Raw genomic sequence first — 72,089 nt, forward strand, 5'->3', positions numbered from 1 at the left:
AATAAATGTTAAAGGATTTAATAATGTAACATTTCGGATAAAAAGGAATTCCTAAATATTTTCTCCATATTTTTTTATATTAATCATTAACTCTTTAGAATACTCTGCCATTTAAGATAACGTCAATTTTTAGATGAACGGGCTAAAATTATACGGTTTTTTTATGTGCAGCCCCTTAATTGCACCGAATGCTTTCAGGCCGGGACTCATCACCATCACCAGATGAAGATGTAGTGCAAAAAATAATTCTCCCTAAAATGCAGCCGGTGTTAACTCCGTCATGCCGTCACTCTCGCATTTAGGCATTCTGACATTCTGGCATTCCGGCATTCTGGCAATCCGGCATTTCGGAATTCTTGCATTCTGGCATTCTGGCACTCGTGGCTGCCTGAAGACGCCGCTTGGTGCAAAGGAACTTTCAGCTCATTAACTTAAAAACTTGCGGGCTCTCGAGCTGGATCTTAGGATTTGCCTGAATGCAGAACATGCATGACAAAGCCGGCCCCGAGATGAGCCGCGTCGGGCTGCTCCGTTCTGCTGTGCAGAGCACTCCAGCAAAAAATACCGCAGCATTTTTAATTTACTACAGAAATTACAAGCGAACTGCGAGCGCTGCGTGAGAAAAAGTATTTTTCTTAAAAGCACAAGGAGAAAAACATGGCAAATGGGGGCTCTGGGCGGGGGGAGATGGAAATATAAATAAATAAAGCGAGGTCGAATGCAGCAGCACTCTCGTTCGTCCCGTTCTCAAACAGTTCGCCCAGCCGGCCCAGTCAGTCAAGTCACTTTGTCATTCCGAGTGGAGCGGCAGCATCAACAGCATCCTGCATCCGGCAGCCCGAGTCCTGAGTCCTGAGTCCCGAGTCCTGCATCCCGCAGCCTGCATCACATCCAGCGCCACATCCACACTCACATTTGCATGGCACATCAGGAGTCGAAGGAGGCGGTCTGCAGGATGTGCCACTGGTTGTGGATCTGCTCTGCCGTTTTTGCCGCCGCCCGAGCTCTTCACTCCCATTTTTTCCTCGCCGGCGACGGGGCTCTTGTTGGTTTTATGCTGGCAGCGTGTATATTTAATTAAAACAGGATTAATCTAGCAGAAACAATACTTCACTAAATGCAGCAGCAGGAGCCGGAGCTGCCTGTGGTCCACGGACTCCAGCTTTAGCTCCATTTCCAGTTTCGGCTTCAGCTCCAGCCTGCGGCTTGGCTAACAGACTCGTTGGCTTGCCTGGCAGTCGGCAGCCGGATTGGGATTGGGGGAGAACTGGCGGGGGGAGCCGTCGGAACCGGAGGCGGGTTATGCGGGAGTGGGTGTGGGTGTGGGTGAGGGCGTGGGGAATGCAGGTGGAAGGGGTGGATGAGGTGGCTGAGGAGGGGCGGGCTGACCTGGCTGCCAGATTCGTCCGAGCTTAACGCAAACAATGGCGTTAACTGCTCATGCTCAGCCTCACTCACTCACAGACACACTGGGGGAAAAACAAGGAGAAAAACATAAGGATCATATTTAATATTCAAGGAATGCTTCCAATTTGATCTGAACTTTTTGGTTTCTTATATTCCATCAGAAAGTAATGGTACCCATTAAGCCATTATCAGTAGTTATTGTAAATTTGATTTATTATTAAAAAGGGATGTTTTTATTTACCTTTAAATAAATAATATATATATGATATTTTGATGTCTGTGATAAGTGCTAAAAAATAAAGTATTTATCCTTCTAAAGCCTTCGAAAATTGATCAATAATATTAAGGCCTTTAATAATATACATTTATTATTTGCTTATTTGCGTTGTAAATCCAATAATAGATATGCAAATCTGTAAAAGTTTAAGCTATATGAAAATTGTGTGTTTTCTTTAAAACTTTTCATAAAGATTTAAATTTAATTGGCTTAAGCGAACTAGAGCACTATTTCGCTCAGTGCACCCACCCACTCGCCAGCTTTAATGCACTGGGCCCCAAAAAGTATGCTACGCTTTTGATACGTTATGCAGATCCTTGGCAGAGCGCCGCCGACAGCTTAGCAGCGCGCCTTCAATCATTCAACTTCAGCTCCGGCTTCTGCCGGGCTCTGCCGCCACTCGCTCCGCGTACGGCTCCTCCGACTTGACTCGGCGTTGCCAATCAAGGAAATTGCGTGCTCACATGTTAAACGGGTCGGATGAGGGGTGCCAAAACAGGACAAATGGGTGGGTGGGAAAGAAAAACAGCAGCGGCAAACAGAGGCGAAACGCTTTTCGGCCATTACTATCGACTTTAATTAATATTTACCCCATGCCAGGGCTTTCAGCGGCGACTATTAGCCGGGGCAAACAGTTTTAACAGCTTTTGCGGATGTTTTGACTTCTAGTCCATCGGGCCACATCAAAAACTTGACTCGTCGAGCGCAAGTCAAACGGAGGGCAAATAAACAAAATATATGCCAAAGCGCCGGCAAATTCCATGGCTGCCCAAATATTATTTCATTTTTAATATTTTCTCTGACCAAAGCCAAGGAAAACAAGTTGCTGGAGATTGAAATCCAAGAGCCGAAAACTACGAACCAAGAACCGAAGAGCCTAGAACCAGAGCCAGAACAAGAGCCCGGCTGAACCTGGCAAAATCCACACCAGGAAGTGCTATACACAGGCAATGCCAACAGGCAACAACAGCGGCAACAACTACAACAGCTACAACAACGGCAACATGAGTCGAAATTGTAGTTGTACAAACACGTCAGCTTTTAAATTACTTGGCCTAAAGGTAAATTGAGCGGAAGTTAAAATGTTGGAAAAACAGCACGAAAAAAGCAAAACCAAAAACACGGCGCGCTGGTCGGTGGGTGGTTCGGTGGGTGGCCTCCCAGTGGGTGGTGTAACGGAATACAGTGCCAGTTAAGGGGGGTGAAAGGGGGTGGCTACGGAGGAGCGGTGTCCATAACAACAGCAACAAGAGCTCGGAGTTCGTGGAGTGAAAAAGGCGGCGCACGGCAAATTTGCCGGGAGTAAACGCAAGAATAATAACAACCGAAAGCAAGTTTTTCGGCTCAAGTTGTTGTTTTGCCGTTTTCAGCTCCCGTACTGGCTGTTCTATTCGACTGCTATGAAATTCAGTGGCATACAGAACGTAATTTCAACTAAACGAACCGACAAACAAAAACAAACAGAACAAACGAACGAAGCAGCAGCGAAATATTATTTTAGCTGGCTTGCATCCTTCCTGCAGCCTTGCGGCGGCCAACAGGAGATTCCTGTTCCACGGCGAGCTGCACCTATACCTCCTCAACCATACACATTCATATGCCGGCGGGATAAGTTGGCGAAATTGTGCAATAATAAAATATTTGCAATGTACTCGAAGCGCGGCGGCTGCATGGCAGTGGCACTGGCAGTGGCAGAACGCCAGCGACAGCGACAGCGGGCTGGCAACTGCATTTTCATAAAGTGCAGCTCATAATAAAGCCGCGGGTGGATGTGCCTGGGCATGTGGATCTGGTCGGGACCAGGGGCTGGCGGCTGGGGATGGGCCCTACACCCCTTCGGGGTCCAAATAAAAAGCACAAATAAATGTGAGCAGCAGCCAGCGGGAGCCGCGGCAGCAACAAGCCGAACCAAAACAAACAACAATGGCAGGACCGTCGAGCAGGAAGGCCAAAACAAAGGCAAAAAATGGCCAAAACAATACAAAAGGCGATGCAAAAAATATAATAAAGCCCGCGAAAATATTTGCAGCGGGCATTGAGAAATGTTGCGCAATAAAAATTGCATTTTTATGCTGATGTTTGAATTTCGCATGCAAATGAAAAACGAACAGTGCCAACCGAAAAATAACACTCGCGACTCCTTTGCCCCACGGAAGGCTCGACCACTGGGTTACCCGATACCGCGGCCAGGACTCAACACTATCTAATTCGTGGGAAAACGACTAAAAATACTGTCAATATGCTTATCTCCATGTTTTCACCGCAATCATAATGTCACAACTATCTCACTTTTGCAATCGCAGCTGTCAGTCGTGATATGTCTACCGTAGATGGATTAAATTATGTCATTTTGACAGGGAACATATTTTATGACTTGCAAATGACTTCTTTTTTGGGGTTTACTATTTTAAATTTGTTCTAATTGTTTTAGAATTGTGTACAAAAATTAAGATTAGCATGGGGAACCGTCAGTCTTGACAGGTCTATCGCAATTAAATAGAAATAACTAAAAAATAAATCATGTGACTAGAATATAGATTCATTTTGAAGATTTCGTTCGTTTATTTTATAAGGATTGTATACAAAATTAGACCTGGCAAATTGGTTTTTCCCAATTTCATATAAATTCAAATTTGCCAAGGAAAAATTAAAAATCTAAATACCAAATGACTAACACGTGCTTTCGTTCTTTTTTATGTTAGAATTGGCATAAATGATAGTAGTAGCTGTTAGGGGAAACAACCATGCAAATATAGGGATATTTATTTTATAACCTTATTTGTACTAAATGATATATTAAAAATTACAACTGTTCTAACAAATCTAAACAAATATTTTACAATGTAACATCTAAAATAGTGCAACTCGTATTTATTAAACTAAAAGGAATAATAAAATGTAAAATAAAAATGTTTCATACTTATGTCTGGCAAATAGTTGTTGTGCTGGGCAAATAAGCTCTTTTGATACGAGAGGATATAAAAACTTGATCCATTTGAAGTATTTTCTTCAGCGTGCGGCCATCAAACGTGAATGCCACCGAGCTCAATTGCAGTTTTGCGGGCAAATGGAGTGGATTTAATATGCCTTTGATACCCTCTGTCTGCCGTGTTGCATAGACAACAAAATGGTCTGGAAATAAAAGAGGGAGCTGCAAGTGGGCTAGGAATCTCGGGGCAGGAAGTGGCGCTACCGCTGCCGTGGCCCGCCGCCTTTCTCCCCTCCCCGCCCAGGGCTTCTCGGATTTTCCCGCTTTTCCCCCGGATTTTCCCCGGCTTTTGCCCCCAGCCTTCGCTCCTGCTTTCTCTCCCGCTTTCTCCCCACTTACCCGCCGGCTTAGCTGAGACTTTGCGCCCACGCTCCACGTGTTTATGACTTTGAATTGCAACTTCATCCGCCGTGTGGGCCGCCGAGTCCTTCGTCCTGCTGCAGTTGTTGCTGCCATCCTGCCGCCTTTGTTGTTGCCGTGTTGTTCTAGTTGTTGCCGCTATTACCGTGTGCCGTTCGCTGTCGGTGGCAATGATGGCGGCGCATAGCGCGCATTGTGACGCGAAATGGCGTCGAGTTGAATAATCCAACATGGCGTTTTGTGCCGCCAACGCCGAGAGCTCTGCACTAGTATTTGTGTTGCCCGCGCCTGTGTTTGTGTGCGCCGTTTGTGTGTTGTCTGTTTCCGGCAGCCGGATAAAAAACTTGGCGTTAAAGTGTTAATATTTTGAGTTTTGAGAGCGGACTGGCAGGACATGCAAATGCTGTACAACAACGTCTGAGAATACACACATCCATATATATGGGGGGCGGTAGTAGCGCCGAGGAGGGGTCGCCGGAGCAGCCCCATAGAGCTGTTTCAGCTGTTTCCCCTCGACGCTGACACTTGTTCAATTCAAATAGCACGCCAGAGCCCCGACATTGATGTCCTGGCACGGCATTCCGCCGCTTTTCCGCTTTTCGGGCCTAGCTCCGTCCGGAATCGCTTCGTTTTTGGTATGGAATCGCTGTGGAATCGCCGTGGCATGAAAGGCAGTGGAATGGCGTGCCCGGCGAGCCGCATTTATGTTATCTTTAATTTTTCACAGCCAAATTGGCCGTGGGAGTGCAGTTCGAATTGCCAGACAACAAGCATATTTATTTATATTGCCACGCCGCTCGACCCCAATGCGAACTGTCATGAAGTTACAGGCCAGTCGAGGCACTTCAGTTGCCACGAAATGGGAGGAGTTTCCGAGCAGGGGAGAGATCAAGTCGAAACATTCGGGCCTCGGAGGAGCGCTGTCAATTTAATGAGATTTTCTATAATAAAAGTTGAGGCACACTAATGCAGAAATCAGAAAGTAACTTACAAAGATCCCTATTGAATTTCAAATCTTGTTATATTTCACATTTAAAAAAGGCTTACAAAATAATATTTATTTAATATAAAGTATTTATGTTTTATGACTAATAATTGCAAATGATTATTAGCATTGAGGTGGATACGATTTTGGATACGATTGAAGTCTTATTTTCGTTAAACATTAACAATCTGGCAACTCAAATATTTATTTCTTTTTTAAGCCTTTAAAGCCTAAAACTACTAATAAACTTCAATTAAAAAATTGTTGAATTAAACTTTCAAATTTAAAATAACTAAAGCAAATAGGGTGGAAGGCATTTAATTAAATGTGAAATGAATACTTTGTTATCAGTACAATTTAAGCGAAAACACAAGTAATTTATTGAAGTATTAAGGAAAGAGATTGCCAAAGTAAAATAGTTTATTTTCACTTTAATTAATTCAATAATAAAGATAAATAGTTTAAAACATAACATAACAATATAAACCTGAAAAATAGAAGTATAGAAATGTAATACATATGCTGACAAATCCACTTTAAATCTTCATCTGCGTCGGTTTGCCAATATTGAATCTAAATGCAGCCAGAATACCACCCCGGAGGTGTGTAAATTTGACTTATGCCATTCAGTGGCCTAATTCAATGCCGCGTTTCTCTCTCGGCTTGGCTGGGAACCAATGTTTGGCCAGCGCCCATTTGATGGGCACCGAGGGCGCACGGAGGAGCGCTCCCAACTGATGTCTTGGCCAATTAATCAGGCGGGCAATGCATTTCGTGGTCAGCTTGCCCGAGTGCCGCCAATTAGACCGCTGCGGTAAGTGCTCGCTTAGCTGGAAAGCGCCGGCAAAATGGAAATGTTCATACCTGAACACTGAATGACAAATAAGGCGGCATCACCATCGCAATCATCATCATCATCGTGTTTGGCGCCCAATTAAATAGTGCCTTTTCTTTGTCGGTTTATCGCTGATTGGCCGGTGTAAATTTCAGTTTTACTTAAAAATTAATTATCAGCGGGCTGGGATCGGCTTGTTGATTTTGCCAGGCGGACCTGGACGGACGCTCGGTCGTGTCACATTAAGCATACGCAGTGTGTGCGCAGCGCATAACTGCCGGCAAGCCAAGCAATCAAGCGAACTGCCACTAAAGCCCCGCATCCTCCGCCAAATCCCTCCCAGGCAGCCGACAAACCAATTCCCGAGTCCGGCAAACAACTTGCAACTGCAAACTGGACAGGGGGAAAAAGCAGAAAGGCAGAAAAACAGCTCGCGAATTGTCAGGCTGGCGTTTAAAACCAGTTCGCATCAATTTAAGCGGACATATGCTTAACTTTACTTGCGGTGATTTTTCAACTTGGCCCGCAGAGTTGCAGTTGCAGGTAGTTACCTGAATGGCACGGCTCCCCCCACCAGCCGCTCCCGCGGACTGGAGTGCTTTGCACATTGACAGCGTTAATTAACTTTTAATTTAATTTCGCGTAAATGAGTTTTTACTGTCAGCGCGCGTTGCTTTATTTAAGCTGACAAAAAACGCAATTTGCAATGCAAGAGTTTTTCGAAGGGGGACCAGGCGATCGAGCGAGCATGCTTTTAAGCGCGGTTTTCAAATGTGGCTGTGATGTCGTCAGCCAGTGTCAATTTATGCCGCCAAAGTGAAAATCCAAACTGAAAGATTTATGCAGGCACTGGCACACACCACGCACACACGGGCACACACTGTGCCGTAGATTTTATTTATATTTTTTCGCTGGCAAATGTGATTTATACGAAAAATCTCAGCAACAACACACACACTCGCGTGAAATATTTTGCAGCGTTTGAGCTTTTTAAATTCAATTTCCAGTCGGAGTGAGAGTCGCAGATGGAGGGCGAGACTCGGTTTCGGATTCGGATTCAGGTTCAGATTCGGATTCGGATGCGGATGCGGATTCAGATGCCGATGGCGATGTCGATGGGATGTCGCGGCCAGCCGTTGCATAAATAAGCGCTTTAGACCACTGTGCGAAACGGGGGTGCGGAACTGCAGCCGGAGCTGGAGAAGTGCAGATTCGGTGGCACAGAAGGTGTGTGTTTTATTAATTGCCAGCGCCAATGCCGCAGTCGCCGCAGCAGCCGCGGCCAGGAGAAATATGCGAGCAATGCACGCATGCGGTTCCCTCAGTTTTCCCCCCATTTTCCTACACTTTCCCCCGCTTTTTTCCCGCCAACCGCCCAGCCATGCCGAGTGGCCGGTCGCACGTTATATCGTTAATGAAAACTGATTCTAGTGTCATTAACGTGCGAGCTCTCCAGACCGATTCGAGTGCAACGCGAGCAGTATCTCGCGGCGTCCTTGGGGCATGGCTGCCACCTCGCCACCAGGACATGCCCCGGCTCCTGCTGCTCCTCCTGCTGCTCCTCCTGCTGCTCCTCCCCATTGCCAGCGGGCATGACGAGTCATTTAAACTGATGCGTCGCCAACTGAGTGAGCAACTGATTGCGTCCTGCCACTCCACTGTCTGCAGTCCACAGTCCACAGTCCACGGCCCGCAGTCCACTGTCCCCTTCCGATCCCCATCGCCATCTGCATATCCCCTTCCCCTCGGCATTGTCCTCCTCGTTACTGAACCCGCTGACGACTTAATGACAGTCATACAAAATACGACAACGGTGCGAAAATTGCAAGGCTTGCCATCAACGCTGCAACGCTGCTCCCGATGATTACCTTTTAATGCAAATATAAAAAATGAAAGAACAACATAAAGCGATTGCCGGCGAGGAGTCGAGGCAAAAATGCTCTTGTTGTGAGCCTGGGAAATTAGTGGGAACTTGAGATGCTTGGGTGTGCCTTGAAGATCTTATGAGCTTTAAACAATCGCAGGAGAATTTAAATGATGCCCCTTAAAAAGGCCTAAAGGGTAAAGGATAATTCAAGCCATATTTTATTTATTTTCTTCAGGTACGTTGTTTGAATACAATAAAAAATTGCAATGTAACTAATGTTATTCAAACTGTTACTGCATTTTATTCTATGTCTTTATGTATAGCTTATGAAGAGCTATTTAAGAGTAGGATAATTAATTTTAAGTAATAATACAACTTAAGTATGTTGAAGATATCCAAAAATCATATACAATATGTTTATAAATTTAAAATAAAATATGTATCATTTAATAAAGTGCAAAAAGTTATCTAATAAGTTGGTTAACAATTTCAAGCAATAAAATCACATCACAATAAAATACAAAATATGTGCAATATAAGCTTAAATAAAAATCAAAAAAACTAAAACATGTTTATGGAATGATAATTCTAAGGGACAGAACTCTATTGACATGCTTTATTTTAAGAAAAGTTTACAATAAACCAATGTAATCAAAAATGTGTATAATATTCTCCTCAAATTTAATTGGAACGTTGAGTGATTTTGTTGTTCAAGCACCTTAAAAAGTGTTTAGCCCACCATAATTAGAAATGTTTCGTGGGCTACATGCGTTACAGACATGCCTGCCTTCCGAGCATGAGTGATTCAATAATTGTTTTGATTCCTGCCGTTCGATTCGATTGACAAGTGCAAGCCGCCTGCCTGCGTCGGACACGCCCCCAATAAGCAGGGTATAATCCAGAGCGCTGGCAGGAGCAAAAACAAAGGCAGCCGTCCGACAAGCTGACAAAAAATCCAAAAGCAGAAAACAAGTGAAACAGAGCGGCCCGAAGGGGAATCGCGGCGTCGGGGATCTGGACAGAGCTTCGCTGCCATGGCATGGCATGTGTAAATGACGCTTAAAATTGAAAAATTAAATGAGAAATTATTATGTGTGGCAGCGGGGAGGAAGGGCGGCCAGGGGCGGGAGGATTCCGCGACTCAGGGCATCCTGGATGCCCGGGCCCTGGCCCGGTGGGACATGTGCGTTAATGGGCGAGTGTGAGACGGCGCAGTGTCATTAAATTAATTTGTCAAATATGTATAAAATAATAAATTACCTTTTTGTCAGTTACTCGTTTATTAATTTGTACATGGCAACAACTTTTCGGCGCTGTGCGAAAAAAGGAGCAAGTGGTGGAAAAAACACGGGACGCGCCAGTGTCCAGAAGTCAACTAGCATAAAAAATTATGATGTGTAAAAAGTAAACACACGCGCGGCGGCGGCAGAAAAACCCGTGTGGAAAATGGGCGGAAAAGCGGCGAGTGCGATGACGAAGGTGGAGAAATTGGACAAATTGCCTGGCTGCTCATCGTGTATCGTTTAATAGGAGCGACCAACACGACCCACCGATATGTGCGGTGCACACACACAGTCACAGGTTTTCGGGGCATTTTTATTGCACAGCTCCGCTGGCCGAAAGTTGAATGATTTATGATTTATTCAATGCACCGGCCAAAACGATGACAACGAGCCAAACGAAGCGGCTTGTGTGACTGGCTGTCCGACTGTTAAATTATTTTTTAATGTGTCTATTAAAAAATACAACAGCTGCATCAACAACTGCTGCAACAACTAGATCAATTGCAGGACCATGTGGTGGCTGCAGGTATTCGCTATCGGGAAGCGGATCCCACCGAGTTGGGGATTTGGCGCCGGCATTAACATGGAACCAATATAAATGGCACGCCAAATTGTAGTGGATGAACAAATTTGCCGCCTCATATGCGAGAGCGGCAATAAAAACTTGTGGAGCCGGAGTCGGAGTAGGAGCCGGAGCAGGAGCAGGAGCCGGAGCCACAGCCAAATGCGATTTGGTGGGGCATTTGTTTTAAATCACCCTGGCGTGTAAGTGATGAACTGGTGTTGGTCCGGCCAGTGGTACAACAGCAAATTGAGCAGTCGGCGTGAAGCAACAAACAAACTGGGCCGTTTTCGGTTTTTTTGCGGCTCAGCTCAACTCACAAAAAAAGAAGTGGAGCATTGAACTCGCCCTCGCCAAGGGATTTCGCCCCCCAAAAAAATACATGATGAGCCATAAAACTATTGCAGTTATTTGGAGTAGATTGCACGGGCCGCGGCTGTACAGAGATACTTATGTGATAAGGCTGGCCCACACGGAATAATATTTTCGTAAGCGGCCAAAAGGCGATTGCAATTCAGGCCAAAGCTCGCTAATGCCAACTTATCCAGTTCCTATCATAAACACGGGTTTGCGAGACGGCGGTTTTCCTGCTTTCGAAGTGAGGAACACTGTAAATAAGCGGCGAACGTGGGTAACTATTTTTTATATCCACTAGTTAACCTAAGGGATGGATACCATATCATAATAAAAAATATTTCATTTTATTTAGGAAAAGCGTCGCGGCACTCTATAGCGATCATCGGGGGACATATCCACTTGGTAATAGTTATACACGACGAAGGAGAAAATAAAATAAAGTGCTAGGAAAGAACAATGATACAGAAATACATAACGAATATACTTGAGCTTTATGGAACTCACCCAAAGGTATTATTAACCACTGCAGAAAGAAAATGCCTATACCACAGAAGACTATGGAGCAGCAAACCAGGCATCGAAAAGCCTGAAAAGGGAGAAGTAGTCATTATATTTTAAAGTAAACAAAAGCCAACTGAACCTTCAAGACGCCAATCAACAGCATAAAACCAGATATTATAAAGGTTGCCCCACAAATGCATCCAACAACCAGTACGGTCACTGGCAGCTTCTCCCGTCTTACAAAGTTCATCACAAGAGCTATATATAATAAAAGAAAATTCTAAAAAATTAAGAATGTATTTCTGGCAGCAGGCCTTTTAAGTATTTTTTCAATACTTTATATTTAAGCATTTAATACTCACGAATAAAAGCGATTCCGACGACTATGTTGATGCATGCCCAAGATATGCAGGCCCTGTATTTAGTGCAAATATTAAACTTTTTCAAAATACCCAACTTCTTGCACATTGTGTTTACAAAATGAATTATTTATACCCTTTTTGACACAAAAGGAAAATGTGTAATTTTATAAGACCTTTGTTTGAGCTTAAATTAAAGAGGGTCTTGAGATGGCTGGCATAATCACAGACTAAAATCCACTTCCAATGAGTACTCACTGGCAGTTGCACCTGCTACATTGTAACGAAATTACCATACCAAAGGTGACCCCTTCGGAGACTTTGATACATTTTCCCCATCTGTGGACATGGGTAAAAGCAAGCAAATAATGTCAATCAATTACAGCATTCAACTTTCCCCATTTAGTTTTCCGTTGAAGCGTGGAAAGTGAGCACAGCGCCGCTGCGCCGCCCGAACACCCGGAACCCTTCTCGAAACCCTTCCACTGCGTCCACCTGTCCCACCTGTTAACTAATCAAATAACTGAAGCGACACGAAAATACCCAAATGTGGCCATGTCAATGGTTTCGGCCGCCGGCGCTGACAGTGTCCAAATCCAGTGCAAACAAAAGTGCAAATGAGTTCGAGAGTGCGACGCTAAAATGTTTGCCCAAGCCAAAATGTTAATGGTAATGACAGCTCCGAGAATTCGTTAACGAAGTACGGGCACGTACATACGGGGCTCCGGGAGCCCAGTACCCCATCCCAATTCCGATGCGGAATCCCGGATCTCCGTGTCTATTACAATTTCCATCAGTGTGCATCAGCGCACCCAAAGGCCAACAAATGCCATTAAAAATTGCCACGTGAAATGTTTCCAAAAGCCATCGCGCTTTGCATGGACTCACGGCCAGCGAGTCCTTCTTTCGGCCAACTAAATTAAAACATTTACGGGTAGATCTGCATGTATCCCAATTATACGCGACCGAAAATATGATAGTTAGACGGCCAGACCGAAAACCCGGACCGAGCTGAAACCGCACCAAGAAGACAGAACCGGCTAAATCCCATAATTAAGCTTGTATGCATGTCCTGGTCGACGCTGTCCTCGGCGTCCTTTTTGCGTGCATGTGATGTATTAATTTAGAGAAAACCACCGCCCACCCACTCGACCGCGCCGGGGCAAAAACAACTGCCGCACATGGTCGACAATGGCAACCGGCAACCGGCAACGGCCACAATTACACCTACAGGAAGGCAGGGAGTGCAGGACAATGGCAGTGGGGCCCGGCTTCGGGGGAGATCCGGGATTTCGGGTTGCCGGGTATCTGAGGATCTGAGCGTTTGCGAGCAGCAGCAACAGCAAAACTATTTCACAGCTAAAAATGCTGTTATGCGTTTATATTAACACGGATGTGCCGCACACACACACCTCCGGATGTCCTGACACCCACTGAACAGTGGAGTCCTGGAGCACGAGGACACGTAGGAAGGTAGCCAGCATACATTAGCAGGCACGTAGGATGCAAACTAACTGTGCCATTGGACTAGAAATAGTATCAGCGATAGGAATCATATGCGGCAGCGCCGAAAACGCAGACCAGACCCAGACCAGGACCTGCTGCTCCCCCTCCCTGTTGGCCCCACCGCCCACCAGGATACACCTCATTTATCCCGCACAGCCACCAGAACTATCTGCGGGGGCTGCCCGAGTAGAAAATGAAAATCCCGATATGCGGATATCAGAGAGCCCAAAAAGAGTACAAAAGAAAACCCAGGCTTTCAGGTAAATATTCCATAATTATAGATGCACTCGCAGATTCATTCCCTGCGGCGTTGTACAATGCGGATTTTTCATTTGTTTCTAATAAACAAAAATCGAGAGCTGAAATGCTGATATTACCAAACAGGAAATGGAATGCGAGACCTAAATTCATTTTAGTAAATCTTTAATAAATATACATAGATGCAGGCTCATGTTCTGCGACACTAAACCATTGTTTGAACAGTATAACTACCTTTGATATTTCAGAGCTTTTGGTGTAATTTTTATTTGGAACATGGAAATGAAATAAAACAAAAAAAAAGTTCATTTGGTCCAATTTATATCTCTATTATTATTTTTAAAAATAAAATGATCTGCAATATAATATTTAAACTAGCTCTATCTATGAACGTTTATACTTGCATATACTTAACAAAATACTCTTTAATTGTACTATTTAACAAAAATCATTGGTTCGATTTTATGTGATTTTAAATTCACGTGAATAAAAGAATATTTGAATTTATAAAGAAAGTATCTGTGATCCTATAATCAAGAATAATAAAATAATAATAAAATTATACATATTAAAACTATTAAAATATTATTTGAATTATAAAAATCTCTAGGAGATGTGGCACTATTAGAGCGCACCAAAAACTTCTGGAGAACCCCTCGCCATGTGCAAGTTTCGTCACACGCTAAGCAGTTGGCAAGTATTAGAGGACTGGGTTGGGTGACGCGTGGATGGGGGCCACGAACTGGGGACCGGGCACTGGGGATCGGGAGGGAATACTATGGAGAGGGCCTGGCTGAAGCCGTAGGTGGAGATGTATCCTTTGTGCCGGCATGGAGCGCTGGCAAAAGTTAGTTACGAGTGCGAACAATGATATTACGTAAAATATTTTGAAACTGCTACCGTTGTCGACCTGCTCTCAGTTTCGCTGTTGTGCTGGCTGTTTTGCTGGCCGTGTGTGCTGTGTGTGTGGCTGATACGTGGGCGTAAATGGCGAGAAGGTAACCGGGGGGGCGTGGCCGGGGAGTTTCTGCGGCCATGTGGCATGTGACAGCAAAACGCTGCTGACTCCGGCTCCACCTTTGCCGTAATTGTGTCGCACATGACCCCTTCAGTCGCCGGGATGGCACCCTTTCGGAGCTCGTGGCGAAGGACAATGAGTGGGTCTGAGTGCAATAACCACAATTTCAGATTGAGATGGAACCCATCCCCATAGCCGTCGCCACCTCATCCCCGGGCGCCTCGGCTGGCCTAAGCGTAAGCTCATTACGTTTTGGCTTTGTTTTGGACTAATTAAATTTGAATGACTATTTTCACTTAAAAACTTTTTGCCCCAATGGCTTGGGTTTGCCCCGCCAGCTTCCCCCGCCCATTGTTTTTGCTTTTATTTCTGCTTCTGGTGTTTGGCGGTGGCGCCAGGTTTTGTTCAAATGTTGCTGGGGTTGGCTGCTGGCTGAAACTCTTGAGTGAGCCATAAACAATGTGGCTGGCAGCCTGGCTAAAAACCCGAGAACGAAAACGAAAACGCACCCTCCTCTAAAAATGCCAAAGTGTCGCACGGGTGTCACACAAAATATTAGAAATGATACTTAACCACAGAATTGCAGAGCTTTCGCTTTTGGATCGAGTGGGTGTGTGGATGTGGGTGTGGGAGAGGGTGTGGGCGAGGGTGTGGATGCGAAGAGTTAATTGTTTGCGGGCCAACCGTTCTGGCCCCCTTTTTCGCATCCGAAATGCCAAACTGTGAAATTAGCAGCCCGGCCAAATGGCAACCGGAAACGTGCCGCAAGCCGGATATAAGCAACACTGGGCTGCACCCGCATCAAGGGGATGAATTCCATTCCATTTCCACTGGGCTAGTTGACAGCCACAATAAGCCGAAACAGGCAACAAAAAAGCAGAGCGGCCATAACAAAACAAAAACTCTTTTCAATTAAAATCAAAATTGTTCGGTTGGCCGACCTCAAATACATTTCGTGATTTTATTAGCCGACCATAGATGAATTCGCTTATTTAAAACTTAATGCAATCGCTTTCACATTTGCTTTCTGCCTTTTCATTTGCAACCATAAATAGCCCGGGGGATAAAGGATATTAATGGATTTTGTTTCGGCCAGCCGGCTAGCCATAGTATCTATATGCTTAAATGCAAACCGAAATGAAAATAAAAGGAAATTAATAATAAGGAATAAAGCCGCCGCCGACAAACGATGCATAAATAAATAATACCTACAAACGTGCGTCTCCGGAATCCCGGAAAACCCGGAAAATCGGACTCACGGACTCGTGGACAAGTGGGAAGCGGCAAGGGCGTGGCGGAAAATCAATAACAACAAAGCATGATTCGTCTGACCAGCAAAAACGACAACTACAACTACAAAAGGCCACTTGATTGTGGTGCACAAAAATTTAATTGTGCTCAATTGAAATGAAATCAAATGAAATTTGCGTGCAATTGTGTCTGTTGTTCTAGTTGCCGGCGCTGGGCAGCGCACTGCCAATATCTGGAATTAGCCCAAAGTGTCGGTTAAATTGGAGTATACAGATCGAAGTGCTTACCTCGAGAGAACCTTTGATTCGGTTCAGTAAATTGAATAACAAATATGTGGGCACTAACTCTGAAAATCAAGAGAAGCGATGGCATAGAGCAGTATTACTTTCTAAACACTATAACTTCTTCATATCTCATATAAATTCAAATCATATATAAGTTAAAATCATAGTAATAATAATAAAAATTAGTGCTTTAAATGAAATAAATGTAGATTCAATGTATGCAAACAATGTACAAATTATATTTGTATCTTTTTTGAAAACGATTATTTGAAACGTATTTGTAATGAATTTAAAGTGCCCTGCTGTATGACGATTTTCTCCGAATTCGAGTTTCCAAAATCACCGAGAAGACGATTATCAAATCGCAAATACTAAAGATGGCTGCAATTTCCACACACACGAAGTATCCCCTCGAAAATTCCCCGATTGCAATCATTTTGGATGAGTACTTCTATCTTTCAACGAGGCCATCCCAATCGATTGCAATGAATTTGTGGTTTTCCTGCCCGGCATTAAGCTCAACCTTTGGCTGTGCGGCCAATTTAATATCCGTCATTCTTTACCCTTTAAAAATCGAGCACGTGGAGCGCTCTCGGCCGTGTTTTTGGTATTCCGGATGGCATTCGGGACGGCATGGTGTACGCATGGTACGGGATCGACCGCAGTGCTGGCGGCAACATCCAGCTCGTTACCGAAAAGCTAAACCGTGCAAAATCAAATAAAAAGCTATGGTAATTGGCTGTCGGTTGTAAAATTTTACAATCATTTCCAGTGTTTCGGTGCGTTGCCTGTTTGTGGTTGAACTAGGGAAAGTTTGTTTTTGACAAACTAACGCGAAGGCTGCGAGAGCATAATGCGGCACGTGAATGCGCATTAACAGGCGTTGCAGGCCCCCACACACAGAGGGACACGGACGCCGCCAATATCAATATCCGTGGGTCTGATTAAAATGAAATATGAACATTAACCGCATTTGTTTAAATATACATCGAAACCGCACACACTGCGTGCAAACACTCACACCACCCAGTGGAAGCCAAAGCACACACTGCGTATGGGTGATGGGTGAGGGTTTAGGGGTTGGAGGTTACGGGGACAAAGGCTTAACTAGGGGACTGCGGCTATTTGGCTGCGCTGAGATAATAGACAAACACACAAAACTGCGGACAAGAACATTTAATAATGAAATTGAATTTACAATTATTTTTGTTTTGTTTGCCCACGCACACATAGACGAGGCCAAACAATGGCTCATCTGTGCACTGTGTGCCGTGTGTGTCGTGTGTGTCGTGTGTGTTTGCCAGGATGTGCGAGTATGTGGGCGGAATAAATATTTGATTTGCATTTAAAGCTGCATACATCAAAGCAACTTCCCCCGTCAGCGTCGGTTTATGGTTAAAATTTAATTAAAATCCCTTTGTTTGCCCATGCTGCGGTGACCAATTACATAATAATTAATGCTAGATTAATGCTGCCAACTCCTAGCCGACGCAGAACAATGCAATCAATCTTTATGGCTGACGCCGCCGCCGCCGCCGCCACGAAATAAAGTAATCCAATGCTCAATTAACGCAGACAGTAAAATCTTAAGTAATTGCAATAAAACAGACTACCCCCGCAGTACATATATTTTATAAAGTCCCTTTTTCCCGCTCGGCTGAGGCGCGACCTGAAGATTGAGTTGGCCCAACAGAAAAAAAACAGAAGAAAGATGCCATAAAATCAACGCCAAGGCAGCGACAGGATGACGACGAGGTAAGTCAGCCACTGCCAGGACTTTCTGGCTGAGGAGTCAAAGGACCGGCGCTCACCCTCAATTTTCGGGCCCCCGAAATGAAGAGCTTTCACATGTCTGGCGCATAAAAATGGAGCGTTGTTAAACGCACCGCTGGGAAAACGCGAAAAGCGGAAGAGGACGCCCCGGAAACCGGAAGAAGACGGTGGCGCAAATGTCGCGGCCCAACTTGCTGGTGTCGGTATCTATTTATAAGCAAGGAGCGGCAGAAAAAACAAAAACAGCAGCAGCAGCATCATCACATCAGCAGCAGCAGCGGCATCAAAAATTGCTTATGTTTTCATAAAATGAAGCGCAAACAATTTTTTGACTGAAAAGCATAATAAAAACAAAAATACAACAACAAGGGTGTGGGGTGCTGCTAAGCAAAAGTCCCCTCCCCCCAACTTCTTTAGAGAGGCTGTAATCTGATTTTATTATAATTTTGATTTTGCTTTCTTTTCATAAATTTTATAACAAACCCCACGAAGGCAGTATGCAAAAAAAACACAAAAATAAGCGAATGAATGTGGGATAAAAAAAATAGGAATCAACAAGGAGAATCGAGCCCAAATAAAAACAAAGCATGCGCGTGCCCCCAACAACCACGAGCAATAATCATAATAGCAACAACACTGCGGTCGAGGAGCGAGGTTAACTAAGGTTAGGGGCTTTTCCGGGGGTGTGGGTGGGGGTGCCAGGGGGCGGTAGTGGGCGGTAGTGGGCGGCCGAAGGTGTAAGGTGCCAGTGGGCGGGGCAAGGCCGCATTGTCTGGCTGATTCCTGTTTCCCAGCGTTTTTGGCGGCTGCCAAGCAGGCGTAAAATAATAAACGCGAAATAAAGTGGAAGCCCACAAACAGGATCACGCACACTCCCACAGAAGCCCACACACATGTGGTTGGCGTGCACAGGGGAAAACTAATGTTATCAAACTCAATTACAGAACAAAAAAAAGGGGTTAAGAAAAAAACAAACATTTAGTTGTGTTTTCCGCATCGAATGTAATCATCCAAATATGGGTTAAATAGAAATTTATGCAATTAACATTAACATAATGCCAATCTAAGCCCAATCAAGAAAATCTGAGGAAAGTCTTAAAAACGTTGATATATTCAATTAGAATTGTATATAATAAGTTGCATGTTTATAGCATAATCGTGCCACATCTTTGAAAGGAAAAAAAAATTCAAATACAATTTGGAGGCAATTGTAAAACATTTATATAATGCCAACCTAGAACCAACCAAAAAAATTTGAGAAATGCGTAAAACACTTTGATTAACTCGATTAAAATTTAAAGCCAAAAAAGAATTTTATTTTTTTGTTTTTTATATACATGCCTAATAAACTTTTGTTGTCATCTCTATATTCTACATAAATTTATATCTTTAAAAGGAAATCTCCGCTTTTTTTCTACTGTGTATACGTGTGTGCGGCCTACTAAGCCGCGGTTACACGTGGAGCCAAGATGGCGACTGGGCCCTTCGGTCCTTTGGCAACTGGCAACTGAGTCTTTGGCCTGCCCAGCGAAGCGTTTACACTGATTTTCGCTTTCAGTCAATTTTAAAGACAACTTGAAGCCGCATAACCAACCAGCGCCATCAGCACCGAGTGGCAGGGCCCATTTCCCATCTCCCTGCTGCTACATTTTTAATGAGATTAAAATAGGCTCACACAGTGCCAACAACACGGGCACAACAAGCAACTCTCGCCGGCGAGGTGTGTGTGCGTACTTTATGGCAATTTGGGGACTTGTACGGCATTTTTTCCCCTTGCAACTCACACGAATTTTAAAGAGTTGCCTAAAAGGCTTAAGAGATTTGACGACCTTATCCTCCGGCCACCTTCGCAGCAGCCTCCATGTCCTCCCGGCCACTCATTAATCTACAACGCATTAATTTCTCCGCCGCAAAATCCAATCTAAATTACATAAATCAACAAGCCGTAACGAAGCCGGCTGTGTGTGTGTGTGTGGGCCCTCGAATGTCCTTCGTCGCTAGTTGCCAGTCCTGAACCCCAGCCCCAGCCCAAGCCCAAGCCTCCGAAGCCCCACTTCCCCCACTCCCGGTAATTGGGTCACTTGTATGCGAAAAAGCAGCGAACTGTTGCATGCAAAGTACATGCGACATCGCGGGGGCGGGGTGGCACAAGGGGTCCCTGGCCAAATTGCGATGCAATCTAACAGCTACTTTGTCAAGCAGCAGCTGCGGCAGAAATTGCAGCAGCGACTGCATTTCGATTGGCATCGCCGCAGCTATGCAATCGGAATCATCGGCAGCCCCCGCCAGATTTGTGCGGCCTAATTAATTAATTGAAATTCATGAATTGCACATGCGACTGGCGCTTGAAGAATGGCAGACATCGCAGCGCACTCGGCCGGGCGTTTAATTCGAGCTGACAGCGATCCCACAGCCGATGCTGCATATTAATTGCAATCAAAGCTCAATGGGCAACGTTTAAAACTAAAGGGAATGGTTCGGGAAAAAACGGCTGGGGCAGGGCGTCGCGCGGCGGCGGGGAGCAAAAGCCGCAGCGAAAGCCGCTTAGGCACTCGGGCGTGTTTTAATTTATTAATGGGAATTCATCGGGCTGCGTTTTTCCTGGCTCCCCACCCCAACTCCCATCCCCATCCCCATCCCCCATCCGAGCCACAAATCCAAGGCGGCCGTTTGACCTACTGCGACTTATCTGAGCGACGCGTAATTTCGATTATTAAGTGCCACTTAATTTAGTGGGCGTGTGCACCGGGGGACCAGCCGACCGCCTTTTCCCCAAGCCCAGGCCCAAGCCAAATCCAATAGCGATCCGAAATATTGAAATTGAAATTGTCAACGACGGCGGCGGCGGCGGCATCGGCGGCTTTGCCTTAAACCAATCGAACTGGTTGGCACCGAGTGGTTAGTGGATTGTGGATGGATATCTGGATCTGGTTTTCCCCCGCGGCGGTCATCGGGGAAATGCCGGTAGCCGTCGTCTGACCATTGATTAAGAAATTCGTGATATATTTGTGTCAGATAAGAGCAGCGAAAGGTTTCCCATTTTCGATTTAGTGCGAGTGGGCAAGCCGAGCAGGTCCATCAAATATTTACATATTCCACATGCCAGGTAAACGTGGGCAGGATCGGGGCACATAAATCAGGCACATCAGGTTGGAAAAGCGCTGGAAAAATAATGCTGAAATTCGGACGGGCCGAAGGAGGAAAATCAAAAATTAATTCGCCCACTCCCGCACACACTTTTCAAAGGCGAAACTTTGTGCCAGCAAATTACTCAACTCGACTCAAGTTGCGGTTCTCGAGTGCATAATTAGGAGCAGTTTAGTTGGAGGCTTGCGACTCTTCTCGTTTGGTAATAATAACATCAAAATAGCGTTGTTTATTTATGGGAATATTGAGACTTTGTAAAGTTCTCGAAGGAGGCCAAGAAGAGGTGCCCTTCTAGCCAACACAAAACCATCTTTGCAAAGGCTTTATTTATGTAGTTTATGAGCAATCTAAAAATCATTATATATATGGATACTAAGTAAAATATTCAATTAATAATCATTATTTTTAAATAAAGTAACATATCATGGAGTTTAAGAAAGAGCACAATTAAACCAAGACAAACAAATCTGTATAGAAGAACACCAATTTTTATAAACTCATAAAAAATTGTATAAAATATTCAACATTTTTCAGTTTTTAAATGAAGTAAAAATATGTTTCTTTTTAATGTTCCAAATTTGTTACTTTTTTAAAATTAAATAAAATAGAAAAGAGATTAAGAAAAGGCACACTCTAGCCAAGACAAAAAATTTTTAAAGGAAACCCCATTTTTACAACATTTAAAAACTAAACTTATTTACATCTTAAAAGCGTTCGTTACTATTTCAGGAGGGCAAGTTCAAATCAATTTGCCCTATAAACATAAGGTTTTCATAACAGCGGCCCAATTTCCAGCAAAGCTTACATAAGACCACTCAGGGGGACTTAGGAACTACCAAATGTTGGCCCAGTCAGTTGGAAATATTTTGAAAACATTATGGATCGGCTCGTTATTCCCCAAGCGCCAGCTGGCAATCTTTCGAACTCGGCTCTCTTCCGCCTTTAAAGCGCCTAACAGCGGCGAATATCGTAAGTTTCGTCTCGCATTTAAGAGAGTGCCAAGTTTAAGAGCGAGCGCTTTCGAGTTCGAAAACGAAGCAGTTGGCGCTGATTTCAAGGGAGCCCGTAGGTAGTGCCTGAGATACTGAGATACTTTATACGTTTACTCGGTGGTGTGTGTCGGCATGTGCGAAAATCGCGGATGTAGGCCAATGGGTAGACGACGACGAGGACGACGGCGACGACAAATACACGAGCGGCACAAGAGCGCGGCACAGTATGCCACACAAATGCTGAATAGTTGCGGAAGGTTATGAATTTCCGTGAGAAATTACTACAAGTAATATGTGAGTGTTATATGGGCGTGCAGGGGCTCGCTGGGTCCTCTACTGGCAGAGTGGGTGGCGATGTGGGGCGGTGGGGCGGTGGGCCCTAGGGCTACAGCCATGCATATATATGTGCATTGGTAGGACTCGCTCGTGTGTGGCCACGTGAGGCGTTATTCGCCAGTGAGTGTGCTCATGTGTGCAGGCCGATAACAATGTTGCACTTGCTAATGCATTAATTTTAATGCACTTTCGGCTCGAAGCGGCCCGGCCCGGCGGCTCTTCTCGGCTCGACTTGAAACTAGCTCTCTGCTCACTTAATTACTTGAATGCACCGCAAACTCACCAAGTCAGGGGTTATCCATCTTGCTTCCGATTCGCCTTATCCCCCAAATGAATGGATAGTATGCTATATATATAATGCTCATGCACCCGGCTCGTCATTATCGCTTTCGCAAAACGCTTTTGTCTTCGGTGAGCAGTGGGAAGAGCAGGGGGGCCCGGGGGAGCACCAAGGGGAACCGGATCCCGAGGCAATGGCCAAAGAATCCTTTGCTCCTTTGCCGCCTGACACTTTTGTGACATTGTGCAAATGAATAATTGTGCTTTTCTTTGCTTTGCTGGCGACCACAACAACTGCACATCCGTTCCACATCGCTCGCTCAATGTCCCATCATCATTATTATCATAATCATCAGCCGCGTTGGGGGCCATCATCGCGTTCACTGTCCTGCCCTGCCAGTTGGCGAAAAGCACGTTGCTCATTCGCCGGCTGGGCCACCAGCCATCGGCCATCGGCCATCGGCCATCGTCATCATCATCATCAGCCTGCTCATCACCACCAGAGGGCCAGAACGTCCTGTGCTGGCCAGCCTGTTCTCGACCATCGCCGTCCGACCGCAACAAAACAAGCAGCTAAACAGTCGCTTAGCCCGGCCAGCCTGACTACTGACCCCTTTTCAATGGACATCCGTTGGATTTAGCCCTGTCTCCACGTCGGCACTCCGAGAAAAGGGGCGAAGATCGCGTGGGGAAGTGCTGCGAATTCCATTTATACGAATATTGGCTAAGGATCTGCGGAACTCCAAGCATAGCTGCTTGGAAAAACTACTCTATGTACCTATAGGTACTGAATGATCCGTGGTACCTTAAAAATTGTAGCTAAGATACACATCAAAAAGCCTTATTTAGTTGATTTCAGTTGCTTAAATCTTAGAGTAGTTTTTGCCATCAGTTTTCTAAGTTAATAACTGGTATTATAATATGCTTGTTGACACTTGCTTGATTTAATACTAATTGACTTATGTGATAGACGAATTTTCCCTGAATTGCCACTGCATTTTAAGGTAAATCCAGTCACTCGATTAGCTTTAGGCTAATTGTATTAACAGACTGCAAAAGTTCGCGCGTTTCGATTTATAATTTAATTTTTTCACCCTGTTTAGTGCTAATCTTTCCTACCAACTCTGGGCAAATCCTATGTGTAGTTCGTCCCCGCTTTCTCCCAGTGCAGTATCGCCACTTAGCCAGCGTTCGGCGTCCGAGTCGCCACTGTTTGCCATTCATTTTGTTTCTGTTTGCGCTTTGATTGACGGAGAGCCGTGAGCTGGGGCTCTGGGTCCGGCTCCTCGCGCTGCATGTCCTTGCGCTTGTCCTTTCGGAAAACCAATGCCATTGCGCTGCCCCAGCATTATTAATGATTTTTCCAAAGTTTTCGTTACATTTTATGCTACATCTTCTGGCCCGCTGGGCCCCTCCTCCTCCGGTCGCCCAGCTCTCCGGGTGTTGCTGATTTTGTTGCTGCCCGGCTGGCGTATTGTTGATTGTTCTTTTATCTCGTCTCCGTCAATTCGTTGCGTTATATTGCTGTGTTCCATTTGACTTTGGGTTTTGAATTTCCGCCAGATCCCACGGGTTCATTTCCCGCCAGCTTTCCCAAGCTCCATCTGCCCCGATTTTCAGCTTCTGTGTTCTGGCCATTGTTTCTGCTGCTACTGCTGTTGCTGCTTCTGATTCTGGCTCGGTGTTTGGCCAACGTATTACGCTTATTTGCCCGGTTTCGGTTTTGGTTTCCCCCGGACAACAGGACAACATGGCTGCCGCTCTTTGCATCCTTGCTGCTGCAACTTCCGTTTCCGGCTTTTTTGCCCGGCATCCTCCGCCCACCGCCCTCCATTTCCTCCTAGAAAAATACTTGTCAATCAGTTATTAATTGCTTTTCAAATTTATTGAATTTGCGGTTGCTTGCAATTTGGCTTTGCTTTCTTCTCCATCGTTTTTGTGGCCCTTCGTGATTGGCAGAAAATGCTGGCATCATTTTTATATCCTTTTTTGCCATGTCCGGCTTGCTGGATTTTGTGCATGTCAGCCCAAGGTTCATTAAGCTGCATTTTTCAGCAATTTGCAACCAAACCGAGTCAATTCGATGGCATTCTACGCATTTAGCATCTAAGACACACTGGAGGCAATAAAGCCTGGCCAAAAGAGTGGCCCGTAATGGAAATGGAATGGCACACAAGCCAATTCAAGTATCTAAATGCACAAAGTGAAGAGATATTGGGACAATAATTGTTTGAGTCTATGGGACAACATAATTGAACATTCCGAAAGGAGCTGCAATGCCCAAAAGGGGTTTTTATGCAGAATAAATTAAGAAACAATGATAATTGATATATAATTGGTTATACCTTAAGATGTTTCATTGATTTATCAGTAGAATTAGGCTGCTGTGCGTTTTAAATTTAGGTATCCTTAACTTAAATAGTTGTTAATAAATACATATTATGTCAAATATGGTTCACATTATTATGGAAATATTATCAACAAATAAACACTTGTTAAAAAAAAACTGAGATCAATTAGGCTCTAAAATAAATAATATCCCTGTACTTCTCCCATGCCAGATTCCACGGGTCCTTTAACAAAACTACATTAACCTTAAAGAAATCAGTTAGATTGCAAATTTCTCCGCATCTAGCCCACCTTCACCGCTCTCATTTGGCATGTAAATATGTAAAGCAATTTGCCACTCTGCCAGCCATTTGTTTGGCTGCCTTTCATTTCGCAGGCTTTTGCCGTTTTGATGGCGCTCGTTAATTGCATTTTCCTTGGCCAGGTGATAGACAAGCCGCGAGCCGAAGTGACTGCAACTCCGGTCCTGAGTTTCACGATGTTACCGACTTTTCCAATGCCAACTGATGTGATGTGATGTTATGTGATGTGAAGCTCCACGATGTGCGATGTGCGATGCGATGCGATGCAATGCGATGCGGTGAGGACAAGGACAAGACATTCGGATGTGTCAGTTGCGACAGTTGGAACAAAGCGATATTTAACCAAGGTGACAGGTGGAAAGCGGGCAGAAACCGGAACAGTGCGCGTGAAAGGTATGCGGCCGCAGAGCAACAAACAGCGAGCGACAACAACGAAATGCAATTAGCAAATAGATGTGGTCTCCGCCGTATCTGCCTCTCTGTATCTCTGCCCCATCCTATCTGTGTGTTTCATTAAATCCCCTGCGTTGTTTAATAAAATGCCCACAAAATAGTTTTTAAAAACCGTTCTGCCCTGGCGGAGAGACAATATGCTCCACATTTTATGCTCTGAAGTAGTCTATGGCAGCACATATGCCTGCAATGGACTCTGCGCCTCACTAACTTCAATTGCTGTGGCAAAAGGCATATGTTTGCATATAGTATGTATATGGAGTAGAAAGCCACAACTTTCCCATAGTCACCCCCGTGTAGGAGACCCATATAGTCCATGGCTTGTCTTACTTTTGTTTCGCCTTTTATGGCAGCTAAAACGCAGGCAGCATATGCAGATGGCCTCGTTGCTGCAGCAGTTGTTGCAGCCATACTGTACCCTGCCACACCATAGTTTGCTGTTCGCGCATCTGCAACATCTTGTTGAGCTGTCAAAATATGCTTGTTAACAACATTTGTTGCACCGCAGCAACAACAGCAGCTACACAGATACACAGCTACACAGCTACAAGTCTGAAGACCAAACACTAAACGCTAAAGACTAAAGCCGGCGAGCGGTGCAGCTGCTTTGGCCTAAACATGTTTGCTGAAGCCGGAGCTGATGGCCTATGTGTATATCCATTTAATTTCTGACAGCCAGAAATTTTTAGTTTAAAGGCGACAAAAATAATCATGGAAATTGCCGTTTTTCTGGCCTTATCTCGGGGTAAACTTTCCATAAATAGCCAACTGGGTGGGAGAAGATACATGGCTGCTCGCCCAGACGCCTTGGGCGTGCGTTTGTCTAATAGATCAGCATCAGCGGCTACAGAAGGCGAGCTGCAGCAGCTCAAATGTGTTTCCAGGCCATTTATCATCAGCTGCCCGCTGTCTGCAATTTCAGCGGCATTCATGTTGCAGTTGCAACAGCAACACCAGCAACACCAGCAACATGGGCCAAAAACTAAGCTGCTGCCTCGAGCCGAGGCTTGAAATTCGAGCAGCGTGCGCGCACAAGGTGTCTACTTTTCAACGCCCCAGCCCAGAGGAGTCCGGACTGCAGACTACAGACCTCCACAGCTCCGCAGCTCGAGAGCCCCGTATCTGCGAACCAAAGGCCCAGCCCACTTGCAACTGCTTGGCCAGGACCCAGAGCAACCACTGCTGGTCAGCCCCGGAGTCTGGCTCATTTACACTGAAATTATTCCGCATAAATCATCTTAATGTTGCGTGATTTTTAGACGGCCTTTTAGCGTCTCCCGAATGTCACTTAAAATCTGGCACATTAAAGCCAGCGCAGCCAGCACAGCGCCAGCACAGAAACAGGGGGAATGGAGAGCGATGACTGGGGGCTGTTTCAACACCAGATACGAGCATAAATCAAAATTAAATAACAGGGAATGAACTCCACTCGCTGGCCGGCCTTGTGTAATGGAAACCCTTGTTTGTTTGGCCAAAAGGGGGAAAATTTAAGCACTGAACAAGCAAAAGTTCATCTACGACAACATAAAATCCAACACGCTGGTAAATATTAAAATGCGTAAGGAAGGTATGTATGCTGGACAAATGGAGGGTTTCAGGTGTCCAGAGTATCTCCCTTTGACACGAGAAACATACGAATTGGTCTTCAAAGGCTGTGTGTGTACTTCAGGTATTTAATTCATTGACAGCAGGTGTGTAGTGTGCGGTAGGTGTTGCAAGTTCAAATTTATTTATGCTTTTAATAGGGCTCTTGCGAGTCTCAGGCCCTCTGGCCGAGTTGAAATTCCCTCTTGATTTTCACCCAGTTGTCCCAGAGGAATTCCTGCAACTCAGAGCGCTTTAGCTTTTGGCAGTGCTGAGCTTTAAATAAAACACACACAAGCCCGAGAACTCTTGAGCTGTCAGGATTGAGGCTAAACTTTTCATTTTTATTATGTACCGGCATCTGTTGCCTGTCGAGACGAGTTGGCGAGGATGAACAAGGAGGCGCACTTAATACATAATTCGTGTACACATTATAATTACAGGCGATGCGATGCGATGCGATGCGCTGCGATGTGGCCCCGGCCATAACATTTCGGTTATGGGCCCAAACAAAAAGCTACCAACCGATTTTAGACTTAGCAGATCAAAGCCCACACGCGCACAGCACATGACGACGCACTTTGAAGTTGATTTACTTCAACTTGGAGTTGGCGTTCGCCGGAATCACATCTTTGAGTTCGCAGCACAAATGATACTTTGTTGACGTTGATGTTGCCACGGGAGAAACGTATGATGTGTATGCGGCGCGTTCCGGGCGAGAATATGGGAATAAAAAGCAGAGGCAAGCGAAATTTCATTAGAATCAGAGCCATTCGGCGGGTTATTGTTCTTGCCAGACACTTTTATAGGGCCCTCGCAACTTACGCCTTCGTTTTTGGGCCTGCAGCGGGCCCTCTGCAGGAATCGCATTATCACCGGCGGCATGTGCTCCTTGTACATCGCGTAGTGCCGCAGGACGAGGCGGCAGGAGCTGAAGTGCACACAGCGGCCCTCGGTCCTCTCGGGCGTCTGGCAGCTGGACCCCGCTTCGGAAGAGGGTCAGGCACGGGGAGAAAGGAGCGGAAAATATGCGAGATTTTAAGAAGATATCAGAAAGTATGGGGGAGAACAGAAAACAGATGAGAAAATATGGCAGATTTGGGAAAAATGTCTTATAAACATCGTAAAGTCCATGCTATGGGGCTATATATGATACAGTAAATGCAACTTAACTCGAATAAATTATTTCTTTTTACCAATATTGTAACAAAAGTATTACATTCGCACAAGCAAGGTATACAAAAATAAAATATATCTATTACTATACAGATAAATAATCTGTAACAAGTTATTACTTGGTATTTAAAATTATTAGACCATATATAACCACCATTCTCTTACTCCAGTTTGGAAAGGATTGTGAGTGTGTCTCTGAAGTTCTAATTTCAATTGAATCAAAGCAAGTACAATAAAAATCTTGATAAGTGGAATATAAATTGACAATAGAAACATTATTTTGGACATATTTGTAATGCAATTTTAGGTATTATAAAATTGTTTAAAAAAGATATATTCTATTCATAACTGGGATCCTTGGCAGCAGAATGAGTTCACCAACTCAATTTAGGAAATTTTCGCCCTAATTGCTCTTCAGCGATGCCAATCAAAGCGGCAAAATACTTTATGAAGCACGGTCTGCCCCACAATGGGGATACAATATCACAGGGACTGGCTGTTTTTTCGCGTGTGGCTGGATATACATATATCCATAATCAATGGCTTACGTGTGTGGCCGAATGTCGATGGCATGGGGACGAGGAGGAGCAGGATGACGAAACCGAACGGAATCAATCGAGATGTGCACCGCATTGTGAATTTACAATTTCGGAAGCAGTTGTTACGCCGCAGACTTTTCCGGGGAGGATGGCAGGATGGCGAGATGACGATGCGCGGCAGTATTTGCTGCACGGTATGTATTAAAGTCGCGTTAAAGTCTTAAGAGCTTTAAGCGGAGCAGAGTGGAAGCCAGACTGAGTCTTGGACCGAAACTGGCATCGGTCTGGGTCTCCAGCTCTGTTCTGGCAGCAGATTGTTGCTCAAGTAAACAGCTTGGGCTTGGGCAACTTTTGATAAGCGAGTGGAAAAAATGGGTGGATGTGTGGGGCGCGGAGGGTCGCTCTCTTATCGACGGCGTGCAAAACAAGAGGCCAAAAAATATGTACATAATATGTAAACAAAGCACACAGATACTCCGCACCCACACCCTTGGCAGGGCAGCATCCATAAACACATGTTTGAGGCGGCGCGTACCAGTTTGAACTTATGCCGGCCGCCTGCCGGGTTGCGTGGGGTTAAACGCTAACGCTAACAAAAGCAAATGGAAATTTATTATACATATACATGTAGATATATTGCAAAGTTCGAAATGAATTCTAGCAGCTGTGGGCTCGCCGCGCAAACCCCAGAGTCACCGTCTTCATTCATCTCTGCAGCTGGAAAAACCACCAATATTTGCACAGGGAGAAAGGGTCGAGTACATCCCAAAATTAAAACTAAGGATAAAAGGATATATAAACATATAAAAATATATATCATAAATGTATGAGGATGTTGGGCTACTTATTTCGCCCTGCTATAAAAATAAATAATGGAACTATTAAATAAATACTAGATCATTAGAGTATAGTTAAATATTATCTAAGAATACTGAGACACAAAAAATTAATTATATTTTTAGTTTCTATTACCAAGCTGTTATGAACCATTTAACTACATCAACGAAGTTCAATGTAACTGACACTTCAAGCAAACCGGAATTATCTTACAAATCTACGACTTCTTTTTACGTTATTTCTGAAAATAGTTGTTATTTAAACAATGGCATGAGTGACCTATATTTGTGGTCAGAAAACCCGCCTTCGTATCAATATTTTTCTAGACAGTGTAAGTATTTTCTTTTTGATTGCGTAGATATGTCAAAATAGCCATATTCAGTGATTGATGGTAGGCAAGACAGGTAAGCCAGCAGCTTGTAAGCCGCTTACCTGGGAGCATTTCGCCCCTGCTCGAGAGCACAATGCACACTTCTAATTAAGTATCCTCGGGGCGCTGGTATTGTTCAATAAATACCAATTTATGCCTTCACTTGCTGTTTTGGCCTGGCTTATAGGTTGCCGGCGCCTTGCCCCGGCTTTGCCCGTCTGCCATTTCATGGCCCAAAATCACAGTCGAATTCAATTTTATTCAGCCCTTGGTCTCGCACATGTGCATGTATATAGTTCGCCTGCCAAAAGAGGAGATTTTAATAAAAATGTAAATTTTTGTAGTTGCCTTAGGGGTTCTTGGCGCTGGAAAAAGCCAATAAAAAAGTATTGCTCGTTATGAACTTGGCGGCAGTTTTTGTAGCTGATACCCGCAGCATCCCAGCCCCAGCGCCAGCCCCAACGCAATCCGGCCAACTCAGCCAACTCAGCCAACTTGGCCAACACAATCGCAACACACAGGCGGTGCACGCAACTCCCATTCCCACTCGCATCCGAAAGTATCATTTGGCCAGGTTAAAGTTAAAGTTTTTCGGCTGCCTCCGAATCTGAATCTGAATGTCATGCCAATTGGCTCTCGGTCTCCCATCGCGTGCGTTCCAGAAGATTGCGGCTTTATCGAATTATAATTGCGGCCATAAAGAAAACTTTTTATTTCCTTTGAATTTTAAGTATTCCCGGTGCCCTGAGTTGGTTTTTGCATCCGTACTCAAACCCTGAGACAATCATTTGAGATATCCTGTTTTTTTCCGAGATTCCCAGAATTTTGTCTCAGTTTTAAGTGCTTCCGAAGTTATGTCACAAAGGAGAACACATTTAGTTTGGCCATTAAAAATAGTTGACAATTTTATGGTTCCTTGTACGTTTTTTATTCCCCTTTGAATTGATTAAAATTAAGCATTAACTTTCTCAAAACGACAAAAATTCTTGTAAAAAAACGATCATAATTTTCGTAAGTTTTGCAATAAATGAAAGCTGTTTGTTTTATAATTTCTAAACAAGAGGATTAATTTGTTTTTTATCGACATTATGCCTTGTGCATGGCTAAGACAAATAATGATTGATTTAATAGACATCGAAGCATTATCGAACGCATTGCCAGACGGAGGGCAAAGTGTTGACAGAGCCATTTGATGGGCCGTAAAACCAGCCACATCATTAAAAACCCTTTCCCGAGAGAAAATATTGACACTGGGCCGGCTAAATGCCCGGGGTCCCCGGTCCCCCATTTCAATTTGCTGCCACTCACCCCGCATCGATCACATGTGTAAACGTTTAAGTACGATATTTAGATATGTGTACGAAAACACAAACATGCCGGAACCGAGGCATAAAAACCCGAAATGCGCATAATAAAAAGCCATCGTCATAGACTTCAACTTCCACTCCGACTCCGTCTCCGGCTGAATGGCCCCATAACCATGGCCCATCCGACACATAGAGTCCATGCATATATGCAGTATCCGAATCCGAAGCTGAAACTGAAACTGATAGCCGGCGTAGCCCTTTTACAGATGTGCGATAAAACAACGGGCCGGGCAACAAAAGGCATCGGAAAATATGAGAAACAAAGCATAAAATAAAACACTTCGGAACTTCGAGTTGACAATTTGAAGACGCCAATAAAGTTTCCTACGCTCCTCGTTCCATCGATTGTTGCTGTTGTCATTGCACCCTGCCAGTGCACTGAAAGAAGTAACAAAGATACTTATAAATTTACACCTAAAATAAATCGCACTAGAAAAGTTTAAAAATAATCAATACTTTGAAATATTAATCACCAAACAATTTTCTGATGATATAAACATAAAAAGCTTTTTTCAATATTTTTTTAAATGAATATTTAAATATTTTCAATTCTAGATCATTACTACATTTTGGAAAATCATATACACATTTGTCTTTTTAAAAATTTGTATAAAATAGCAGTTGAATAATAATAATTTCAATAAATTAAAAAACTCCATAAAGATTCATTTAATTTAAATTTTTAAATTGTATAGTTAATTTTTCAGTACTTCAGCAGGACTACCCCACTATCAACAAATATTTCATGATATACATTTTTAATTTTTATAATTTATTTTTTATTTTATTTTAGATTTGCGAGTGTTTATTAAATTAAATTAGAATTTCCACCTAAGAATTTTCTTGAGCCATTTACCCAAAATGTAATTTTTACTAGAATTGTGGTAAGTAAAAATACTAATTATTTTTGTGAGTTTAAAAATGTACTTTCCAATGGCAAATTAAAATTAAAACTATTTTTAGATTTAAGTATATTTTTTTGTTAAGCTTATTTTTTATTAAAAGCATTTTTAATATAAAATGTATAGTTTTTCTTCTATGTGCCGCTGCTACTGCCTGCATTTTCGCTTTCGTCTTTTCCACCAATAAAAATTCTTTGGAAATCATTTAGGAAAACGCATGCATGCACATCATGTGCACGCCAACGCCCACGCCCCTCCGGCTCCCGCCCCCGCCCTGGGCCACGACCCCGCCCCCGACTCCCAGCACCCCCGCTCCGCACTCCGAGAGATTCCCAGGGCGGAGATAAAACGCGTGTCAGACACGACAATGCCATGGATCATGTGTCAAATTGTGACTTGCAGTTCATGGCACTCTCCGGGAGTCGCAACTAGTTACCTGCCGTCGAGCACTTTCGCATGCAGATGCTCGGGTGCGGATAGTCGAATGCTCAGCTCGGGGCGACGGCAAACGGCACACGCAAATGCACTTTTTGATTGCCATCGGGTGTGCTGCGCCAGCCTTGGAAGAGCATACCACCACCCACCCCGGAAAATCCCCCCAATTTCAATCCGCCAGCCACCAGCCACCCACCCTATATCTGTCTTTGGCTTTTCTTATCTGGCCCTGGCTGTTATTCTTATGAATAGTCGAGTGCGGGGAGCGCGTCACGGACACATCTGCAGACTGCACTCCGAAGTGTGCTGTTGCATTGTCGTTTTATTTGATGTTGGGGTAAAAGCTTTTATCAAAAATCGTATTGCATGCAAATTAGATTCCTCTCCGATATTACTGTGTCTCGCTTTTGTCCGCCAATCTGCAAAACTGCAGCCATCTCTCCGCTTGATGGCATTGTCGCCCTGGATTTTCGCCTTTCCCCACTCCTTTTCATTTTCCTGAAGCCGAAGCCGAAGCTGAAGCTTCTGCGGGCCTTCTTGCGATAAAGATACCGACGACATGCACACGACAATGCTGCCAAACGCTGATGATTCAGACATTGCGACCAAAAGCAGTCTGATGATGCTGCTGCTTACGAGCGGCGACTGTTGTTGCTGCCGCCTCGGCTGCTCTTGCCGCTTTGGCTGCCTGGTCTTTTGTCGCAGGTCTCAATTGACTTGATAAACTCCTTCCTACGGTTTTTTTCAATTCCGTCGTACGCTTGAGCTTGTTAACGTCAAGCGGCTACACACAGCCACACTGGGGGAAAGGCGGGGTGATAAGGGGAAAAATACATATCATCCAAGTATACCTAAGTGTCAAAAATTATTTGCTGTTTTCATAAATATAACTTATCTACGAGACTCTTTGTTAATGAGCTTTACCTAGCTTTAAATATATGACTTAACATTTTGAAAATTATTTTTTTAAGGGATTTTTTCAAAAATCTATATTAAATATAAAGTATTTATACCACTTAAATATTGTTTAAAGTCCAGTCCTTGTATTTTTAGATTTAAGCTACAAAAATGTGAACCTTTTGCAATATCAAACATTTGGACAAGATAAGTTGGCAAAGTTTTGGTTACTCTTAAAAAGTGTTTTGAAAATTTTCCAAAACTTTGTTTAGTTTTGTGTGTATTTAAATCAGTGCGTTCCAAAAATATCAATTGCAAAAAAAAAAAGAATATTAATTTTTTAGGCTAAGCTTTGTGATCTTGGACTAGTACTAATGGGAAATTCATTTATCTCAGTGCTGTAAATAACTAAACTAATATTAAGTGCCAAATTAGTTGACAATGAATTTATAAACCTTATAATAAACTTTTCAAACAATATTCAATTTTTATGCTTGCACATTGTAATAAAATCAAAATATATCAATTTATTTAATGGACTTTAGGATACCCTTTTTTAACTTGGCTTTGAAGCTATGAGAAATGCATTTCTCCCAGTGCCCAAAATCAGTGACGGTTGAGTAGGGGCAGGGGATCGAGACAGTCACAAAGATGCAGGCGTAAAATGAGTTCATTTTTTCTGTGGACTCTATCGAGCACGTCTTATCTGGAGTCGCATACGTATTCGGCCCTGGCCAGAAGGGAGTGGGAGTGCGAGCTCGGATGCTGTGGCAGGGCCGGGGGAGGGGGAGGGGCTGCACCGGCTTAAACACACTTGAATGCATTTCCATTTCATGGCTATGGCTTCATTGCCGCCAAACGTCGGCGTCTGCCGCTTTGTCTGGTGGCTATGCGCCAACTTGCCAAATAAAAGGGAGAAAGGACCGAGAGTGGGACTGGAACACCTCTGGCTCTGCTGGTGTTTGTGTAATAGCGTTCATCGAAGCTTAAGGTGTATAAATCACACACAATGCGGTCTTTTGTAGTTCCAGGCGACACTAACACTCACACTCGTAGACACACGGAGAACTGCAGTGGAAAAAGTGCGCAGCGTTTAGCTCGATTCTTTCCACTCGTTTTTCACACTTTTCCCCGGCTCTGCGGTCTGCTTTTTGGGTCTAAATTATGGCCCTGACGTTCCGCTTTAAAGGCAGCTGGTCTCGGTTTCCGCTCGGCATTTAAATAATAATAAAGCGATAATATATTTTTTTTTAACAATTTGTTGCACTGCTTGTAATCATTTGTTAACTGTCTGCGCTCTCTCGAAGACCCATGGCGAGCAGAAGGCGTTTAAGCCGCTTACGAGCTCGGACCACTTGAGGAAATGGTCGGATTGAACAAAGAAAACAAAGCTGGCGCAGAAGCACAGGCAGCAGCAGCATAGTTAACTAATGCCCTCTGATAAAGAGTCAAAATATTTAAGCGGCATATTTAAAATCAAATAAACACATCAGCCAGCAATCAAAAGCTTGCTGAACTGTAAACTGAGCTTAGTTGCGCTACATTTAAGACCCGGCATCGTCGTCGTCGTCATCGTCGTAGTTTTCCCAGCTTTCCCAGTTTTGCCAGCCGCCTTTAGTCGACCGGCAAACGACCCACATTTAGCCCCCGGCTTTAAGTAAACAGCTTAGCTCAAGCCGGAGCTCTGCATCCCATTCTGCATCTCCAGTCTCCATCTGCATCTGCATCTGCAAATGCACATGTACATTTGTATCTGAGTCTGCAGACAAGAATGGGCCAAAGATTCGCCTCGAATTTGTTTATGGCCAACTGGCGATGCAACAAATGTAGTTACATTGCGTAGATATCTCAGTCTGTCTGTGGCAACAAATTTGTACACATGTTTCTGTCATTTTATGGAATTATGTGTGGCCCAGCCATGAAAACGACAAACGAAATAAAATCACTTTTCCCCCGCACGCATTCGTTTCGTTCTGACAGACAGACAGACGCACCATGGATGGGAACTCACGGGTAGGCATAAAAAATATTTATTGCTCTCATATAAATTATTGGGGAATTAATTGAGGCTAAACGGAGGTGCTGCCCGGCTGAAAATCCACACATAAATCTCAAATATTGATGACTGACAAGTGAGGTGCTAAGGTGTCCCAGGGATTCTTGGGAAATTGTGAAACGAGATGAAAGTACTGGCCTCTCAGCCAAGTACCGTTTCCCACACAATAGCCCATCATTTGGAAAAGTATCGAGTATCACTTTTTATCGACCATCTTGTAATCACTCTTGCTCTGGGGCATGTATGCATATTTATGTGATTATAAAAACAAACACATCAGTAAGGTCAGCAAAGCAAATTGCTTAAATAAACGTTAATAATTCCGGTTTTAGGGTCATCAATTTGCTTTTCAATGCACCATCATAAATAGCAGACAAACATGCATATTTTATTCATTAATGGATTTAAGCCAGCAAATAGTGGACGCCAAAATTGGGCGAAAATTTAAAGAGCATAAGCTGGTTTCAAATGGGCAGTATTTCAGAGAGTAATTCTGGGGTTTAAGTACAAATAATACTATGATTTTAATGGAACCCTGTCTGGTCTGGAAGTTGGGTTATCTGTGGCGGTAATCTCATCTGGAACTTATGCATTTTCCCTTTTTAGGCTCCCATTCATCTGTAAATGGGCCCGATACCAATTGATAATTTATTCATCAATATTTTGGTCGGACTAATAAATCTCGTAGCACCCCCACCTGCGGTATTTCGTTGCCTAGCACCTGCACGGTTCAGAGGTTGGGGAACTTTTTGATCCCAAACATAAATTTCGTGGCCATTGTGGGGGAATGCGGAGCTGGGAGTTGGGGCATGGGGGTGCCAAAACTCCATGGAACACGGACCATAGTCGCAGCTCCATGTCTGTTTATCGTTTATTTCAGCAATGACAGGTGCAGCTGCCATCGACGTTCTACGAGAATAAGATGGGCATCGCCCCGCCGCCTTTGTTTGTTTACCGAATCTGAACTTTTTAGCCGGTTCGACGGCTGACTACCCGACCAACTGACTGACTGACTGAGCATCTCACTTTCGGGAACTTGGAGGGGGATGATGGAGTGGTGGCGACGGGCTGTTTATGTTGTTAAATGCAAAAATGATTTCCATTAAAAACAAACAAATGGCGAGACGCACGTAGCAACGGCCGCTGTGCGTGGTCCACGGAGTTTTCCATTTTCCTTGTTGTTTCTCTCGTTTTTGGTTTAAAATGCAATAACCAATAAAATAAATTGCCAAACAAAATGATCAAACATTAGGCCAGGCGGCGGCGGCGGCGGCGGCGACGGCGGCTTTTTGCTTGTTTTCCAACGCCGTTTTCGGTTGGACCGGGCATGTTCTGTTGTTTTTTGATATTTCGTTATTTTGTCGCAAATGTCCCTCATTATTGCGTGATATTTATTTAGGTTATGACTTAAGTTGTGTCACGTTCGTCTAAATTTATATCCAATATGTTGACTATCAGCGGCGCATTCACGGACACATCCCAATTTATCCGCCCCGGGTCCCTGGCCGCCCATCGAAATTTATGCCACCAGATTTGGGACTCGCGATGTATTCAGACATATAGCCATATTCTCCAAAGCCGCACATATCTCTGGCCCGGCTCCCCGAGACCAGAACTATGTGTTTGTATAGAAAATTTATATGCAAATATTCAATGCACGTTGGTCGTCGTGCGCATTGCATTCCATCCAGCAGCCATGCTCTACACCGCCGAAAAAACCACTTAGCCGAGGAGGTCTAAGATGTTGCCAATCCTGATTTAATGAGCAATTAGAGTGGCGAAAAAAGTATGAGTTGTTATGTGGAGCACAATGGAATATTTCTTGATTGTACATCCTGAAAAGGAGATTTATTCAAGCAAGAAGGAGCGATATAAAAATTCATTAGACTATCTATGTATCAAAGGTTGTTGGGTCCTATATAATACCCATTTCTGGTATCTAAATTGCTTCATAATGTTACGTGTTTCATAAGATCAGTTTGCAAATTTAAAATAGAATTTTACGTAATTTTTTTAAGTTGATTACCGAAACTTTAAATGTCCACCAATCTAACATAAATATTCAGAAAGCTATCTTCTAGAAATTGTATTCTATTTTAAAGTATTATTTAAAATAATTATATGTTTAATACAATTCATCAAAAAATATTAAATTAAATATTGATATCTTGTAAAAACGACATGTACTCTTAGGGTTATATATATATAAGTAAAATTTTTTTATTAAACTAGTTTTTTAAGGATCTATGGGTTTTGATTCTTATGAATTTTTCCAAGTAATCTGTAAAACCTTCCATGATTTTGTTCCTTAAAGTGGTTTCAAGGAAAATTCTGTGTGATTAATGATATATGACTGTTTGAAAGATTAAAAATTAGTGCCTTAATAATTTACTCGTATATATTTATATTAATATAAATATCATGGGAAATGTGTTAGCACTGGCGTTTTCTCGCCGTGCAGCTACCAGCAGCAGCTCAAAGCTCAAGGCACACAGCACGCCACTAATTGGACCCAGTGGTTCGCCATCATCATCGTGATCGCATTTAAATGTGCTGATCAATTTACTTAAATGTTAATGGCAGCCCAGGGCGTGTCAGGTGCTTGTGGGGGAGGGGGGAAGGGGGTTAATGCTGCGACTAAAGTTTGAGTTCAGCGGAAAGTGGAGCTGCAGCTGGAGGAGCAGGTCGGGGCTGGAGACGCAGGTGGAAACTTCATCAGGGGTCATGCTGGCTTGGCTTTTAATGCGTTTGTGTGGATGTAAAAGAAATATGACACACATAAACTGAAATTAGCTGCCAATTCGAGATGGCAGCGTCGCATGCGAATTGTTTTATATTTGTTTGGCGGCAGCATTAAGCCATTAAAAAAGAGGCGCCATAAAACACCGCAAGCCATAGCTATCACGCTGGGATTGCCATCTCCCCATTTTCCCATACTCCCCGATTTTCCTGCATTTCCCCCGCGAATTCCCGACTTTTCCGCCTTTCCGTCGCTCTGACAAAGCAATCAAATCAAATTTGTTTGGCTTTGTGCGTGCTTCATTTCTCTTGCCAGCTTGTTTGTTTCTCTTATTTTGCCTCGCTCCCTTTCCCCATTTCTCCGCCTTTCCCCGGCTTTCTCCGCCTTTCTCTCTCTCTTCGGCAATGCAGCCTAAAAGCATGCCACACATTTTTCACAACAGCTTAAGCTTTGCAGCCAAATCCGCTGCACTTTTTCATTTGGCTTCAAGTTTTTTGTCTATGTCTAAACTTATTATCATTTTGGCTATTTATTTTATGGCTCTCGGCGAGGCAGGAGGTGTGGTGCTGCTACAATTGTTTTCACATGCAAATGCTTTTTGCCCCATGCCGCCAAGCATTTATATGCAAATATATGTACAGACGTGTGCGAAAAAATAGCACAGAGAAGTTTTTAAAAAAATCGCAAACTCGGCTTTAAGAGCAATTAAAAATGTATTATTTAAACTCTGATAAAAAAAGGAGAACACAGTTATTGAAATCAATCATTTAACTTTTGATTCTTATCGAAATATGGGTCGAGAAATAAGATACTTTAATGGTATCCTCATTTAAATAAAGATAAATGTTTTTGTTTTTAATCGGAATATTGATTAACATTTATTTTCTGAATTTCTAAAAATGAAATTAATTTTGCCTTATTATTTAACAATTATTTACACATTAATAAATAAAAAAATATAGTTATAGAACCGGAAAAAGGCACAAGACATTTTATTTGTATCTTTCTAAAATGTCTATGATTCAATCAGATTAATAATAAAAAACATTTTATAAACTCATATATTTTATTTTACACGGCAATAGATAATTTAAATATTTCTTAACTGGGTCGTACTATAGTTTTGAATGCCGCTGTACGTGTATGCTCTGGCTTCGTTTTTCCCACGATTTTCCTTCCCTCCGGTTCCTTTTCCTCCTTCCCACAGCGAGACACACTCAAAAAGAGATTTCCACTAAAAGACAAATGCTACAATATTACAAAGGGCGGTATGGGGATAAAAATACAGGGGGTCTGCTACCTTGAGTGGCTGCTGCTGCAAATGCTCGAGGGTTGTCTCTACGCGTTCAAGTGGCAAAAAAATCGCTGAAGTCGCAAAAATTATTGCAGTTGGCAACTTTGAGCTGACGCACACCCGCGCACACACAAACACCCACTTATAGAGTGCGCTTGCGATAAAAATAAAGTGACAGCAAAAACAATTGCAAACTTGTGCAATTAATAAAGTGAAAAGTGAGCAGTTCTCTCCTCCGATCGACCTCTGCGATTTAAGGTTCGTGGGCATACCTGTATACTTGTATACCTGAACACCCCCAAATATACGTATAGCCGCCGAGCGGGAGTTGAAGCCCAATGGCATCGGCAATGTTTTCACACGTGTTGTCGTTTAAATATTTAAATGCGCTCCTGGCAGCAGCGGCGTTGACAACGCCAGAAGTTTTACATGTTTTGCTGTGTGTTAAACCCGAAAGCAAACTGCTGCAGCGACATCTCATTCTCACGCTGGAACCCACTTTTGGCACAGGGGCGCATTCAAGGGGATATTTTTGGTTGAAAACTACTGTGATTTCGAAATTTCAACATTGTCAAACGACTTTTTAATTACCTATCTACTTCTCATAAGAAAATAAAATCAGCCCATCCAATTGCATTTATAATCCAAATCTTAAAATATTTTTTTTTGATTAAGTATCTTTAAAACCAAATGAGAACGTGTCAGTCGAACATAAAATATACATTTCAACACATAATATTTTCAGAAATGAAGTATTGTATTATAGTGGTTTTTTGTTCTAAAAACTTTTTAAAACTCCTGTAAAACTGTTCAAAAGTATGCAATAAAAATGCTTAAAAGTATGAAATGTAAAAAATGTAATATCAGAACTTATATTACTGACTTGTATTGTTTTCGGGAACATAGCAGGGGGAGAAACTATAATTACAAGAAGTTTTAAAACAAATATAAAAAAGTGTTTAATAAAAGTGTTTTTAAAGTGTACAGTTTGAATAATACCATCATATTGTTGAACTTACATATGTTATTACTGGATTAGAAACAATTAAAATAAAAAATTATTGGCTGTCAGTGGTGTCAGCCATGTATAAACAAGTAAATAAAAGTATTCTAATGTTCAATAAACCTGGTCATCAAAATGTACTCGTATGGAAATTTTTTAATAGGAAATCCCCAAGTTATCTAAGTTGAATCATGCTTTTAGTTCTTTGACGCAAAGAAGTCGCTCCCCCTCCTGCAGTGTAGAACGCTTTCGGATCCCCGCCCCTGTCCGCAGAGCGCCACATTGACACACTCGAGGATGAGTTCGTCGGTAGGTGGATTTTTTCTTCTTGTATGAGCATGCGATGCCAACGTCGTCGTCTTCTTTTATCAGACAAACTAAGCGCAAAATTAGTTTTTGAACTTTTTAAATTGGTTTATTTCATGGAGTTTTGATTTTTAGCACGTTGCGTAACGAGCCCGAGAACCGCGTACCCGTAATTGGCTGGCCGTGCTCGGGAATTCCGGGGAGTCCTGCGTGGGGCGACAGGGGAGGGGTCTAGCCTGGTCTCCAGGACTTTCTTAACGCCTTCATTAGCAGTATGTGTGTGCCGCAGTGTGTGCCTTTGTGTGCGAGTAACTACTCAATTTGCCAGGCAACTTAAGGGAAAATCATTTTTTCAGAATCTTTCACCTACACAATTTTGCAATTATTGTAATACGAGGACGGAGAGCATGCACTCATATTTTATGACATTTTTTCACCGCCTTTGTTTTTTGTTGTTGTCGAACCCTGGAGTGGAGTCCTAGAAAGTGTTGGCCCGCCACTCACACACTGGCACACCCACCCACACACACGCAGCACACTCAACACACTCGCAGGAAACGACGGATACGTGCGAGCGCCATCCATGCTCACTTAATACCTTATAATTTGCCGTGAGTCCTTGCTTTCATAAAATATACTTTATGAACAATAATTCATACGTGTTTGTAACGGCGGAGTGTGCGAGAGGGCGCGTGTGTGTGTCCGCGTGAGCCGGTGCCCCGGTGTGAGTGAAAAGTGCATAAAAATCAATTTTTGCGCATAAAACGGCAACACAACAAGCAAGGAAGTGCGGAGTGGCCAAAAGGATTCGACCGACTGGTACCTTTAAAATACATAATTCACCAAGTACAAAAATAAACTTTAAAATGATTTGCATTTTGGAACTTCAAAAGGGCCACAGTTCTTTTGGCAAATAATAATCATAATATATATTTAGCCTTTGCTTACTTCCTGCAAATAAAATTAATTTTTAGTAAGATTTTTTTGATAAAGGGCAATTTATATAAGATTAATTTAAAATATTAAATATTTAAACACTTTTTTGTTATGGTTTTGTATGGTTTCAAACTTAATTACCACACGATTTTTGTACAAATTCTTTATAAAACAACTTTTTATTTATAATTAAAAATGTAAACCTTAACAGTTGCAGATTCATGTCCTCATAAATTGGTTGGATATAAAAGCTTTTTAAAATATTAGAGGTAGGCTTACTATAAATAATTAACATTTTGCCACACTTATCAATGATTAAAATTATTTATTTATATGCAAAATTGATCAAATACTTTAAACACTTTCTTCTCCGTGCAGTTGCCACAGGTAATTATTTTACTTAGGGCAGTTTGCTGGATTTGCCAGTCGATTCACCTAGATTTCACCTGCCCGGAGCGACCGCTTTCCAAATTTGGCTGTGTGGTATGTGATGGCAAGCACGGCAAAGGCGAAATAAAGCAACAGCAACAAAGTCGCGTCCACGACGACAACGTTGCATACTTTTCAGATGACAGTGGGGCGAGGGTGTTCGGTGGGTCGGTTGGTGAAAGTGGGGTGGGGGCTGGGGCTGGGAAATTGGGGAGTGGGGCAACGGAATGGCTTTCTCGAATAACCCTCTTGCAGCACACACTTGAAACTGATTACATGCACAATTTTGCCCCGTTCTTTGTTCGCCGATGCCGGAGCAAGGCCCTGGGAGTGAACCAGGATACCGGCTCCTGTCCTTGTCCCCAGCCCCTGCTGCGGCCACGCCCCCCGTCCTTGCCCCCGCCCATGTCCGGCAATTGCGAACTGCTGTGCATGTGTGTATGTATGTGGCATTGTTGTGTATTCCTGTGGCCGTCGTCCTCGTTCGTCCTGGCTGCCTCCAATTGTTGCCATTTCCACTGCCGTTTCCTCTCAATTCGCCACCAACCACCGACCAGCGACCACCACCCACTTGCCAGCCCCACCCCCTGCACTTCCACCCGCTCAATGCAATTATTTCAACAAATTTAAACCTCAGCGAAATAATAAACAATTCGTTTTCAGATTAAAATGCAATTTTCATAACTTTTTGTGCAAAGACATGGCCAACGGCCAGCGGATAACCACCAGGCCATCCCTCATCCCACATCCCACATCCCTCAGCCCGCCGCTGCTCCTGGAAAGCGTTTCGGAACTTCAGAAACGGCTGAGTGGAACCTCCACTAGCCACAATTACTACTTATTTTATTTATATGCCGGCGCATTAATATTTCACAAGGTTTTTCCCACCGACCAATTTTTCTTTCCTTCCACTCAGCCACTCGTTGTTGTTGCACATTGTTGTTGAGATCCGCAGCCCTGTCATTTATCATACATTTCCCAATTTACTTTATGCAGAATTATGGGTAAGCGTGGGGGATATTTTTCTTTTCATTTTTATACATTTTTTTCCGTTTTCGGTCTCATAGTTTATGGCCCGCTTTTATGATTGAATTAACTTTTGTTTCGGCTCTTTCCGCAGCACTCAACCGTCAATTAAGTGGCCGTGGTGTTGGCTGCGGAGTAGTAAAAGCAACCGACTGGGCAGCATGCGTGCATAATTAGCCGGCTGATTTTTCCATTAACAGGTGATTCAATAATTAAGCCCATCAGGGCCAAGTGACGACAAATTCAAATGCATACATACGTCAGTCGGCTCAAGGGGCTGGCCGGGTCAGGCGATTGCGATTGCGAGTGCCTGGGAAATACACCGACAAATACAGAGAGATGTCACAGCTGTGTGTCATATTGACAATATTTGATAAGCACTCGGGCATGACCAATTTGGCATTCAGACAGGATGCACTGGGAGTGGGGAGGCTTAGAGATGGGACGTGGAGATGAAGACAGCTCCTGACCCTGACACATTGCGTCCTGCATATTTTAGACCGGCCAGGATCCATTTGAATGGCATCTTCACGGCCAGTTGGCCAGTTAATTAGGCACTGCTTGGTCAATGGTAAATAGTGAATGGCAAATAAGTTGGATCGGTGTGTGTAAGTCCCTGGGCAGGACAGAGCCACTCGCCTGCCGGATTGGGAGTCGATTTGGTGTGGCCTCATTAATAATTTTCATCAGGCACTTGCATAATTAACATTCTTAATATTAGTCCAACGTAAGGTTATTAAGTGATTAAATCGAGAAGCTCGTAAAATCTAGGTATAAGCTGTTTCAATGGGGTTAAGCTGTCTTTTGGGGACAGCAACTTATCGGCCTGAAAGGATTTAAACGGTCTTATATTTTTATTGCAGTGATATAAAATCATAGGGGAATCGAAATCATTTAAGTAAAAAGTTGTACAACACTCCACTATTATTGAAAGCTGTTTTCCTCAGGAAACAATTTACAAAAACGTTATTTAAAACTTTATTATGCTCTCAGTTCAGTGATAAAAGTCGGCTGAATTTGCAATTGTCGAGCAAAAATCTACACCATTTAAAAATATATAAAGTTCATATGTGTATTAACTTGAAAACGTATGACCACTTATAACAATACACAGCTAATAAAACCACATTTAATTAACAATAAAAGCAAGAGCACCTCTCCTTGACATAAATTACCGACTGAATTACAACCTCATACGCTTCCCGCGTTAAGAATCCTAAGCCAGCCTAGAGAAAACTCATAAATCCAGCTTGGCCACAATTTTCCGCCGCCATCTAGTGCAATGAAATCCGGTGCCACGCCCCCTATTGAAATTCAGTTTAAAGGGCCGCAAATACCTGGAACCGTGTACAATGGCAGCATTTATTGTCATGACTTTACCGCTGCCATGATAATGTGATATACGTCAACGTCAATTGGATCGGATTGGATTGGATGATTCCAAAGCCAATAAGCTGTCATTCGGTTTGGGGCCAGACCTACCAGCCACCCGACTTGATTTATTGCCGGAAAAACAAAGCCACCCCCTGGTCTTGCTTCTCTTTCCTGTGCGCCCCTGCTCTCTAAATATTATGCGACTTGTGAATTTTATCCGTAGAAGTGGAAAAGCTTTCGTTTTTCGAGTGTATCAATGGCAGCATTTGAAATGAATTGAAAGTACTTCAGATTGGGATTGCCGAAACGAATGATGTGTGGCTGTGACTCTGCAGTTCCGCTTTCTTCTACTTTCGGAAGATTACGGACTCACAAAGGCGTGCTCGACTTCATTATAAACATCTACGGTCTAGTTGCTCCAAAATAATTTATAATAAACATTTACTTGGGTGGCTGTAACTACGGTTAAGTAGCTGGATGTGCTTATTTATAGTGTGTATATTTTCTAAAGAAATACTTTGCGAAATTTCGAATGATCTTTTTCAATGTCTCGTTAACATCCACAAGCAATTATCGCAACTTTTCTTTGCCTCTACCAAGCTCTATTTTCCCTTTTTTAAACGATGTCCTCTGACTCCTTATCTGGCAGCAAAACGATTGATTGTTTGCTCTTTGTATCTGTATTATCCCTATTTCGTTTTTTGCCATTGCCTCTTAAATAAACATTTGCCTAGAATCAAACGATTACTAGTATATCCATGTTTTCGGTTATGTCGATTCCGATCTGCTTTGAATCGCTGTAAATAATCATTATCATTTATTATTAATTTTCCTTACTTATCAAGTTCTTAATCCAATTTGATTTTTGGTGAAATTAAAATGATTTCGGCTGACAGCCATGACAACCATTTTTGATTTTAATATAATTTATTAATCATACGCACCGATGGCCAGCCAATAATTGAGTGGGGAAAATGATTTGTGTTGACATTTTATTATGCAATTTTAAGTTAGGGAAAAGCAGTTGACAAGTAATCTCGATAAATATATATGGATTCGCGTCCCGATGTTCTTTTAATAAATGCCACATTATTTTGGAATGTTTAATCAATCGGGAATTCGTGCTTATAATTCGTCACAAAAAACAATGATAATTAAAATTATACTTTTTTGTTTGTTTTCCCAGCTAGTTTTATTAAATTCGTACTTCGAAACCTTTGGCTGAAGCTTCACTTATTTATATTTGAATTGTAAATTAATAAATAAGCCCGGATCAGGAGAATTGGTAAAATGTGCACGTAATCAGGACCCAGGGTTAATTTCCCACCCCTGCACAAATAAACCCGCAAAGAAGTGTTCGATGTGTGCGAGGTCAAAATGCCTGATAAATACTTTCCTGCAAAAGGGTAAAAGTTGTCCAATAAACTGGCTCAGACGGTCATCAGTCGGCTCGTCCGGCCGTGTGAAGTCTGTAATTTGCCGGCGAAAAATGTTTAATTTATTCACGTTAATGAGCCGCATCTGCAATGGCACCACAGTCTCGTCTTTCACCTCCCCCAAACCGTGAATTCCCTTTATCAGATTTATTATTAAGTGCATTTATATGTATTTTATTTTAATTTCAATACATGTAGACGCGCAGAGACCATGTGCTGTGCAGTTGTGCAGCCTGCAATGCGGATTGCATAATGATAATTTCGGCGAGGATCACAAAATTTATACGCTTTTAATTGCATTGCAATGGCAGTTTCATTATGCAACATCGCCAGCAACTAATTATGCGAATAGCCTATTCGCGCCGTGTGTTAATATGAAAACAATTTTAGGTTGTCATTTGCCATTAGCAACTAACCGGATGGCCAGTGTGGCGAAATTATGACACAAAAATGCGACAAAACCATTTGGCTAATTATCTGGGGGCCGTTTAATTAGTTGGTCCGGTTTTTTGCCTTTTCATGGGCGAACATCAATCGTTCTCAGGCCAGATGGACCAGATTTGCCAGATACACCAGGATAATCGAAGGTAAGCCAGGTAAATTGGCACAATTGATAATTTCATTGAAACACTCAATCAACAACTGGCAAATGGTTATAAATCACCCCCGTGTCCCCTGCCGCCACTTGCGAATGTCTATATTTAAGTTTAAATGGCACTTTTCTCAAAAGGCTCGGCCGGAACAGGCTGACTGACATCCAAAGAGACAAGCTGCCAATTCGTGCAGTCGACGTGCATAAAACTAAAAGAGTCAGCACAACACACAGACCCATCGACTGGGGAAAGGGGAGGAAAACATTGAAAAATCAAAAACGAGCAAAATTTTTGTTATTGCATTTGAAAATGGCAGGCGTGGCAGGGGCGTGGCCGGGGGCGTGGTCGGGGGCGTTGAATCGCCGAGCCCATGCATGCGATTGCACTCTCAGTGCTCCGCTTGTCCTTTTCCTAGTTTTTTGCTTGTTTGCCCCCTGCCCCCGGACCCGGCCCCAGCAACCTTCGTCCTTCGTCCTGTCCAATTTTTTTCGGTTTTTGTTTTTTGTTTTCTCCGTTTTTGTTCTGGGAATGGCAATTGAATGGTGAAATTTCGTAAAATGCAGTTTGAGCGCACGCCTGAGACGGGAGATGAGACAGTCGAGGCCGGAGCGACGGCAACAACAAGTGGCACAACAATAGACATAACAACATGCCTTCGAGTCGCTCCTCGACGTCCATCTGTATCTATCTATCTATCTATCTACCCTAGAGATGCCATTCAGTCATGCCGGATCGTGCCTTAGGAACTCCCGAATTCCGCCAACTTGGCAACTTGATGCGGCTCCTCTTTTATGATTGCCTGCCCCCATAAAAGGCCAAAGTTTAATTCGGAATCGACGTACGCAAAAGTCATTTTTAAAGACCCCTCGGCCTTCGGCTTCTGACACTCCGTACGAGGCGAAAACTTTACAGAGCACGAAATCCGAGAGTTATCCCCTTAGAAATGAACTCAATTATGCATTAGCAAAGTTTCGCAGATCCACCACTAATTGTAATGGCAGTTTACTAATTTCTGCTCACTTTTTTGAAGTGAATAAAAACCATTTGGATTCTCTAATATTATTTAAGTTGAAATTTAAAGCTAAATTTACTTATTAAATTATTAAATGTGTTTAAAGAGTTTTATTAAAATTAATACTTCCAATTTTAACAGATGCTTAAATTAAATATGATTAATTGATAAATATATAAATATAGAGGCAAGAGGCTCAAAGATTTTTGAATTCAATTTATTTAGGTTTTATTGTTTTTGCAAAAAAAAATGAAGCTTAAGCTCTTAAATAATGAAATGGCTTTGAACTCTTTTATTATTTCGAATATTGCGTTGATCTAGAATTGTGTATTAATCAATCAATTAAATATAGACACAACAGTTTTAAGATTATTGATTTTAATTTAATTTTAGTTTCATTGCTAGCACTACAATTTATTATTTATCAAATTGTTTAAATTTGGAGTTGAAGGGTATACTTTCTATAAATTTTATTGCTTTTAATAACTTAGCTCTACAATCTACTCTTTATCTTTACTCTTTATTCTTTACTCTTTATTTTATAAATATTTTTTATAAATAATAAATTATAAATAAATAAATTATAAAATAAAGTAAATGTTCTAAATAAAAGAATTTGAAGAAATTAAGAAATTAGTTTCAAATTCATAGGATTCAGTGAGAATATTTTTTGGGCATATAATTCTATTTGTAGGGTTAGGAATGTGGTTTATAAAATACTGCTTTTCTAGTCCTTCCATATTTTTATTTCAAAACAAATCTTACCAAAACCTTAAACTATTTGTAATCCCAACAGCACCCTTACCTTTCAAGTGTATTAAAAGTCAATACCTCGACAATTTCTTTCCCTGCGTTAATAACTTTTTGAGTTTGGCGGGTCAAGGGGCAGGTCACCGGCGCCGTCTGTGTTTTTGGGCCAGCCCGGGTTCCATCTCTGATGCCAATGACCAAAGTCTCAATTTGGGCAGCCCTTCATTTCGCTCCATGTGGCCCTGTGCGCCTGTTTGTTTGTGTGCTTGTGCTTTTGGCTTTGTGCTGTGTGATTTTTTGGGCAAAGTGGGCGTTGCGAGGTGGCAGTAGCTGTGGGCCAGGAGGGGCGTGGCACGGCGGCCGGGTTGCTGCAGTGCCAAACTGGTTGTTAGGGCCAGCAGAAAACGTGGAGCCAGCAAAGTGAGCAGCCGGAGCGGCAAACTACGACATGCCACACGTATGCACACAATGAACAGCCAGTGCATTGCTCATACGCAACGTTGGCTGGCCAAGTTTTCCGCCCACAGGTGGGAAGACCAGCTAGCTGCACAGAGCGGCAGGCGGCCAGGAAAGTCGCAGTTGTTTGCGAAATGTACTCAGCCAAAAAGGTAGGCCGGAGCAGGACAAGCCAGACAAGCAATTCACATGCGACTGCAGGCGACCCCAAAGCCAAAGCCTTCCCTCAGAGTTTTCCCTGGGTTTTCCCAGGCTTTCCGAGATATTCGGTTCTTGCAATTTGCTGCATATCATAGCAGATGGCAGAGAAGCAGACACACCAGACAGCTGTCTCTCGATGACTTTTTCCGTAACTTGGCGCAGGAATTCGTTAATAGACGCCCCCAATTTGCAGGGCAAAATGCCCCGTAAAGCAGTTACTAATTAAAAATTCTGCGCTTAATTTCCCGAATCACCCTGGCTTTTCCGATTTTTCCTGTGGTCCATGTGATGTTTACAGCATCCCAGAGAGGAGTCTGTCAGGTGCAGTCCGTGCGGCTAAGCAAGTTGCCTGTCCGGCTGTCCATTTGGGGCAGTCGGTTAAAGGCTCGTCATTCGTTTGTTTATTGTGCGCAATGATTGCAAGGAGCCTTAAAACTGCTGTGATTGCCCGAAACCGGGCTTGACTTGCCCCTGACTCGCATCTGAATCGGCATCGCAATCGGTATGGGAATCTCCCCCAGAATCGGATAGGCATACATGGGCGGTGGTCGCTTGCGTCCCCTGGCCCCGTGTGCAAATCGTTGGAAACAAAAATCACATATTGTGCACACGTTCGCCAGCTTAGAGGCCTCCACGTTCCCAGTTCCATCGCCCGGCTCCCGCTGGCGAATTGCACTCGCAGTCCAGAGGTCCTGCAGTCGGTCGGTATGCCATGGCCATGCCATGCAATTTTTCCCAGGTAACAAAATGAATTGCCTCCTGGCTGGTTGGCTGAACTGGCTGAACTGCCCGGCTGCCCGGCTGGCTGAGCTGGCTGGCAACGTCTGCTCCTGCCGCTGCAACTGCCGCTGCCGCCGGTATTGCTGCTGCGGCTGACAGTGTCGCATGCTCAAAGCGGACTATTTGCTGTTATTCCACTGATATTTTGAGAGTGCCACCGGGCACACAGTAAAAAACACAGACTCAATCTAACTAAAGCTGCCCAGTCCTTGGAGCTCCCAGCGGTATTCGGTCAAGATGGGCCATGGCCATAGCCATCATTAAAAGGAACATGTATGTTCATATAATAATTATACTTTATTCTCTTCTGTATCTTTACAAACTACTACATTTTAAGTGGCACTTAAATATCGGTGAGAATTCTAATAACGCATCATAGTATATTAATCTGTTAATATTTTCCACAAAAGTTGTAATAATTCCGTGTGTTTAAAGTTATTGTGCTTATTAACTATTGATACTACTACTACTATTGATTATAAAATAAAATATGCCTAAATTCTACCATAAATTATACTGCATTCCAAGTGATACTTTTTAAAAAAAAAAAAATAATTAATTTCAAAACATATAATTTAAAAATGAAATGTACCAAAAACTAGTTTAGTAATTTAAGATAGAATTTAAAAATCAACAAGCGTAAAAGTCTATTAGTTATATGTAATTATATTATTATATTTTATATTATTTTTTATTTTATTATTTTTAAGACTTAAATATTCAAACAAGAACTAAATAACCCACTCAGGGCTCGAATTTGCAATGCAGATACAAGTTCTAGTGATTTAAAGCGTTTCAGAAAGATATGCATCTTTGACCTTATCCTCATACTTTATATGAGTGAAAATTTCGGCAAACGCTCGGAAATATGGCACTATATAAGCACAATGTATTACAAATTAGGGATTTCTGCGGGCTTCCCATAAAGATGGGTTAAATTGAACGTAAGTTCTTCATAACGACTATGGGAAATGTTGCAAATAGTTTCACAAAACTTTAGACGTGGTTTAATGCCCATCGATTAGAAGGATATTTCTTTCATATGGTATGTGTTAGATACTAGGTAAAAGTCCCAAAAAATGCTGCCCTTTTCAGTAAGATTTTCTGCGCAGTGCTGGCCAGACCGTCGAGAGTGGAGTTTTGGGCCAATAGTACATATAGATGAGTGCAATTTACCGCTAACAATGCCATGCACTGGTAGTTACAACAAATGTTAGGCGCAGCCAACAACCGCAGCCCATTCAAATGGGAAAGTGGGCTGGGAAACGGGGCGAGTGGGGAAATGGCGAAGAGGACTAACTACTTGGTAGCTACCTAACGACTCGCACACACTGCCTACAGTGCCCACCACGCCAACTGGCCTGCACTGTACATACTACATATGTTGACCATGGAAATGCATAAATAATGCGCCACAGCGGGTGGGGAGGGATATGGCCTACAACCGTTTGCCAGGAGTCAGGACTGCAGTCCGTGGTCCTGCAGGTCCGGCGACTCTCTGTTTGCCATATTCGAACATTCGCATCAGGATTTCCCGCCATTGTACTTTTTGGCTTTTGTTTATTTACAGTCAGCGCAAAAATGTTTGTTATGCTCGGGGTGTCCTGTGTGTATCTGTGTGCGGTGTTATCCGAGTGGGTATCTGTGTGTGTCTAGTTGGATTTAGGCTAAGTAAGCCGCATACACCTGGTCCCAACTCACACACCAGCACACCAGCACACCACCCAGACCATCCGGACCCAGACCAATTTAATACATGATGGCATGGCTGAGCTTTCGATATTTGACTGGCCTTGTTCTTGCTTTTGTTGCATCCCGCCTAAACAACAAATGTCACGCGCGGACTTGCCTCCAATTATTCATGAGCCGAGCGTTATTAATTTGAAAGCATATTTATCACAAACGAAATCTACGCCACATGCCATAATAAATCAACGAACGTTTTTCGGTCCCACATTAAAATCGCACACCCACACCCGCACAGTGGAGTTCAAAATAATAGCACTAGATGTACATTTATAAATGAGACGTGTTCTATTATTTGAAGTGTCCTCGCGAGCCTATTTTTAAGTATTGTATCTTTTTTCGACAGACATTCGAACGCCTTTTCGTGGAAAAACTAAGGTTTCCCCAGAGTGTAGGTATTTCTGAAGAAATTTTAGACTTATCTGGCTTATATTGACAATTTTTAATGGTAACAAAACAATTTATTAGCCATGAAATGTTTATTTTTAATTTTTCCAAGTTCACAAGTGTGCTATTATTGTTTGTAACACACTTGTATATTTACATAGCCGCTTACATAGATCTTCGGGTCGTTGGGGTGAGTGTGGGGCGTATAAGTCATTCGTTGGAAAGGGCATTTTGGGTTTGTCTGGCCGAGTCGAGCCGGGCGGGCTGTGTCATACCCATATTTAAGCACGCCAGCTAACCGTGTGACAGTCAGTCAAAGTCTCAAGATACGAAACACTCAAGGTGATATGAACCTTTTAGCCAGGACCCCGTCCTCAGCGTCCCTCCGGTGTCCTCGGCGGCGCTCCGCCTGCAACAAAAGCCGCAGCCACAGCAACAACATCGCTGATGGTGACGATAAATACATAAATTCGCAGCCGCTGCCAGCAAAAGGTTGACAACGCGTCATTGTATGTCTGCCATTCTGGCTGCGACTTCAAAAGCCAACACGAGAGCAATGCGATGGCCCAAAGCTGACTGGGCTTAGACCGAGCACAGGCGGAGAAAATATACTAATTTGGGTTTATTTCTAAGGAATTTAATTTATTTTTGTGAGAGTACTTTAATTACGAATTTTGAATACGATTTTAGTTCGTACAAAAAATCTATAAATACGTTATCAATCTTCCTTCCTGAAATATTTAATTAATATTCATGGCTTTCCTAACTAAATATTGCTAATTAAAGAGGTTTATGTTTCTAACTCCCCGCAATACTTTCAATGGTTTTCATCAACATTTTTAAATGGTTTTATTACTGTTATTTGATAATTCAAGCTACAAACTAATAGAGTGAGGGCAGCAGAAGACCTTAAGTTTTTCCATAACATATATTACAAGACTCATAAGGCAATTTTAAAAGCATCGATAATTGTTAAAGGATGTATTACATCAGAATACCTTAAGTTTTTTTCATAATATATAATATTTACAAGCTTATAAGACTCGTAAGACCATTTTAAAAGCTTCGATAATTGTTAAAGAATGTATTACATTAACCAAGTCTAATAATGTACTTTATAACCAAGTAAAAATTATATTATTATATGGTTTCTAATTTTTGTTTATTTTTTTAGGTCAATTGTCAATAAATTAACCCAAACCTTTTGTTCTCCCATTAGATAGCTTATAAGCTCACTATATAATACTCCTTTTTGATATTTATACCTTCGATTGTATTAAGCTTAATCTTATTAGGTAGTTAAGATGCATATTAAAATAGTATTATTACTTGTGTTGAAAGACAATATTTTATAGATCCCTACAGCCTTGGCCCCAAGTGTAGGGAAGCTTCTTCCAAAGACCTGCTCTCCGATTTCTGATATTGGTTTTTTCTCTCTGCAGAGGCAAGTGGGTTTCAATGCCATGCAATTCCAATTGTTCGGCTCCCCTTTCGGGATCGGCTCTTTGAGCAGGGCTTGATGCTGGCGGTAGACGGTTTCGGTGGGCAAAAACCCGGGCTCGTCTCATATTTTTGTGCTCTCGGGGCAGAGCTAACCCAATTGCAATATTAAAAGCATGCCTGCCGCAGAAAGTTTCCCCAGCCGGGCGACAGCGTGTGGCAGGCAGAGGAGCGTGACGCTGCCAGAGGAACGTCGACGTTTTGCGGCTTTGCTGCGGCCGCTAAGCTGGCTGCCAAAAAAGCCGGAGTCGTTGCAGGATAAAAAGGGGCGTTCAAAGGGGGTAAAGGGGCGGCAGAAGGGGGATTCAGGGGGCGGAGGGCACGCCCATGGCAGCGACACGTTCAAGGACACCGATGCCGCAGGATTTTACAATGTGTGACGCGTCTCGAGTTTGGTGTGAGAGTGTTTGGCGTTTCGGTTCGGTTTTTTCCTTTTTATAATTTTTTCCCTTTTAACATTGGCTGGCTTTTTGCTTATTTCACTTTTTTGGGTGTTCCGCCCGAAAATGTCAATTTACCGCAAAAAATGTGTACATACAAGCACACACATGGCTGTGGTGTGCCCTACACCCGTATATTACCCATACGCCATGTATGCGAATATTTTCGTCTCTGCACACATATCATGGCGTACTTGTTCTTGGCCGTGTTTGCGCAAATTGGCCAAGGGTGTCGGGCTAAATGTGTAGAAGAATATTAAAATTAAATACGCCGCGGGCTGCACAATGGGAATGGCATTCTTTTGATGCCATAATGGCCAAATAAACATTGACAAAATTCCAGAGTAATGTCAATGCCATTTGCCAGCTTGTCCTTGACTTTATATTGTTCAGTCTTTGCTAATGAATTTAAATTCCAAGAAAATCCAAGTCAGAATAGTCTTCAAGTCAATTAAATATACCTTATACCTCCCATAAATTCTTGACATACCATAACAAATTAACCTGATTAATTCCATCTTCGAATTAAACAATCAAGCCTGGCCAAAGGGAATGGAATCCCTTTGATATACATTTCCAGCCGTCATAAAAAATTCTTCGTATAAGCTGCATACAATAGCAATGCTTTCTATTTGCCTTTGTTTTGTAAACAATTCAATTTAATATTTAAGTGCTCATAATATGTTAAAGCTCTCAAGCCAAAAGGCAGAAAAAACAATGAATATCAATCATTGATAAAAATCAATAAAAAACATTGGATTTAATAATAACAATAATGCGGGAGAGTCGTAAAATAATTCATTCCTAAAATTGCAATGGAAATAAAATGCCATTGAAGTCAGCACGTGTGAATAAAAAAGTACCACTCTGCGATGTGTTTAGCTGTCAGCTTAATGGAATGCTTAAAAGAGCTCTTCTGTTTTTCAGTATAAATTTCTAATACATTAAAATATTTGCTCCTATTATTAAAAATAATTGCAAATAAATAATAAAATAATTTTGTTTTTCTCTGATATTTTTGGGTTGTCAAACAGGTCGATAAAAATGCTTTGTTTAGCCTAATTGATCCATACAAATCTTGTCATCATTTATCAATTAAATATGCGTGCTACGAAAATGCCTTCCATAAAATTTAATTTATGCAATCCATTAAAGGAGAGCCGTAAAAATGTGCAGTCCTCAAATTATATGTCCTGTCATGTAATTTGCAAACACCGCAGGGTTGTGAGCCAAATTGAAGGTGATGGAAATATTTCCAATTTGATTATTATTACCATTGTGCAGCCCGACGACAACGTCGATGAGTCGCCTCCTGAAAGACTGAATGACGGGGCGTCGGGGTGGCGGAGTGACGAGATGACTGACTGACTGACTGACTGACTGACGGACTGAGGGACTGAGGGACTGACTGAAGCCCCGACTGAAGTTGGCCTGACGACACTTGGCGATGACACTTCCGTGCAATTGTACGCCGCTTCTGGGCTCCGATGGCTCCGGCTCCGGCTCCGGATCCGGATCCCCGGGTTCCATTTTGGAGGAGCGGGGCCGTTTATTGGGTGTATGCCATGTCGTTTATTGGCCCGTGTGCGTGTCGCCAGTCCATATATGAATATTTGTGGCAATTCTTATGAATTTTCAGGGGGATTGGTCCGGGTCCGGGCGAACAGTACGGCATGTCAGGCCGCACGACATGGCCGTACAGGATGCGACAATGAGTGCGGGGTGTTTGGCCTTATATGGGGGCCGTGGGGCGGGAGCACAAAACGTGAGTGGAGTCATTGTGTGAGCCGTTATTATGGCCATTTCGGTGCGCGATGATGCGCTCGGTTATTTGGTTATTTGGGCAAATCAAGCAATTTATTCGCAATTGTCGTCGACGCTGCAATTGTGCAGAAATCGATATGCGTTGTTATTTTAACCGATCATTTCCTTCAGCGCAGCCATTACACAATGCCAGTCGTAGGCAAATCCGTATATACTCTTGGCTGCAGAGCCCTATGGCTCCCGCTGTCGCCTGGGAAATTTGATTTATGCATATTTCCATATGATTTATTTCATTAGCATCATTCGTTTTGCCACCTCTTCGCCCCCCCCCCCCCCCCCCCCCCCCCCCCAAAAAAAAAGAACGGATACTACGGATACCTTCAACTTTTTCGTTTTACCTTTTTTATTTTCCCGGTCCTCCGACGTCGGCGAGCGTTTTATTTTTTAATATTTATTTAAACATTTGTTGCAGCTTCCTTTTTCATTTCTCGTCCGTTACGTTTGAGTGATTCAAACTTGACGTTTGCCTTTGTATAAATTTTTTCTGCCTCATTTGATGCAGAGAATGAAAAGTTTTCATGCACCCCATCCGTCCCAATGCGGAATCGCAAAGCGGAGGCAAGAGCCGTACGTATATATATATACCCACAAAACTTTTGTTAAGAAAATATGAATTCCAAATGAAAATATGCTAGAAATGAATTGAAACTGTAACGGTTGGAGCGACCAAAAGAGCGCGTGCACGACCGAGCATCACAGAGGCAGAGGCAACCGGAGCTGGGATGGGTGCTGAATGCCAATCCCTTGGCCGGCATCGGGAACCAGAATCAGAATCAGAATCAGACCCAGAACCAGAGGCAGGACCTCCCACCAGCGCACAAAGTTGCAAATAAAACAGCGCATAAGAAACAATATACAATAAAAAGCAAAGAGGAGCAGCAGCCGGAGCTGCTGATGCCGGATCCTGAGCACTGCCAGATGGAAATGAAAGGCAAACACGATTCAGTTAACGAGTGACGAACGCTATTGCTAACTGGGGACTGCTTATGCTCGCATGAAGGTACGTCTGTGCACTGGGGAAAACAGTTCGGGATCTAAAATGGTAGAAAGTGGTAAAAATAAGTTTATACGAAGGAACTATAAAGAACTAATCAGTATTTTATGAAATTACAAATCATGTTTTTATTCAATGAAATGGAATAGAAAGTCTCAGATCATTAAAAAAATTGAGTAAATTCCTTTGAACTAATTATCATAATACGATATTTTTCAGTATTTGTCGCAATGATTAACAACTACTTCATACGCTTTTAAAAGGAAGGCTTTAAAGCTTTATTACACAAACGGATTTAGTGTACTTTTAGTCCCTTAAAGATATATTCAAAACTCCATACCAAACCTTATCTATAACATTCGGTATTCGTTGATTATCTTTAATATAACATTTTGAAAATATTTAGGAAATAAAAATTAAATAATTTAATCTAATTATTTTCTAAAAAAGACTTGGCAACTTGATAAGTGAAATAATGATTCATAATATTTGACTTAATTTACATTTTATCCAAGTATCCACTATTCGTTTTTTGGTTTAGCATAAAATGGGAGGTCTCCTTTGTAATATCCCATTTCCTTTTCCTAAATTTCCCTTACTATTTCTTCCAAGTGTGCATGCGTACATAGAATGGTCTATAGAAAATGCTGCTCCTCCTGGCCGACAGCAGATAGAGCCGGACTCGGCGTCCGTGGACGTCGACGTGGATGTGGATGTGGATGTGGATGTGAACGTGGCCTGGCATTGGCATTGGAAATGGAAATGAAAATTGGTATGGGAAACCCAGGGCCGGGGGAGGGGCCGAGGGGGAAAGCGGGAAAGGCGAATCGCGAAGCTGGCTGAATGATTGCCTTGCCTGCCGCACTGACTGACTAACCAATGAACAGTTCAAAATGAATGACTGAATGAATGAATAAATGAACGGATGAGCGCACCTCTTCAGTTGGTTGCATCCGCAAACTCGTTCAGACTCCTCGGCCCTCCAGCTGCCCGGCTCCAGCGGCTGTACATCTATACTCGTACATCTATTGAACTTGGCCCGAAAGACCACCGCACTCCACAAAGCACAATGGAAGTTAGTTTCTCCAAGTCGGCTACTTTATTGAGCGTAAGTTTTTCGGCCAGGCCATATTATTTGATGTGGTTGGTTATGAAGTCAAGCGCTCGGCCATTGAGGGGCGGCGCTGGTGCTGAGTACATTACTCGTATATTTCTACTCCGACGGCCGATAAAATTAACTATTTTGCCAACGTGCACGTAATGGGCGCATCAGTTGCCACGGGCTGTCTGCCTGAGCTGTCTGCACATCGTCCTCGTCCTGCGTCCTGCGTCCTTCGTCCTTCGTCCTGGCTGTGCTCGGTGCCCCATTTCCTGGTTGAAGTGCTTTAAATTGCCATAAAAATGCGCTATCGACTGGCATCTTTTGGCCGACTGCTGTTATTACCGGGCTGTTTTGTGCTCTTGCCTGCCACATTTCTACACTCAATTTGTACAAATTTAATTGTCTGCCGCCCTCGTCGTCGTCGTCGTCGCTTCTGTTTATTTATTTGTGCAGCCTCCTTCGATTTTTTCCTCGTTCATTTTTTCGGTTAACGCCTGCCAATGCCAGAGTGCCCAGTGTCCGCTTTCCGGGGAGAGAACCTTTTATGGCGTTTTATTTATTTACGATGCGCCCTTTAAATCAATGAACCATACGCCTAGCCTTGTCGCTTAAATTTACGCACAACTTTGCGAGGAAGCCAAGGCATCCTGGAAAAAGTGGAAGTTGGCCGGACTTTGTGGGTACTTTTAGTGATTTAACGGTGGCTAGTATTATATTACCTTTCACTTTGGGTAATAAAAAACATAAACATGCTGGGGCAACAAGTCGGACTTTATTTATTAAGACACTATTAAATAGTTTGAGATGTCGAAGCGTTTCAATTTATGTATTTATATTACCATTCTCTCTTTGAGGATATATGTAATATTTTTTGGTCAAATTTTTTATTTTTTAAAGAGGTCTTTACTTTACTGATGAGGCACTCAGCTGTCGACTCCTGCAGGCTGGCATTGCCCTTTTTGTTCTGTGCGCGCTAACAGCAATCAGCTAGTAAATCGAATTTCTTGCCTAAAACAACAAAAACAACAATGGGGACTTCTGGCACAGCGGCCAGCTTGAAAAAAAAAAAAGCAAACAAAAAAAAGGGAAGAGCGGCAAATAAATACAAATACAAATACAAGAGGACGACGCGGCGGATGAAGGGACAAACTAAACACAGCGTTTGTTTTAGCAGCTTCCGTTTCCTGTTAGCAGCCAGAGGAGCAGCAGAGCAGTGGAGCACCAGAGGATGCAGAGGAGCATCGGCGACGCAGTCATCCATCCATCCATCTATTGGGTCAACTAACCAAAAGACTAGCCCATACGCACGGCCATCCATCTATATCGTCTCCGTCTGTCCGCCCATCGAGCCATCGAACCGTCGAACCATCCATCCATCCATCCATCTAACCATCCATAGTATCCCATCCACATCCACATCCACATCCTCATGGAGGCATCCACACTGAACCGATGGAGCAAACGTCCAGTTACCGCTCCTTTGACAAGCGGCAAAGCTTCCTGTTTCCCTGTTTTTCTGCCTTCCTGTTGCTGCTCCTCGAAATGGACAGGACTAAACGCATTTGTTCGAAGCTTGTTTAGTTTAACTTTAATTGAATTTTGTGAATTTTGCTTTTCTTGCCTTTGCCAATTCAGCTTCAATAGGTTTTTATACGCCATCTTACTCATTGGGCACAAGGGCGTATTGACTTGCCGGTGCCGAAAGCCAAAATACAAAAACATGTGTCTGGGTTTTGGCTTAACTTGTGGGAGAGGATATATTTTACTAGTCATATTATGTGTTTCTGCTTCATTAGGCTGTAATTTTTTGAAATTATAAACATATGGAGTGTCTAAACTCAATTTGCCATGCTCACAACTTATTTTGTTTTCATTTTTACCTTGGATTTTTCATTGTGCTAATTCCACCAATACGATATTTAAATACTAAATGCCAGTTTTTGCAATCGTAAGTTTTTTTATTTAAATCACACTATTGTTTTGTTTGTCCAAAGCTTAATATTTTTATTAATAATAATCCCATTAGTATAAAACAATTAACAGCTAATTATGGTACACATTTCTATTATTAAATTACAGTTTGAGAAACATATTTATGTTAGTTTTTTTTATGATAAATAAAAAATGTTGAATTTTCTGGCAAGCTTAAAATGTTAGCTTAAGTTTGCAAATACTATGGGGTATACTTATGTTCTCAACATTTACTCACCCATATTGTTCTAGCTGCGTTTTCTTTGTAGCCTTTTTATTTGTTGGCCCGCTGGCCAGCTGGTGCCACCTTTATATGGGCTGAATTTATTATGGACAAGAGAAAAGAAAAAAGCTAAAAACAGCCGGTGTCCGGAGTCCCTGTTCATCCAACAATCGAATGTATATCCCACTGAGAACTGGGCACCAGGGCTGCTCCGGCCAGAACTCCAATGCTCCACCATATGGCCAACGGCACGAGTTTGGCTCGTAAAAAGGCTTATATAAGTCGGCCGGCAGTGGACTCGGACTTACCTTTTTGCCAGGCAACTGTAAAATTGTCTTGTTGCGCCGGCAACCCTTTTGCCAACTGGAGAGGCCGAAATGTGAATTCAATTTGTTGGCCCGGACCGGGCGTTTTGAATAATTTGTATGATTTAATTTTTGCGCTTGCCCGAAACGAGCCAATAAAACGATTTCCAGCGAATGCGAAGTGCTTATGCGGTCGTTCGACCCTCCTATTTTTTGCATTACCCATGGCGAACATCCCATTTAGCCATATACCTCTAAGCCAAAATCAAAGCAGACATCTATTTCCAGTCACGACGACAGCTTAAGCCAATCGACGCTCTTCTGATTGCCCAAGTCAAATATGGAATTAAATGCGTTGGCGCCCAGGACACTACACTGCCCACCAAAAGCCTGCTGCCTCAACGAGGCTTATTCAATTTTAATAATTGTATGCAAAACCTAAGCTATTTGTTTACCCACTACTTCGCTTACCTGGGCTCTCTACGAGATTTTCCAAGGATTAAGCAAAGAACCTAAATTAATAAAGTATAACTGTGAAACGGACGCTTGGGAAATTGAATGAATTGCATGGCTAAGCTGGTCCTTAAGCTTTTCCTTTGTTTCCGGCTTTAAATCTTGATAAATAATGAACGGAAATTTATACACCTTAAGGAATGGCTAAACTGAAAAATGGAAAACTAGCTGATATGAATTGCCGCCTTAAAAAAAACTATAAAGCATAAGGTTTAATATAAATCTTTCCTAAACAAATTTTCAACTGAAGGTATACCAACTTTAAAACTTTATTTGAAAATATTTAAATAATTTTTTGTGTCAAAAATTTTTTGCCGGATGCTTGCAAATTTATGTTTCTATTTTATGGAAAACCACCCATAAACAATTGGCAATAGAAATCCCGATCGAATGCCAATTACATCGCAACTGATTGTCCAATTGTTGCGGCTGGCGCATTGAATAATACTCGCGTCTGCCAACTTTTTGGCGGCACTGTTAATCTGGCCGACAATTATAAGCCATATCTATTATGCTCTTTGTTGAGCTGCATAAATTATGCGCAAAGCCCGACAGCTCTGGCCGCAAAACCAATGCGGTTTGCCCCCCAAACTCGCAGTCCGTAGGAGTTTTATCTAAGCCCAAATAAATTTAATCAACCGCAATCGGAAGTGTTAGAATAATGACACAATAAACAATAGCAATTAAAATATCAAATATAAATCATTGTGTAAATTTACAGCACAATTGCCCCATGAAAGCCAAATACCAGAATGCCAGAGTGCCAAACAAAACTGCATGCAAATGCACAGCCGGAGTTATTACCGGCCCCAAATACTGTATACTATAGATACGTGGCAATTTGCGTACACATCTATTTGTTTGCCTGGCTGTTTTTTGCGATGAAAAGTCATAAAAAGCGTGTGCAAATACCAACAGGCAAGCAGGCAAACAGCCTGTTTGTCTGTTTGTCCGTGTGTCCACGTGTCCTTGTGTGTTTGCGGTGTGTGCGTGCAGCTAAACACACACTGAGGACCCGGGATATTCCCCCTGGACCCCTTGAACCCCCTGAACCCCTTTGGAAAATCCCCCGAAGCGATCGAAGCAGCCGTAAACGCATGCATAAATTTGCACGCATAAAATCAAATCAAAATTCAACGACATGTGACAATTTTATGTCCACAAAATTATGTATTTGTTGAAAACACACACCGAAGCACGACGAAACAACAATAATGCAAGCAATGAAAATAACCACAATGGCAGATAGAGCAACAACTACAATACCAGCGGCCATGTGAACAACATCGAGGACGGACAGAGGAACTGGGTTCCCAGCAGAGGGCCGAAGGACCAAGGGACTGGAGGGACTGACGACCGACTGCCAACAAGGACATAAGCAATAACAACAAACAGCTAAAATAGCAACATGAGCAGATTATAATGAACAACATATTCGCACGGCCGCACCCACCGCCACACCCCCACTGCCCACCGCCCACCGCCCATCGCCCAACCACCTCACCGCCCAACCACCTCACCGCCCCCTCTCTCGACCGCTTTCATAATCGCACACGCACTCAATTTGGGGGGGAAGCGAGGGGAGAGGCAACAAAGCGCCACGCAACAATTTACGTGTTTTGACACTAATACAAAAGCCATTACAATACATGCACACCAAAAAAATATCAAATAAATCATATATATAAATAAAATTTTAAAAAAGTTAACAATATTTTAAAATTAATATTTTTTTTATATTTACAAAACCTAAAAAAGCTGAAAAAGTGAAGTGGAAACGTTTTTAAAGGTCGAAATATTTTATATAACCCCTATTTAATTTTGAAAAGTTTTTGTTACTATGAATACTAAGCTTTATTAATAACGAGAACAAGATCAAATTATTTAAAAATCTTTGTTTTCCTTGGTTAAACAACTTTATTTCATTGCCTAAAAATGCTATTTTTAATAAGGAGAACAAAGAAATTAATGTCACAAGCGATGTCTGTTCTATTTCAGATAGTTAAATATATTACACTAATCCCTTTTTTTTAATCATTACATTAAAATAAAACTTCCTAATTTTTAAATTAATAACAATTTTTAAAAATATAAAATTCTAATATAGAAAAGGACAAAATTGAGATCTAACCACACACCTCAATTTTTTGTCCGTGCACTAATACACACGTGCGCACACGCACACTCGCACGCACCCAAGGGAAGGCAAGGAAAGTTGAGGGCGAAAAAAGCAAAGTTTCCACATTTCCCTAATGCGCCGAGTGGCTTTCACTCAATTTTTAGGTGGCCCAGCCCAGGCCGAGTGTGTGGGTCACCTTTGAAGTCCGAGGAGCGAACGGGCGAACGTCTCGAAAATTGCCGTAGGGGCATGTTTAACTAGTTTTACAGGCGATTTTGTCGAGAAGGAGCTGCGAAAGGAAATGCTTTTGCGTGGCGTGACTTTGGCACTGGGTGGATGGACCGCACCTTGACTTTAAGACAATTTTCGATGGCCAACTGGGCCAGCTTCGTTGGCTGTTGGGCCGTTATCTCCCATGAAGGTCCTGGGACTCGACCCTGGGGGTACGAAATGGGTCAGGTCGGTCGCGTGGGCGGAGTGGGGTGGGGATGGGGATTTTAATGATGAATTGCTCGGCCGACGGTGCGTATACGTTACATTTGACATTGACATATTTTGCATTAGCATAAAAGTATGCAACATATTTTCCATTCTCATTTTTTGCCTTGTCCTTTGGCCAATGTCCTGTCGAGAGTGCTTGGGGAAATGGACAAGGACCTTCGGAGGGAGAGAAAGAGGCAGAGAAAGGGCGAAAATGAATCCCAGTTATGATGAAGTATGTCAGGAATTTAAACACAATGCCCGGCAGTTAGGCAATCGCTTTCGCTTTAAGTAAGAGTCCTCAATGCCAAACTATCCATTCACTATTAAGTACTCTCTCTTATCTTTTATCCTCCTTTTCCCCTCGCCGGAAAATTTTGATGGACTCAGGGGCTTTTGTTCGACGAGCCCCTCGAGTTAATCCCACACACACACGGTACTTGCAGCTGGAAAAGCATTTTCACTGCTCATTTCACCGCTAGCCATGTGAATTCCGATGTGAAAATGCGCACATTTTCGACAATTACACAGAAAACGCAAAGTTTTGCCAAGGCAAATATTTACCGCAGAATTTCTCAAATTCCGGCAAACAAAATCTAAGACCGAGACTAAAATTTACGTTGAGTGAGTACACTTGAAAAGTCATATTTGTCTGGGAGGCAAAATGGTGCAAGATTTTAAATCAAATTTGCTGTGCAGTGCAAATAATTCATGCATATTACAATTTAAATTAGGCGTTGCTCCTAAGACCAAAGTCAAATACAGATGCGGGCGCATTAGGAAAAAGGGGTTAAGTGGGTGGGTCGGGGGCGATGGGTGGCTTTTGGGCTGGAGAAGATTTGCTGATTCGGCAGTCGATGCATTGTCTTTTCCCACACACACACACACGCACACACGAATGTATCTGAGTGTGTGTTCATTTATTGACAGATTGAAGGATTATGGAATGCCTTTGATAATTTGCTGCGGCTGCAGTGAACTTTAAGCTCATCTGGGCAGGACTTTTGCTGAGCCATATGGAAATCATTTCGGCTAAGCCAGCCACACACACACATGCGCAAGCTGGCACACACACAATGCAAATATATTTGCAGTTTATTTTGCGGATTTCCGGTTGCAGACAAATCAAAATTTCTGCTCAAATACACAAAATGTCAGTTGGCAAATGAATGGAAATGAAACCACAGTCAGCAATGTCCTGTTCTGTCCTGTCCTCTCATTCCGCCAGTGACAATGTGACAATGAGCGATGAACTGAAGCCACAAAAGACAACACAGCATGTGAAATTAGTTTCATCAGGACACGCCCCCTCCAGCCCTGCCCCCGCCCCTAACGAGAAAGAGACAGCTACACACAATGTAGCAAATTATTGGTTTCCATTTCGATTTTGTAAAACCCACACCCCCAGTTCGAAACGCTTTCACACTTTGAACTTTTATTTAAAATAACAACCAACGCAAATATTACTGTCAACTGTGCTGTTCACAATATTTTCCACCGCCTCAATTAAAGTGTCAGCCAACAAAACCGTAAAAACTCACACACAAGTCGTATTCGAAAAAGCCAAAACCAAACCCGAAATTAGGAGAAACAAAACAACAAAAAGCTGAGAACGAAAACGAGAAAAAAGTAAAACACTCGAAATTGTCAAAACTTTTGCAGCTTGCTGTTAGCCATTTGCTGTTTTTATTACTTTGCTTTTAACTTGAAACAAGATTTTTGAAGTTCCGCTCCCGAATCGGTGTTCAGTTTGCGGTGTTTTTTTTTTTGGGTACAGAGTGGGAGTGGGTCTATGGCCAAGTGGGTGGTGGTGCGTTTAGAGAGCTGGCCAAAACACAGTTTGCACATCAGCTTTCGGACATGACAACAGCAGAAATACATTTTTCCGGGGCCTGATGAATCCTGGAATGGGAATCAAATGGATAGCCGTGGCTATGCAACTGCTCCGGCGATGCCACAATTTGAAATATTAATGTGCGAATCGGCACGGACAGGATGTCGGGAGAGCAGAAAGTTTTCCATCCTTAAATGTGCATTAAACGGAACATGGCCGAGAGCCGCATCCGAATGATTATTGACCCACTCTCTCCCAATAGACCAAATCCCGGCGACAAACGACCATCGGAGACACACTTTGGAAAAAACTAAGATATTATTTTAACATTTATACTTATCAAAAAAACACTTAAAATAAATAATCTTAATTTCTTTTATCTTATAATGCTGAAAACTCTGTAACTCAGAAATATCAACAAGTTTGGAAACACTAAAGTGCGCGCCCAGAAGTATGCCATATAAATAATTTTCCCACTTGTATGACAAATCGTAGCATACTTTAAAAAAACTTTAACAAAAATGAACAGCTCTACATTTAATAAATGCCCAAAAGTGTATTATATAACAAAAATAATTTTTCCACCAATCATAGCATACCTTTAGACATCTTTTAAATGAAGTCAAAACCCCTGCAGATTTCTGATATGTAAAATACTATTTTTTAAGCCACCGAACTCTCCCTTTTTTTCCAGTGCTGGAAAACAGGAAGACAGAGAGTGCTGTCAAGTTTATTAGCTACGTTTGGCAAGCAGCTACTAAATTGGCAATACGATACAACGCCGATGATTGGCTGCTTTGATAAGCGGGCGAGCATTAAGCTGACAAAAGTGTAACGAGCAAAAATGGGACAGAGACTGTTTTCCCCACAGAGAATTCCCAATGGCGAATGGTGAGTGGCGAAGGGCAGCGCAAATCCTTTAACACGAAATTAAGACATTTAATCCTTGACAAGCAGTAATGGCAATCTAATATGCCAACGCGTGCATTTTCGACTAGTCTAAGTCCGATGCTGATTGACAAGGCCAGTTGTGAGGAGGCGGTGGTGATGGCAGCTTTCCCCGGAAAACTTAAACCCGTCCAACAAAAACGACACACAAATTATGGCAATGCCTCCGAAAAGCACAGATGAGCAGCTCGCTAAGCCCTTCGGCATTTTGTTTGGCTTTAAAGCAAAACTGAAGAATGAAGAATGACTTCCAGCTGGGGTATTAGCAAATGGAATGAAATGCAAATCCCTGAAATCCATCACTCTGGCCTGGCTTATCTATCACTTTAATTAGTGGAACAAAGGGGAAATAATTTAATAGCCCCGTCCATGTAACCTGGCCAAAGGTCGCTGAAAAGGTTACACACCGAACTGAAATAGAAAATTTTAATTACATTTTCTGCAGTTCAACATTGCAGGCTCGTTTCTGTTTGTTTGCGATGAATTAAATTTCATTTCCCCAGCTGCCAGCGCCTGGCTTCTATTGCTCGCCATTTCTATTGGGCCAGTTTTAGGTCTGCGTTGGTTTTGGTCAGGAATGGTTAGGAATGGTTTGGAATGGTTTCGGAATGGTTGGGCCATGGGCTTTTGGCTTTGCATGCGCAGCGACGCCATTAAACAGCCGTTTCCGGTTTACGCGCTTTGAGTTTCCGCTTCAAGCGCCAACAACAACGGCCCTGGAGTTGCCGGAGCCTCATATTGTTGTTGGCCGAGCTGCAGCAGCTGTTGCCTTGGTTATTGTGCGCGCTTTTGTTGGCATCGCTGTTATTATTTCGACTCCAGCACACACAAACACCCAAACACACACTCGCGGATCCTTGGAGCCGCCTTGCACCATCTTTAATATAAGATTCAATTCAACACAAAAGGATCGGGAACAGGAGCGGATCGGAGGGAACGGGAACGGGAGCAGGAATGAGAACGGGAACAGCTAAATTTCGCGTTCGTGTGCACCACACTCGAGAGGCGTGGAAAATCACGAATACGCACTGTAGCACACTCAACAAGAACTACCAGTGCACTGCGAGAAAACTGCGATAAAGCAACTGTTTTTAAAATGCAATTTGATTTGCTGTCACTTGATCATAGATTATTTTCCAAGAAAAACAAGTTTATTTTGAAATGTATTCAAAAAGTAAAAGTATTCAATAATTTAGTTTAAAAACGATTTAATGATAATTGCATTTAAAAGTGTTACAAAACCCTTCACTGGGTGTCGAAAAGTATGCCACAGTTTACACAGAAGCAAACTGCATTCCTAAGAAAAGCATAACTTTATTAAGTGCATACTTTTAGGCATCCGAAAAGACAATTACAAATTATTTCAAAGCCCTGTGCATTTTTATTCCATACCCCAATACTTGCTGTTCTATCCTCTAAATCGGTGATTTTTTCACAGTACAGGCGGGCAAAAGCAATAAGCAAGCAACATTTCTATTGCATGGCCAGGGCCAAAGACGCCAGCCGCAAAACATACTCGCACTCGTGCATTTCTATATTTTTAATTAAACGCAAAAAGCCCTTTCGGCAACACGCAAAGCGCAGCTGCTGAGGCAGAAACCCAAGCGCCCATGCTTTTCCAGCAGCCGTGGAAAATGCGAGAGGAAAATGGGCAAGGAAAATGGTACTGGCAGTGAGGGGAAAATGTTCTCAAGCGAGTGCAGAGCAATCGCGACGACAACTTCAAGGTTAAGTCGTCAGCTTTGTTTGCCACGAAACTGGGATTGGGGAAAGTGGAGGCCAAGGAGGATTTTCCCCATCGAGGTTACTGACTTGCTGCAAACTAAGTGGAAATGCAAGGCTGAAGCCGTTAAGTGTATTAAAATGTTGTTTTAATTTAGCTTAGAAACTATTTCAAGCCGGCGAAAGATGTGACATCTTGCAAATTGAATTGCTAATGAAGTGGTTCACTCATATTTCTCACGAGTTTAAGGTCGAGATGAAATGAGATGAGATGGGTATTGAATAATATTGAATAGAAATATTACTGAACTTGGATTTGGTACTTAAAGAAGAACTTAAATTTCAAGAACTACATTTTTTTGTAAGTTATTCAATGCCATTATAATAAAAGGAGTTATTCTTGATATAGGCGGTGTTTGTCGAACGCATGCTGAAAACTACTTCAGAGGCTAATTTGGAGACCAACGAGAAGAAGACTTAGAAGATACCATATACATGATCCTCTATTAAGATATATTTATCACCCTCGAAGTCTGCTGTAACTTAAACTGTAAATGAATAGAAATATTGTAAAACCTTTTATACCAACATTTTGTAATCCCCTATATTTAACCTCTTCATTTCTGAATAAATATAAACTGTTACAAGAAAAATAAAAATAAAATTATTATTGATCCCAAAATAAAGCAATTAAAGGGAATTTACGGTTTTAATGAAGAACAAGAAAAGGAATGATAACTCTAAAAAATCAGGTATAATTAAATGACCACATGGAAATATTCCTTTTTAAAGTGACTTAATTTGTACAGGACCGAGAATCGCTGAATTATAATGCGATGAAAATTACCTAATTGAGTATGAGTTCAAATTGGCGAATTTAAATAAACCTGAATAATAATTTCCTGCTTTATTACTTTTTCAGTTATTCCTGTCCTTCCACAGAAAGCTGATTCAATTTGCAGCACCGAATCGTGTTCATGGGGGTCTATCTGTCTTTTTATTGTTTCACCTTATTGTGCGAATCGTGATGCCGACCTCCGGAGCAAAGGCAATGGTATTCCAATTCGTACTCGTATTCGTATTGGTATTGCTATTGGCCTTCCGTTTTGCTGACATTGAGCAGGTTATGGCCCATAGCACGTTTGGGAGCAGAGAGGAAAGGCCCTATGAAAGGCCAATTAATATTTCATAAAGGCGCACGTAGCCAAGGCAATACATACACACTCACAAATATATATATTTAAGGGGAGCCAGAGAAAGGGAGAAAGCAGCATACAAAAATCCCTCAATCACTGCCAATTAATGTCAGACACAGGCACTCATATTTGGCATTCAGCCAGCCATCGAGGCAGCTCGCAACGTCGTACATAAAAACAATAAATGATTTATACATAAAAACAAAGAGCAATGCGCGCAAAAGCCACAAAAATAAAAATCACACACAAACACACAGGACCCAGGACCCAGAGACAATGGAAAAGACAGACACAGAAGTGAGGAAAATTGGGGAAAATGGAGGGAAAAACGACCACAGCAGGAGATGTGAAACGTGAATTTTGTGAATTTTACTGACATATTTCTACTACAATTGTATATTTTATTATTTGCCCGAAATCAAAGCCAAACCGAATAGAAAAAGGACCAAGTAACAGGAGCAGCCTTACACACGAATAAAGATAGATATATATATAGATACAGATATATCTGCGGCTTTACTACTCAATCGAGCGTGGAACGGTCCGCAGGCCTTAGCCATATCTATAGATAAAGCCGTATACAATGGACTAATGAAGTCGCTTTTATGTATGTGCAGCATACATTTCGGGTCAGCTAATTGGGCACCTTAAATTACTCCGGTGTACGTGAGTTATCTTTAAAGGTTCGCCATCTATGTATAGACACATCCAGCCACCCTCCCAGTAATTGCTAGTTTTATCAATGGTTTTTGCTATCGGAAAGAGCCAGCAGATTAATTTGCATATCTATTATTTTCATAAATAACAGCGAAGTTCGCTTCCTGCTGCGCGAATCACGGCAAAAACCATGGCACGGAGCACAGAACAAAAAAACACAAGCCGACAAAAAATAAACAATTTAAGTCAATTTAAATTTCTGATGATTTGCAACTGTCAGTCGCGGCCCGGGGAAATTTTTGGGCTGCGAGGCATAAAAAAGAATCAACTAACTCACCACACTATCAGTCACACTTAGTGCACGTTGCACAGTTTCCATTTTGATGAGCACACACACACAACTTGGCGAACGGAAACGAAACAAAGCAACAACTACAGAAGTGCACTAGACAAAAATATGGGGAGGTTTCTAAAAAACTTGAAATATTAATTATACATTATATATATAAATAAAATTATAAACAAAAAAAATCCTTAAAAAAGTAAACTGTTTAGAGGCTTAAAAGTATGCGACTTTATTTGTTTAAGCTCAGAAAAAGTCAGAAAAACGGTTATCCTTTGCTCACTGCATACTTTTGGGCATCTGAAATTACATTAAGTACACTTAATGGCTTTCCATATTATACGAAATGCATTTCGTTTAAAATCAGAAGAAATATATATTTAGAGATAATAATAATATTTATTTCATTGGTTTCTCTTTTGTCAGTGCACCAACGCAATGTAACGGCCAGCGCGCAAGGAAATTTTAACAGGCAAAAAATAAATACATACGAGCGAATATATGTATGTATGGAAACTATGGTTTATGCCCGGCCAGAAAAAAACGCGACATAGCCCGAGGGCTTTTCGAGTGCCTCGATGGGTGGAAAAATGGGAAAATCCTGGGGAAAATCGGGGACTGGGACATGGCTAGTTGGTGGCTTGTCCAAAGTGCAAAACCGAAAATGAAAACAAAAGCAAACAAAAACAAAACGCGGGAGTGCAAACATTTGCACGCACGCACAAATCAAAACATCAACAAAACAAAAATCGCTGGCGAAAACCCGCGGCACGTAACCCCCCTCAGCACTTTCCCCATACAGACCCCCAGCCCCTTCCAGTTTTTCATGAAAAGTCTCGGCAACTGTATACGTATTTGACATTTTAAACGGGCCAGTCGCCACTTGTCAATCTTTGTAAAAGTTCGCATTTCACATATTTTCTCGGCCCCCTTTGCTTCCCCTTTGTGGATGTGTGGGGTTTTTTTTTACAATTTTTTAGCCAGCTTTTTCCCTATTTTTCCCTTCTTTTTGTCAACCAACTCGCTTTTCTGCTGGCAAATGGCTTTCCAAACGCCAGTGCCGCAACGAGCTCGCAAAGTCAGCCTAAAAGTATGCAAATAAAATACGCGCTCTTATCTGTTTGGCATTGGCTTTTGTGTGTTGGCCAGGCCAACATGGTCGCCAGCTGATGCCATGTGGCAAAAAGCGTAGCCAAAACAATGTTTTAAAATGCATTTGGGCATACTTTGCACGCCGGCACATTGGCAATTGCATTCACATACCATAAGCCCGGTTCCCAGCCGCGAAAAACCCTCCCCCATCCCAGCCTTTTTGGGTGTTTTTCGGGGCCGGGCCCAGGCCCAGACAACCTCGTGCGACTCCAATCAACAAAATTGAAGCCATTGGTTATTGTTCTTGGTAGGGGCAGTGGGGCAGTGACATCCTGCCAGTTGCGGCTCATATGTCGTTTGTAACGCCCGAAAGCAAAAAGTCAAAAGTGAAGTAGTTACTTTTGTTTTGCGCGAGCGATAAAGTTAGGCAAAAAATCACTTTTGCCGGGCTTGCACTTGGGCTT

General features: G+C 42.6%; 4 protein-coding genes and 1 long non-coding RNA gene across 7 annotated transcripts; all 5 read right to left on the reverse strand.

Annotated features, from left to right (window-relative positions):
- Positions 1–632: 632 nt before the first annotated feature.
- On the reverse strand, positions 633–1,442 carry LOC127011499 (uncharacterized). The gene is made up of 3 exons (XM_050888363.1): positions 1,436–1,442; positions 1,110–1,369; positions 633–1,057 (listed from the first exon to the last, which is right to left on the reverse strand). The coding sequence occupies exons 1-3, from the start codon at positions 1,440–1,442 to the stop codon at positions 791–793; spliced, it is 534 nt and encodes a 177-aa protein (XP_050744320.1). The 3' UTR covers positions 633–790.
- LOC108030972 (uncharacterized) lies at positions 1,335–5,613 on the reverse strand. Its single transcript, XM_050888665.1, is given in 5 exon segments — positions 1,335–1,469; positions 5,013–5,150; positions 5,153–5,465; positions 5,468–5,589; positions 5,592–5,613. Coding segments are annotated over 5 exon segments (606 nt in total). The 3' UTR covers positions 1,335–1,458.
- Positions 5,614–11,244: 5,631 nt separating this feature from the next.
- On the reverse strand, positions 11,245–11,949 carry LOC108030973 (uncharacterized). 2 transcript variants are annotated; one of them, XM_017104173.3, is made up of 4 exons: positions 11,786–11,949; positions 11,563–11,681; positions 11,427–11,508; positions 11,245–11,365 (listed from the first exon to the last, which is right to left on the reverse strand). In XM_017104173.3, exons 1-4 carry the CDS (start codon positions 11,889–11,891, stop codon positions 11,271–11,273), a joined length of 402 nt encoding a protein of 133 aa, XP_016959662.1. In that variant the 5' UTR covers positions 11,892–11,949; the 3' UTR covers positions 11,245–11,270. The 2 variants fall into 2 exon arrangements, with proteins under 2 accessions (XP_016959662.1, XP_050744623.1); XM_050888666.1 differs by having other exon boundaries at positions 11,563–11,703; positions 11,786–11,926.
- A 15,670-nt stretch (positions 11,950–27,619) lies between these two features.
- LOC108031274 (uncharacterized) lies at positions 27,620–29,323 on the reverse strand. The gene is made up of 3 exons (XM_017104515.3): positions 29,039–29,323; positions 28,140–28,300; positions 27,620–27,969 (listed from the first exon to the last, which is right to left on the reverse strand). Exons 1-3 carry the CDS (start codon positions 29,121–29,123, stop codon positions 27,907–27,909), a joined length of 309 nt encoding a protein of 102 aa, XP_016960004.1. The 5' UTR covers positions 29,124–29,323; the 3' UTR covers positions 27,620–27,906.
- A 14,072-nt stretch (positions 29,324–43,395) lies between these two features.
- On the reverse strand, positions 43,396–43,982 carry LOC127011555 (uncharacterized). Of its 2 annotated transcripts, none has more exons than XR_007764583.1 (2): positions 43,887–43,982; positions 43,396–43,808 (listed from the first exon to the last, which is right to left on the reverse strand). It is a non-coding gene; the product is annotated as an uncharacterized LOC127011555 (long non-coding RNA). The 2 variants fall into 2 exon arrangements; XR_007764584.1 differs by having other exon boundaries at positions 43,883–43,963.
- Between the last annotated feature and the right edge of the window lie 28,107 nt (positions 43,983–72,089).

Source organism: Drosophila biarmipes, chromosome 3R, assembly GCF_025231255.1.
Source record: "Drosophila biarmipes strain raj3 chromosome 3R, RU_DBia_V1.1, whole genome shotgun sequence".
Taxonomy (NCBI): domain Eukaryota; kingdom Metazoa; phylum Arthropoda; class Insecta; order Diptera; family Drosophilidae; genus Drosophila; species Drosophila biarmipes.

Bases quoted from the DNA above. Each gene is read 5' to 3' on its own strand.
- LOC108031274 (XM_017104515.3), bottom strand. From the start codon at position 29,123: ATGCGGTGCACATCTCGATTGATTCCGTTCGGTTTCGTCATCCTGCTC. The intron at 28,301-29,038 runs GTAAGCCATTGA...CCTCTTCCGAAG, and splicing joins ATCGACATTCGGCCACACAC to CGGGGTCCAGCTGCCAGACG. The intron at 27,970-28,139 runs GTAAGTTGCGAG...ACGTCAACAAAG, and splicing joins GCAGGCCCAAAAACGAAGGC to TATCATTTGTGCTGCGAACT.
- LOC108030973 (XM_017104173.3), bottom strand. From the start codon at position 11,891: ATGTGCAAGAAGTTGGGTATTTTGAAAAAGTTTAATATTTGCACTAAA. The intron at 11,682-11,785 runs GTGAGTATTAAA...TATTATATATAG, and splicing joins CGTCGGAATCGCTTTTATTC to CTCTTGTGATGAACTTTGTA. The intron at 11,509-11,562 runs GTTCAGTTGGCT...CTCCCTTTTCAG, and splicing joins TGTTGATTGGCGTCTTGAAG to GCTTTTCGATGCCTGGTTTG.
- LOC127011499 (XM_050888363.1), bottom strand. The intron at 1,058-1,109 runs GTATTGTTTCTG...ACACGCTGCCAG, and splicing joins CTGCTGCTGCATTTAGTGAA to CATAAAACCAACAAGAGCCC.